Here is a 72,089-nt window from a genome sequence, read left to right as displayed (position 1 = left end):
CTGGGTTTGTAGTGCTTACATTGAATCTTGGACCCCATTCTTCTATACCAGCCTCCAACGAACCAACCAAATCTTCCAGTTTCATGATTTCAAGATTGTTGAATTCTTGAATAGCTACGATAACATGATCAAAGTGAGAGGTTAACGTATTCATTACCTTCTCAACTATCATCTTATCGGTTAGGACTTTATCACAACCTTTCATGAGATGAACAAGATTCTACACCTTCGCGACATAGCCTGTAATATTTCCATCTTCTCCCATCTGCAGTAATTCATATTTCCTTCATAGCACATGCAGTTTGACAATTTTCACCTTATCACCTCCTTCATAATACTTGACAAGAATATTCCAATCTTCCTCCTCTGATCCAACATGAGAAACCCGACCATGTTCGCCGTGTCTATTGCCAATTGAATACAAAATGCCGCCTTGTAATCCTTTTTCTTGGCATCCTTGTGGACAGTTCTTTGGGTTTCGGTTGCATTCTGAGCAAGCGCAGGAACGTCATTAGTGACCACTTCCAGGGTTTCCTGAAAACCAAATAATGATTACATTTGTTTATTCCACCATGTCATGCACTCGGTTTTGTGAGACGCAAACTGACTCTTCTTTTGCTTTTTTTTGAGTTGTGAAAATCAGAGAGTCGCCACCGACTTTTATTTTATCCAATTAAGGAAAGGTTTATAAAAGAAACAGAAAAAGACCTTTAAGAAATTCTGGGTAAGGGGATAGGTTATACAAAGGGAAGGTGTTAGCACCCTTTGTATCCATGGTTATCCATGGGCTCTTAGTTGCTTGGCTCATTTCTTTGAATCGTTTGTCTTGCCTTTAAATGCTTGTATGTGGTTTTAAAATACCTTTGCAAATTAACTTTGTAATGATCCTTGTGCGGATGTATACAAAGTGTTTTGTTTTTCGAAAGATGTTTTGAAAAAAGATCTTTAACTTTGTAATGATCCTTTTTTGGATATATACCAAGTATTGTCTTTTTTGAAAGTTTTGTTTTGAAAAACGGTGAATATGTGAGACATTTGTTGTTTTGATTTGAGCAAGCAATTAGGAGGTCTACCCTAAGTTTATAAGGTCTTTTCCTATTTCCTTTAGAAAATTCTCCTTTTATCAGATGTAAACAAAAGTTTGATTTTGCATTTGAAACAGTAGAATTTGATTTTGATTTCTGAAAAGAGTAAAAGAGGGATTACCCTAAGAGGTGCAAGTGCGATTGTGTTTTGATTCAGATATTTTATCTTTGAAGTTAGTGACCTAACGCTTCAACTTTTATCTTTGACATACACGCAGTTTTATATGTACAGAAATTAAAATGCGGAAATGTAAAATGCGGAAAGTAAATCTACGCTATTACATCGATTGTGCGGGAAATGTAAACTACGCTATTTACATGAATTTGACAACCTATACACTTATCTAGGAATTTTAAATTGCAATAAGATAAACAAATATTTTTGGATTTTTTGTATGGTTGATTTTAATTAGAATTAATGCATGATTAATTTAATTAAAATGAGAAAAAGGTAGAAATAAAATTTAAACCTAAAAATTAAGTTTGAAATATGTTCAAAATACTTGTCAATTAATTTTAAAATAAAACTAATTTTTTTTGATTTTTTTGAAATTGATTTTGAAATTATTAAGTTAAATAATCATATAATTATACAAATAATTACACAAATAATTAAAACTTAAAGAGAAAATTATCCTAAATATGTACAAAATTAGCTTATAATATATAAACTATATTTAATATAAAGAACAATTTTTTTAATGATTTTTTGATGGGTTGGAATAATTAAAAGGTAAATATATACATATTATCTAATTAATTATACAAAATATTTAAATTATGAGGAAAAATAAAATATTTTTATATCAGAAAATAATATATTATTTTACCAACTTGAAAATATTTTTTGTGTATTTTTTAGATTTTTAAAACTATTTTAAAATAATTTTACAAAGAAAATTAAATAAAATGAAAATATATTAAGTTATGATCTGGTGTGATTGGATAGAGAGTCCATGGTATGGACTGGCAAGGCTAGAGCGTTGGATGAGCTGGCAAGTGGATCTGAGGGTGATTAGAGTGAGGCACATGGCAAAAGCATAGACTGCAAAGCACCAGATCCAGGATTTTAAAACTGAAACACGCGCGTCCCTCAGCCAATGGGAGGGAGCCACGTCTTCATCTTCTTCATCAGAACACTTTTTACAGCGCTCATTTCCAGGTGCTGTAAAAGACTTCAACCTATTACACCTGTTAAAATAACGAATACAAGCAAAACACAAAATAAATTTGGCGCGAGGCTACCAATCAACTCGTCTTGTTCATACGAGTTCACTGGTATCAATTAAAACTTGTAATTTTGCATGGATCGTAAAGCCCTAATTTTGGAAGCAAGAACCCTAAAATGGTGGTTCCTCGTACAGGTATCCAAACATCAATTAAACTTCCAGAAACGGTCAGTACATCAAGCTAAACTCAAATATGTGTCTACATCTTGTTAAACATGCGTGTATGATCAGATATGTGGTGATTTATGTTTGAAAAAACCGTGGCTTGTGTGGCTCGATTTGTGAGGCTTTGATGCTTAAAATTTATTTGGACAAGTTCAATGAAGTTCAGAGATGATGTTTGAATACTTAGTTTGTATTGAAAATGACTTAAACTTAAAATTCGAATTTCAAGTTTCTTTGAATATTACAAGTTGTTACAAGAGTGGTATATGCATATGGTAGGCTATCAATTCGTGTTCTCCTTTTCTACTGAAGTGTTCTAGCCATTATATAAGCAATGAAGTGCTTCAAAACTAAGCTAAAAAGCATTAAGTGCTTTTGTTGAATTTTGGAATTTTTTAATATATTAAGCTTTGAATTCAAGAAACCATGGCTTGATTTTTCCACACCTCTTGCTCTAGGCCTGCTGCACTTCTTTTGTTGCAGAGCTTTGATTGATTCTTGGTGACTCATGCTTAAGAACAAAGCTACATATTATCCTTCCATTTTCCTTTTTTAATTTAATCTTAAATGTGATAAAATTAAATCAAAAAAGAAACAAAAATGCTATGGGCTTTGTCTTGGTCGTGGGAGGCCCTTCACATTATGGGAAACATGTTTGGATCATGGAAATTAGGTCTCATTTGGAAGAAGAAACATTTTTGATCAATGTTGATTTCATGCATTTTCCCAAAATTTAGCCAACTTCAACAAGGCATAAATCCCTCAATTTTTATCATATGAAGGAGTTCTTGTACTTTTTGGAAACCTCAAGATGTCCTTTAACCAATGCCTTTGGTCTCATATCAAAATGATTTTCCATGCTCCTTGTGTGTCCTTTTGAAAAAAGTGACTTTTTGTTGACTTTGAAAATGACCTGTAATGTCTTGGTTCATATTTTTCAAATGGTGAATCTAATGACCATGGGACCAATTGCATTTGAAAGATAATTGAATTTTCTTCAAAATGAGCTTTGGTTTGAATTTTTTGGATGAAGGATGAGAGAGTTATGACCAGTCAAAGTTCAGTTGACTTTTTAGGAGAAAACCCTAATTTTGAAACTTAGGGTTTTGTTGATTTTTGATCTTTCCTTGATGAATTATGATCAACCAATGATCAAATGATGAATCTTTTGACAAAATATGGATGTTGACAAAAAATTTCATTTTTGACTGTCTGTTGACTTTTTGGTCAAACGGGTCGTCTGTTGACTGTGCGTCTGAGCGAGTTGAAGTTTGACAATTTGTATGATGGTACTTTGAGATATATGGAGGTCCATGAAATCCATTTGAAGTCTCAAAAAACTTGTTCTCCTGAAAAAAACAAAAAACCCTAGTTAGGGACTGTTTGTGTAGGAGACAGTTAAGCGTACCTGATTTTTGTGCAGTGTTAAGTCTCTGCTAATCATGTGATATTCAGAAGACTTCTAGAACAAAAATCTTGGAATTTTGAAATGCAAAAGATTGATTTGATTGATGGTACAAAACACGGAGAATTGCACTGTCAGCGGGTTTGACTGTCAACTGGCTGTCCGGGTATTAACGTAACAGTTAAAGTGAAAATTCAACAGTTAAAGTTAATTTTTCTTTTTGTTTTTGTTGTGTTAATGGTGAGAAATTATTTACATGATTTGTTAGAAAAACAAAAACATAATAAATAATTAAAGTACACTGTACGAGAACAAAATTACCATCAATAATAAGACTGAAAGGATTTAATGCACAGAAAAAAATAAATATTTTAACTAGCAATAAACACATATAATATTATATTACTAGTTAAATGACGATATAATAGATAGTGTAATACTTAATACTGACAGTACAAATATTACCTAAACAAAACGTAGTGAACAACACGGTAAATATAAAGAACGGTACATTCTAAAAACAGAAGATACGACAAACTTTACATATGACGATTAATAATCCATGCTATGACCAACAGAAAATAGATGATCGGAAGTGTAACCATCGCAGGTCCACATTTTTCAGGACTATGCAGACAGAAGAAGGACATGATCACCGTAGCAATGGTGATGACCATAAGAAAACACGTTTCCATCCGCTTCGCCATTTCGCCGGGGAAGAAGAGAGAATGAATATGAAGTAGAATTTTGAGAGATTGAATGAAATTTGACGTGATATTTTATGGAAAGAATGAGAGGTATTTATAGAATGAAAAGAAGGATAGAGACGTTGGGGAATGAAGTGATTACGTACAAAAAAAGGAAAATTTGAGTGGAAGTAGGATTTGAAAGAAAGTGTTATGGTAGGGTTTGAAAAAGAGATGTATAGAATAAAGTTAGGATTTGATTTTGAAAGAAAGAGAAAGAAAGAGATTTTGAAAATAATAGAATATAGTACAAAAATTAGTGGGAAACAAAAGTTAGTAATAATTTACTTGTTACCAGTACAGTCTGAATCCCCGGACTTTGCGCCTGCAAAATAAATTCTGTACCAATTGCATCAGTACTGTTTATCCGTAAATAAATCTCAAATAGATAGCGTGTGTGAAGTGATAAACAGTACTTGGCGTTTGCGTAAAAATAAATTACAACAGCGAACCAAAATACCGTATAAGAAAAATTCTAAAAACCAAGTATTTCATAAATCAGGATATTTATGGAATAAAAATCCAAGATTATGAAACTCCCAACTTTTAGACAGAAATCTGTTGCCTTCTTTTTTTTTTTAAAAAAAAGATGCGGGCAAATTTTGGGGTATAACACACCGGATCCAATTTTTTCCATCGAGAATTGTAAGAAAATTTGGAATATTGCCATTGTTACCGCTCATCTTTGCAGCTATTGATTAACAACCCACGATCTCGAAAACACGATCACCGACATGTGATTCTTGAAAACATGATCAAGAACCTAATTGAAGCTCTAGATACCAATTTGTTAGTGCGTGAGGCACTTGAGATGAGAAGAGAATTAGAGAAACAGAGAGAGAGAGAGAGAGAGAGAGAGAGAGAGAGAGAGAGAGAGAGAGAGAGAGAGAGAGAGAGAGAGAGAGAGAGAGAGAGAGAGAGAGAGAGAGAGAGAGAGAGAGAATGAAAAATATTGAAGTATGGTTGTTATTGAATGATGTAAAAACTGAATTATAAATATGTGTATATATACAAGTATATGACTTCTATTATAAGTAACTAGCATAACAAACCCTAAATAACTTGAGTTTGGGCTTGGACTTGAGTTACTTAACTTGAATTATACTCGCAACAAAAATATCAAACTAGCCTTTAAAACTATCATTTTGTTGTTGTTGTTGTTTGTACCCTGTATTATCATTAATTTGTTTTTGCAAACTCGGCTTATAAAAAATTCTAAGAAGTTTTTAGAAAATATTTTCTAATTGCTCTTGTCTGACATTGTACCAAGGTTATTTAAAATAATTATATTTTCTAATTGCTCTTGATTGATATTGTTTCAAAATTATTAACAATAATTATTTTATTAATATAATTGTTATCATCATTAACTAGGTTATGGTTGGAGATCTTAAGAGCAATTAGCATCACTTGACCAATCAAGTCACAAGGAAAATAAAATTGGAGCAGATTTAAGATCAACTTAAAACATACTTTCTTTCTTTGATGCTTTCAAAAGGGTGATCAACTTTTATACGTTAAGTAAATCAAAATTAAATTTTAATGATTTTTGTCCATATTACTCTATTAATCCATAGATATGTGCATGACTTTAGCTTCTTTATCATTAATCTTTAACCCCTCAAAATTAGTCCACGTGTAGAAAATTGCAAATACTTTATATTGCTTATGAATATGATTCTATGTGATGATCTTTCCCCATGTATTATGTTGACATTTGTCAATGTGCTCTTAGTTTTCTTCATCAAAAAACACTTGAGAATCCTCTTCATCAATATAGATACTTAATCTTTTCTAGCATTTTTTTGTATTATTATTTTGATAGATTCTAGTCAAAAAATTGAGTAATTTGTGAAAAGAAGTTTAGATCTTGAAATTCTGATTTTCATGACGACCAGCTAACGAATCAGTAGAAGAAGATTCATTGATGTTATTAGAACATGATTAAAAAGTTCTCTCAATTCTAAGATAGAAGAGTTCATAAATCAATTTACTTAGGAAAATAAATTTTGTAGAATCTTCGTGTCTAAGAAAAACTAGTAGTGCCTCTGTTGTTGTTTATCATTAATCCACTTTGTTGCGACCCATTTCTCTCCTTTTATCACAGGACAACTTCCATGAAGAGAATTCTGCACAATATTTAAAAATGAACAATGTAAATCCTCTCTTTTGCCATAAAAGTTTTTACATGTATATCATCTCTTTAAGTCAAATGAAAATTTATATCTCCATATCTATTTTAAAATGAAATAATACCTTATCAATTTTTCCATTTGGAAACACCGAATAAAATAAAAGTCCATCACCTTGTCTAGGCTTCACCTTCAAACCAACGCATTTTTTGTAATCATAATTTGTATCAACATTTAAACCATCCTAACAGTTGGAATATACAATTAGTATTTATTCAAAGATTCACAGTGTAAAGTATAAAAATGACAACATTTACCTCATAAGGGAACATTGTTTCTCCTCCCATTTCTACATTTGATAAGTATAATAAGAAGGAAGCAACCTGTGACAATTAAGTATGATCACTTAGAATCAATGTTCAGAAGAACCATAATCTTTTGATTTGTAGAGGAAGCGGTCATAATCACTAGAAACTCACACACACAACTAGGATTCCAACCTTAGTATTGACATTCAACCTAATAATATCGATTTTTACGAGTTGAGCTCGAATTTACAAACATATAACCATAATCTTTTTTACAATCTATTATGTCAAAAAATGAATTTTAACAATGACGACAATATATACCCTTTGGCTATCAACATGGCCATACTCAGCTGGATCGAAAGCGTCATAATGAGAATCATATTTTTGGCCAACTTCATACCTCAATATATTGAAATCCTGCAAAAACAGAAAGAACATTATCAGTTAGATCATACATACGAATAATTAACCATGATGAAAGACTATAAAACTAAATTGTACAGAGTCATTCATACTTCTCCATATGTCTTTGGAATCATTGTAACCTTAGCGATTTTCCTCTCAATCATATCCAAAATGCCAGATTTATCTTCTGATGCACCGATGAATACGCCTGAACTGTTTCCAAATGAGTTGAAATATTCTCGGAGAAAGTTGTAAGAATAATCATAAAGTATCATTTAAGTTAATAATAATGAAATGATAGTACCTTGTTCTTGTGCCTTTTGTGCTCTCTGCATCTTCTCCTTTTCGCAAAGCTAGCTTTGATGGTTCAACTGTTGGCTTTGCCATTTCAATTATCTGCTCACATGTTTCTACACTTGTGAAGTTTGGAAAGTAAACAGCTCTTGGATTCAAACTCAAAATCTGCATAAATTATATTTTTTTAACACATTGAAATTGTTATAGTTAATTTATATATTTGTTTTAGGTAGTTATTAGTTTGTTACTTTTGTTACAAGTTAGTTAAGATTTGTCAATTGATCATAATCATTATAAAAAGGTATCATGTAGTCATTGTAATAATCATTTTATCGTTTGAATCAATATCATACAATTTGTTTGTCTCTTAGTTTATTTCTCTCTTCTTGACCGGAATTATTAAGTGCTAGAGATTAATAATGTGAATTTGAAGTGTTTAGTTTTAATGATTTTATAAAATAAGAGAAATAACCTGAAACGGAATTGATTCAACAAAGGATTCTCCAGATTTTCCATGTTGAATAGGGTCATATTCCTTCTTTACAAAATCTTGGTGAATTCTCAAATGGGATCCCTCATCAACCCAATTCTACAATAATTCTCAATGATCAATATGAGATTGATCAAGAAAGGTACAATAAAAAAAATCAAAGGAATAAATCAGAGGTACCTGAAATACGATAGGAGACATAAATAGACCAAGAAAGAAGAAAAATAAACAAAGACACAAAATAGGTATGCTCAACTTCAATTTGGAGATTTTCACTTTTCCTTTCATGGCTCCAAAAATGAAATAAAGCAAGTTTATTTTTTCCTTCAATAAACAAGAGAGCGGTGTGGATTTCTGATTTTGTGTAACATGTCAGCTGATGAAACAATGGCTGAGAATTTCTTCTTGTTAAATGCCTCTGTTACAATTATGAGATGAGAGGTTTCCATCTAAACACTTCCACTTTTTAGGTTATGTATGCCATGTGGCATTCTAATTCTTTTAAATTTTAAAATATTCTTACCTTATCTAAAGAAAAGCAATGACTCACTCTCCCATAAAAATAAAATTATTATATTGAATAAAATAAACTCTAAATATAAGAAATACAAAATACAGTTTATAAAATAATTTTATTTTTTATTTTTAGATAATGTGTCCTCATAGCGAAACTACCATTTTCTGTTTTACTGGAAATTTCACTTAAATTTTATTCGAACTTTCCTGGCAAATAAAAAGAATCGCGGTTCATATTACTGTATGAATTCTTCCTCGAAGTTCCCATTGACTTTTCATTATTTCATTTTCTCTCTCTTTTTTATTTTTCCAATCTATGTCTTTATATTCCAATATCCGTCTCTAATCTCAGAGCGACGAAAGATCCGTCGGTAACGATTTCGCAGTGCATGACGAGCGCTTCAGAACTATTCCACAATCGAAGACACCGATTAGGCCGAAATGATCTCGATCCATCTTTCCACTCCTCACCTTCTCCAGACTTCCATAACCACCGCTTCCACGACTCCGACGATGATGATTCTCTCCGTATCCGCCGCCACTACAACGTCCGCCGCGTCCGTCACCCGGTACCATTCCTATTTTCCATCAATTTCTTACATACATTCAATTCAATTGATACTCTTAATTTAGAAAGTATAGCGTGTTTGTTATATTTATCGATTTGTTTTTGTTGATTGAAAATTGATACCGTGAATTAGGGTTTGTTCTGGTTATTATTGATATAGTGAAATTTGATTAACTGAATTTTATGTTTAATAGGAGCGTGTATCTGATAGATTTGATGCGAGGTATCGTCGGTCTCTGTTTCATGATAACTTTGATTCTGGAGAAAGTGTGAGAGGTATTCCAAGTTCGAGTGGTGGTAACAGATTACCTGTAGGTGTGAGACTTGCGCGAGAAAGACTCCTTCAGAGGTTGAGAGGAGAGCCTGTTGATAGAAACAGGTTTGATTTTCAATTTGTTTCTCTTCATTTTCTTGAAAATGCATGCTAGAAATAGTAATATTGCTATGTTTGTAGAACTAAGAGTATGTTACTATATTAAATGTATGGTTGGGTATTTGAGGTTAAATTGTGAGCTTGAAATGCTAGCATGTGAAATCAATTTATTCGTGACATGATTATTGTATAGTAAATTTGTCTCTAAGATTAGCAACTAAGGTCTTGTTCATTGTTGATTGATTTATGAGATATGTTTATAAAGTAGAGTAAATTAGCATTTTGCTCTTCAAAATTTTAAGCGTCGAATAGTTTAATTTTAGTCAACTTTGCATTATTGCAATTTTCTCCTTTAAATAAAAATGTGTCTGTCAATTTAGTCCCTTAGATTTCTTTCCCCTTGTGTTTCATTGTTGTTTGTATCGAACACGGATTCTATTGGTCCCATTTCCTTCCCCTTGTGTTCAATTGTTGTTTGTATCTGACACAGATTCCCTTGGTCCCTTGTCATTTTATGTAGGCTGTCACTGATTTTCTTGGTGGTATTTCATTGGCTTTTGCTTCTCACTTTGTTATTTTTCTTCTTCTTTTTGAACAAAGATGTTGCTTTTCAAAATATTTCTTCTGACTAATTTCATTTTGCATAAATAACGATCTCTAACCAACAATAATATATCATGGAAAATCTCTGTTAATGTCGTTAGATTCTATTCAAAATTGGCCGGAAGACTATTAGAGAGACTCAATTGCGTCATTAAGAAATATTTATGACTCGAATTGCATAATTGAAACTACCGAGACCAAAATTGCACAAATGCGGAAGTATGAAGACTAAAAGTGTAGTGGGCAACCCTTAAAGCATAGATCAAAGAATTTCCTTGATGTAGTCCTCCAAGAAATATAATTTCTTGCATATGGAATTTGGGCTAGTTGTCTTTTGTGCACTATCTGTTATATCTGCATAAAAATATCTTCATCTTTAGAACGTATGGATTAGGGAGATTAATTAGGTCGGTATTATGGATGACCATTGTGCATATTTATTGCTGTGGATTCAAATTTCTCTTTACTATAGTAATATATTACAATTCAACAGATATATGTTACATTATGCATGTTCTCTTTTCTAGTTATTAGGATTTTGCCCCACTTTGTTTGTTGAGTTTATCAGGCACATTCTTGATTTTCAGAACATGTCTATTCCTCAAGGAGATGCTTATGTGGCCTCTAATAATCAGACTTTTAGTCTTCTTACCTATTTGGGTCCTTTTTTATAAGTCGATTGTTAGAAAGAATGTCACTGCGCATTTGACATTAAATTTTCTTCTGTATAATTTTTTGGTTGTTTCTTCTTGAAGGCCTGCCATTGCCTTTGATTAAGTTTTAATTTTTACATTATTTTTCAGGGTTGGTTTCCTCAGGCAAAATAATAGAGATCTAATTGATGAGGAGGATCAAGAAAGTGAGTTATCAAGTGAAGTTGCAACTGTGGACTCTTTAGTTACTGACTTGACTTCTCAAATGGCAAGGTTCCAGCTCTTGCATCAAACATCTACAAAGCCACCGGGTCTCACTCAGGAGGCCCTTGACTGTTTGCGTCTTGAAGTTTTTAGCAGCAGCAATATGGAATCAGAATCCAGGATACCGCAAGATTGTGGGATATGCTTGGAATCTTACACTGATGGAGATAAACTAATCCATTTGCAATGTGGACATAAATTTCACTCTGCTTGTTTGGATCCTTGGATTCGCAGTTGTGGAGACTGCCCCTACTGTCGCAGATGTATAGTTGTAAGTAGTCGATTTCCGAAGAATGAAGCTGTGTAGTTACGTAGATTTTCTTTTGTTCTGCAATGGAGCTGGTATTTAGTAGTAATGAGGTGTTTTGTTTTAGAGAATAAGGAACACTTTCTAACCGATAACTGTCACTCACACGTAGGTCTCGTCATTTTATGTGAGATCTATTTTCGAAGATATACAAATAAATTTATCTAGAAATTACTAGTTTTTCTTTTTTTTACATTCAACTCTGTTACTGTTACTTGAGTGAATCAAAACCCGAGCTCTTATGTGCCTTTGCTCCCACGAAGGGGAGAACCACTGGCAGAGGATGCAAAATATGATGAGAGGGACTGTTATGTATAATATGATTAGATAAAGTATTTATAGTATGTTAGTTTTTGTGAAATATTCTTATTATACGGCACTTATTGTGATATTTTTTACCAATAAAAAATTGTGATATTTTTTTGATACTATGTATTTATTGTGATAATTTATATAAGATGCTAATGAAAATGGAAGAACTTTATTTAAATAAAAGAATTTAGAAGAAGATTTGAAGTGACATACAGACAATAAAAAGTTGTGATACTTATGAACTAGTATAATAACCTCTGGTATATATTAAAATTAGCTTTTAATTTTTATTACACAAGCATTTACCCATTTTTATTTTTTACATAAGCGTCTACCCATTTTTATTTTTTATTACATAATCTCCTCGATTTTTTTTATACTGCGCACAAGCATATTTATAAAAATTATGTGCATATAAATATAAATCATTTGTTATCCGATAAATATTAAAAAGCCTTGGCAAATGACGGAATTTTCATAATTTTAATAATAAAACATTTGTTTCCCGACCAACTATATGAAAATAGGATCAGCATGTTTGTGTTTTTTGAGATAGTGGTTGGTAAATGCAATTTGGTTTTGTCAACAAAAACAAAATTTTGTTTTGATTTAGGGTCTGCTTGTTTCAGTTTTAAAAAAATGGATTTTTTCTTTGTATTTTTTAATATAGATTTTTTAAAACTGTTTTTCAAAATATTACAAGTTTTTTTATATTCGTTTTTTTAAAATGAAACACTAAATTTGACATCCTAGAATATACACATAGATTATTGAAGATCAAAACTTTGTCCAAATCGCAATTTTTTCAAAAAGTTGTATTTTAAAAATAATTTTTATGAAAATCTATTTGAAATAGCTTCAAAATTAAGTGATTTTTTGAAATTTTGATATCCAAATATTTTTCCCATAAATAGGTGAAATACTTAAAATCACATTTTAAGAATAACTATTCAAACAAAATTTTCATTTGAAGCTTTTATAAAAAATTTCTTTATAAATAGTTTTTTCAAAAATTTTTTTAACACTATAAAAATCATTTAAAAAAAAAAACAAAATAAACAGGCCCTTAATACACTTGGGAGGTCTTTCAGGAACTTAGTAGGCGAAATATTGTGTGCCACCGGCATGACTTCTTTTAATTCAGGTATTCCATTCATTCTTCATTTGTATTTTTCATCATTTATATGTTTTTCCTGTTTCAAAATAAATTATTCATTTAAACTATTAATATAATCTTTTTTCACTATTATATTTTTATTTATTAATTTTTGTTCTATTTAATTATTTCATTAATTACTATTAAGAAAGATATTTTAATAATTAATATTATTTTCATCAACAAAATTAATACATTTTTTTAAAAAACAGTGCATAGTATAAATATGATATTTTTCATGAGAAGGAGTAAAATATAAAATTATAAAAGAATCAGAGCATAATTTATAAGATCTTATTTAAACTATAATTTAACTTAAAAAATTTGAGATCTTGTGTAGTTGTCTGTTTTACACGTTTTTAAAGACTATCCTGAAGAAAACATATAATGAGAAATCAATAAAAAAAATTAAAATATTATAGAAATGAATAAAAAAATTTAAAATATAAATTTCTAATTTTTTAAAAGCAAATATAATTTTAAAATGAACACACATTTTTAAATTCTAAATTCCAGAATCATTTGATTCCCGTATGCAATTCTACAACTAGATCTTATTGCTTTTTTACAAAATTTCATAAAGAAAAAAAATCATTAAATATAAACAAAATTAAATAATCATAAGAGAATATTCATTCTTACAAAACAAAACTTATTAATCACATAATTCACACTATTCTTCTATTAGAACTAATAACTCATCTTAAAATATTTATCACTATAGTAAATATAATCAAGAAATTAAACTTATAATGATTATGGATGATTCCTTCCTTGCTACAAAAGTTGAGTAAGAAAATTGAAAAATTGAAAAATTGAAACTCTTTATCTTACTTTTCATTAAATATGTACTATAATGGACTTCTAGGATTAATAGAATAACATAATATTTACAATTCAACATTAGCACAAGTCAAATTTTTCCTTGATATTCTCTGTCTGTTACTGTCTAAATTAGACTTTGAATTCTTTACGAAAATGATAGTTTTAAAAGTTAGATTTCATATGTTGATAGTATCGTCTCACTTAAATTTATGAAACTTTAGATATAATCAAAATACAAAGTAGAAATAAAATTGAATCACATATGAATGCTGCGATTTTTGCAACTTCTGTAATATGACAATCTTGTAGAGACTAAAATGAAATAACCCTAAAATTTGAAGGGAAGTGAATTGTCTGTTTATTCAAATGAACCTTAGGCATTTTATAGCCTTTTACACGTACTGAGGCATAACAGAAAAGCCAATTTTTATGGCAAGCTACAAGGAAATTCAAAAGCAACTAATCCTAGAAAATAGGAAGCCCATAAGACTGAGAATTTTATTGATGACGTGAATAAAATAAATAACTAATTTTGACTAACATTCCCTCCCTTAAGCTAATGCATCTGCATTGAGCTTAAACTTCTGCTGCATCAATTACTCCAAGCATTCCACGGAGCTTCACAAATTGCTCCAATTTGAGAGGCTTTGTCATTATGTCAGCAATCTGTTCTTCAGAGCTACAAAAACTCAGCTTCACAACTCCATCATTTACCAAGTCTCGGAGAAAATGAAATCTTACTCCGATGTGCTTGCTTCGTCCATGAAAAACAGAATTTTTGGACAGCTGAATTGTAGAGTTGTTGTCACAATTAATTTTCGTGCTTCCTTTTTCTTCAGCTCCAAGTTGCTCCAATATTCTCCTAAGCCAAATACACTGACAAGCACAAAGTGTAGCAGCAATGTATTCAGCTTCTGTGGTTGATAGGCTCACTACTGGCTGCTTTTTCGAAGCCCATGCAATTGCTCCAGACCCCATAATGAAAGCAAAACCTGATGTGCTCTTCCGGTCATCCAAATCTCCAGCATAGTTGCTATCTGTATAAGATGCGAGACCTGCGTTTCTTCTGCCTCTTTTGTAAAGTATGCCAAAATCAGTTGTTCCTTTTACATACCTTAAAATCCTTTTTGCTGCAAGCCAATGAGAAGTTTTTGGATTTGCCATGAACCTACTAATCAAGCTTACTCCATACATCAGATCTGGTCGAGTAGTTGTGAGGTACATGAGGCTTCCAACTACTTGTTTAAACACGGTGGTATCTATTTCATCTCCTGCCTCATCTTTCGATAATCGTGTTCCGGGAATGATAGGATTCTTAACGGAATTGTTGCTCCCCATGCCGAATCTTTCAAGGGTTTCTCGAGCATATCTTCTTTGGCAGATAAATATTCCAGCTTCATTCTGTATAACTTCAATTCCCAAAAAGTATCTCATCATTCCCAAGTCAGACATATCAAATTCTTTCATCATTGAACTTTTGAATTTATCACACATACTCTTATTGCCTCCAGTAAAGATGAGATCAGCTACATAAATACTAACAATAAGTATGTGACCTCCTTCTTTCTTGGTAAATAAGGTGTGTTCGTTGGAACATTTTTCAAACCCTTCACGTATGAAATAAGCTTCTATTTTGCTATACCAAGCCCTTGGCGCCTGTTTAAGCCCATATAATGCCTTCTTCAATCTGTAAACCTTGTCTTCTTTTCCCTTTTTGATAAACCCTTCTGGTTGTTCAATGAAAACCTCTTCTTCAAGTTTTCCATGGAGGAATGCACTCTTCACATCAAGTTGAAATATTTCCCATTCATATTGAGCTGCAAGTGCAAGAATTAGACGTACCGTATCAAGTCTGGCTACCGGTGCAAAAACTTCCATGTAATCGATTCCATATCGTTGTGCATATCCTTTTGCCACCAATCTGGCTTTGTGCTTTTCTACTTCTCCACTTTCGTTGAGTTTAGTTTTGAAAATCCACTTAACTCCAATTGGCTTGACTCCTTTTGGTAGATCTGTTAGCTCCCATGTGTTGTTCTTCTCTATAGCCTCCATCTCAACTTTCATTGCCTCTTGCCATTTTATGCATCGATGTGCTTCTTTGAATAAGCATGGATCATTTTTGCTTTCGGCCATCAGCATCATGAGATTTTCTTCTTCGGACAAATCAGCCCCTGTCACATAGTCTGTCATCCATATTGGTTTACTTCTAGCTCTTTTGTCCTTCCCTTGAACTAGACTTTCTGGAGTAGTGTTGCTGTCCTCACTTGCAGGTGATCTGATTCCACTTGAGCTGCCACCACCATCTTCATTTTCTTCTTGCCCAGCTTCTTCTTCTTGCTCAACTTCTTCTTCCTCAAGATTGTCATCTTCATCTTCACACACTAACACATCAGCCTTCCTTTCTTCATCGGTTCTTCCCCAATCCCAATTTTTCTCTTCTTCAAACACCACATCTTTGCTTACAATGATTTTCTTGGAAACTGGATCAAATAATTTGTAAGCTTTTGATCCGTCGCTGATTCCTAAAAACACACACATCTTACTCTTATCCTCAAGCTTGGTTCTTTTTTAATCTGGTATATGAACATGAGCCACGCACCCGAAGACTTTGAAATATGCCACCGTAGGCCTCATATTGCTCCATGCTTCTTCGGGAGTTGTATTTTCTATTGCTGAAGTTGGACTTCGATTTTGTACGTGCACACACCATTTCACAACTTCTGGCCAAAATACCTTCGGAACTTGCCTTTCGTTCAATACAACCCTCACACCATTCATGATTGTCCTATTTTTCCTCTCAGCGACTCCGTTTTGCTGAGGAGTATAAGCCGTTGTTAATTGCCTTCTGATGCCTTGAGTTTTGCAGGATTCTTCAAATTCATGTGAGGTGAACTCACCACCTCTATCTGTTCTCAAGCAAGCAATGTGTTCACCAACTTCTTTTTCAACGCTAATTTTGTAGTTCTTGAAATTTTGGAATGCTTCAGATTTCTCATGTAAGAAATAAACCCATGTTTTACGTGAGAAATCATCTATAAAGCTTAAAATATACCTCTTATTGCTGTTTGACGAAGGCTTGAGAGGACCGCATATGTCGGCATGTACGAGTTGTAGTTTCCTTGAGGCTCTCCACATGCTTTTCTTTGGGATTGATCTTCTGTGTTGTTTTCCAATCAAGCAGGTGATGCAGGTCTTCTTTGGGATCTTTAGATTTGGTAAGCCATCTACCAAGTGTTTTTGTGACAATGTATTGAGACCCTTGTGATTAAGGTGCCCAAACCTGCAGTGCCACAGGTGAGCTTCTTTTTCTGTCTCTAGCTCTGTTTGTAGACACATGGTTTCCTTTGGTGCTGCAGTGGCTGACACATGAAACATTCTATTTCCACTCATACTAGTTTGCATGATTAAACCCTTCCTAGAGTGAAATACTTTACATGTTCCGTTTTGAATCAATATTGCCAACCCTTTTTCTTGAAGCTGTCCTAAGCTAAGGAGATTATTCTTAAGCTCGGGAACAAAGTAGACATCTGAGATTACTTGAGTGACACCATTAACTTGCATTCTTACATTTCCTTTTGCTACCACATCCATTGTCATGTCATTCCCCAATTTCACAATTTGACAAATACCTTCTTCTAAATTAGAGAACCAACCTTTGTTTCCTGTCATGTGGTTGCTACATCCTGAATCCAAGAACCAGACCTCCTCTTGCCCTGTTTGGTGCAGATCCATGTGTGACATCAACAAGAGTTCCTCTTCTTCTTCCATCTCTGCATAGTTTGCCTTTTTCTCCCATTCTGGACATTCATATTGAAAATGTCCAAGCTTATGACACTTGAAGCATTCAATAATTGCTTTGTTTAGGGCCCGTCTTTCACGTCCTCTTCCTCTTTCACCTCTAACGAAGGCTCTTCCTCCTCTTCCTCTTCCAAATCTATCATCATGAGCAACTTTCAACACATGTTCCTCCACTTGATGTTCTTGCATCCTTTGTTCATGAACAAGAAGACTTCCATGGAGTTCATCAATGGTTAAGATGCTTAAATCATTTGACTCCTCTATCGAGCATACAACATAATTGAATTTAGAAGTCAATGATCTAAGTATCTTACTGACCACCGTGCTTTGCTCCATGTTTTCACCATTTGATTTCATCTTGTTCACCACACTGAGGGTTCTTCCTAGAAAGCTGTCCACCTTCTCTCCTTCTTTCATAGCAAGCAACTCAAACTCTCTTCTGAGAGCCTGAAGTTGTGCCCTCTTAACCTTTGTGGAACCTTGGTACTTTTGTCGCATTGACATCCAGATTGCCTTTGATGTCCCTTTGTCAAGAATTGTTTCCAGAATTTCTCTATCAATAGCCTGGAATAAAAAATTCTTAACCTTCATATCCTTGAGCTTGGCTTCCTCCACGCTTTTTTTCTGTGCTTCACTCGCTGCTGCGGTTCCAATCGCTGGCGCCGGTATTCCTTCGTCTACAAGACTCCAAATCTCTCTGCTTCTCAGAAAGTTTTCCATCATCATTGACCAATGATCATAATGACCGTCAAATTTTGGAATAGCTGGTTGCACGAACTTTTCTGACATTTTGTTTGTAGACTCACACACACTTTTCACTCCCAATCAGGTCCCTTGCGAAGCTCTGATTCCAGATGTAGAGACTAAAATGAAATAACCCTAAAATTTGAAGGGAAGTGAATTGTCTGTTTATTGAAATGAACCTTAGGCATTTTATAGCCTTTTACACGTACTGAGGCAAAACAGAAAAGCCAATTTTTATGGCAAGCTACAAGGAAATTCAAAAGCAACTAATCCTAGAAAATAGGAAGCCCATAAGACTGAGAATTTTATTGATGACGTGAATAAAATAAATAACTAATTTTGACTAACAAATCTATAATAGTAGAAATCGCGTCGCTCTAATTTTGTTAAGCATCACTAATTTTCTTAACAACGATCAAAATAACGTTGATTGTTTAAAACACTAGAAATTACTACTATAAATATGTTATGACAAAATATCATCATCCTCTAGTGTCATTGTTTATATATGCTTTTTGTGTTTACTTCTTTTATATTTTTATCATGTATGTAAATAGAAGTTGGATACTAATAAATTATTTATGGTATTTTTTCTATTTTTAATTAATTTTTTTAATTTACTTTTTTTATATTATTAATTAATAATAATATTATAATTTTTTTTAATAATTCTCATTTGCATATAACAATAATTAATATATGTGAAAGTGACAGACGAGTTGTAATAAAAAAAATACAACAATAATTAATATATGTGAAAGTAACAAATGAGTTGTAATAAAAAAAAACATACTACGATAACTAGTATATGTAAAAGTGACAAACGAGTTGTCCCAGACATTTATACCAATACTTACACCAAATACTGTTCACCGTATTTATACGGTAAACAGTGTTTTTTAAAATAAAATAATAATTTTTATTTTTAAAATTAAGGATGGCACTGTTCATGTACGGACGTGCATTAACCAACTTCATTACTGCATTAACCAAGTTTTTACACTGCATTAACCAAGTTTGATGACTGCTAAAAATTATTTTTAATACCTGGATATTGCATTAACCAACTTCATTATTGCATTAACCAAGTTTTTACATTGCATTAACCAAATTTAATGACTACTGTAAAGTACTGTTCATGGGTGTAAGATTAGCATTACTCAAATTTGATTAATACAATGTAAAAACTTGATTAATGCAGTAGTGAAGTTGGTTAATACAACATCCAAATATTAAAAATAATTTTTAGCATTCATCAAACTTGGTTAATGCAGTGTAAAAACTTGGTTAATGCAGTAATGAAGTTGGTTAATGCAACATCCAGGTATTAAAAATAATTTTCAGCAGTCATCAAACTTGGTTAATGCAGTGTAAAAACTTGGTTAATTCAGTAATGAAGTTGGTTAATGCACGTCCGTATATGAACAGTGTCGTCCGTAATTTTAAAAATAATTTTTTTTATAAATATTATTAGTTTATTTAAAAAAACACAGTTCACCGTATAAATACAATGAACAGTATTTGATGTAAGTATTGGTGTAAGTTTTGGGTGTAAGAATAACATTACTCTTTTAATTTTTAGATATGAAATATATATATATATATATATATATATATATATATATATATATATATATATATATATATATATATATATATATATATATATATATATATATATATATATATATAAAACAAAGAACAATAAAGGAGCTAAATGTTAAATAGTTTGAATTTGAAGTAAAATACTTTAACTTAACTGCTAAGATAGAGAAACTAAGGCTGGTAGCTATAGCCGCCTAGGGGGCAATAATAGAAACAAAGTACGTGCACTCACAAAATAATATACTCAATATTTTTTTCTCTTTTTGCTTTTATATTTGAAGATTATTTTCATAAATTTTTAAGATAATTTACAAAATTAATGTAGAATTTTTTTCACAATATCCAATTTTTTAGCTTTATTACCACAATAACTATAAATTTTATTAACATAGCAAAACATTCATATTTCAAATAAAAAAAATTTCAAAGTAAAAAAGAGGTGTCAGATGTACTACTGCATGCTTTTAAATATATACATATGTGTCAGAGGCGCATGGTCCACCAATAAACTATTCTTATGATGTCTTACCCGTTGAACACATTTTTTTGCAACACGTTTATGTGAAACTAGTAACAAACTCGTGCGTTCGCACTGGTTCTCGTACGGGACGCGCATTTGTTTCAGATGTATATTTTTTATTAGAAAAATGTCTAGTACTTGTGAAAAAATAATAATTGAATGTATAGAAAAATGTATGATACCCGTGAAAAAATAATAATTGAATGTATAGAAAAATGTCTGGTACCCGTGAAAAAATAATAATTGAATGCATAGAAAAATTTTCGGTAGCCATGAAAAAATAATAATTGAATGTTTAGAAAAATGTCAGGTACCCGTGAAAAAATAATAATTGAATGTTTAAAAAAATGTCTGGTACCCGTGAAAAAATAATAATTGAATGTTTAGAAAAATGTCTGGTACCCGTGAAAAAATAATAATTGAATGTATAGAAAAATATCTGGTACCAGTGAAAAAAATAATAATTGAATGTTTAAAAAAATGTCCGGTACCCGTGAAAATTTTTTATTTTTTATAAAAGGGTAATATTATAAAAAAGAAGAAGAGTACAAAAAAGGAGGGGGGCAGATCAAACCCTCACTCAAAAGCGTCTGATTCTAAAATTGGGCCGACCTAACTTGTTGGCCAAAAGGCTGGACAAAAGCCTAGGCGGAATACAATACCCGTGAAAAAATAAAAATTGAATATATAGAAAAATGTCCGGTACCCGTGAAAAATTAATAACTGAATGTTTAGAAAAATGTCTGGTACCCGTGAAAAAATAATAATCTAAATATATAGAAAAATGTCCAGTACCCGTGAAAAAATAATAATTAAATTTATAGAAAAATGTCTGGTACCCGTAAAAATATTTAGATCAATAAGATTTTTTAATACAAAATACAATTTTATTATAATATATGTGAATAATAGAAGCTAAAAAAATGTAATAAAAAAATAGAAAAAAGCAAATAGAAACTAAATATTTGTCTTTCCAAGATGAAAGATTTTTAATATTTTAGATTATATTTGTCTTTCCAACAAATAATTTTTAGATTTTTTAGTATTAGTGATATCATAAACAAAGATTGACCAAAAAAAAAAAATCATAAATATTGAGATTCAGTAATAGTGAAATCATAAATTTTAATTAAACACTATAAAATATTGTTATTAAATCATAAATTATATAAATTTTCGATTTCTTGTACTAAAAGTCATTGATTGCATGTAATCCAATAGTATCAGCATGTAATCCAATAGCTTCAGCACGAAAACAAATATTATAATATGTGTGAAGTATATTCATTGATTTTGAATATACACACTTCTATACAAGTATCTTTTCATCTCAAAAATTGGTAAAAAAAAAAAAAGAAGTTTTTTATGCAAATTTTTTGAAAATCTAAAAATACAAGAAAAAAAATATTTTTCTACATGAATGTGTATTATCGTATATTAATGCAAAACTACCAATTTGACTATATAAACATAAAAGCTTTCATAATGTCAGTAATGTCAGTGTATCACCCGTTTTCTCTTATATTAATAACATTGTTTATTGTTTATGTATATTTTCTATTTATTTAATAAGGGAAGGTAAGATTTTTTTTTTATTTCTATCACAAAATGATTCGATCTTTTTCTCTTAAGATGCTAATATATATATATATATATATATATATATATATATATATATATATATATATATATATATATATATATATATATATATATATATATATATATATATATATATATATATATATATGGGATAGGATCAAATGACAAGGTGTTAAAGTTTAATTTGACACCAAATCTCAACCGTTAAAATAATTGATCCAACGGTGATAGTAAATGTAATAAAATAATAATAATAAAATATTTAGCATATTTTTCTCCTAAAAAATAGACTATTTACTATCACCGTTGGATCAATTATTTTAACGGTTGAGATTTGGTGTCAAATTAAACTTTAACACCTATATATATATATATATATATATATATATATATATATATATATATATATATATATATATATATATATATATATATATATATATATATATCATTTTTTTTTAAACTTAATATTTGTAAATATTGTTTTAACTCTATAAATAATAATAATAATAATAATAATAATAATAATTATCATGCACGCTCTTTCTTCCAATCCTAACTAAATAAAAAAAATACACAGTCCACATTCTAACTAATATGCTAGAGTATTAATAGGATTTGCAAAATTTATTAATCAAGGGAAGGAGCATGTTGTCAATTGAAAACATCTTTAATTACATTGACAGGTTTTACAATGATTTAACTGCATGACTGGTTACATCAGAAGGGTAGTAGTTATCATTATAGTACCTTTTTAAAAACTGTGATAATAAAATACCAATAAATGTCATAACAAAGTAATATAGACTTCTAGAGTAAAAGAGTTGAAGTATTAGACTATTTGAAGCTTTAGTTTTAAATAGAACCAATAATAAATTTTGTATCTTTGTGCAATCTACCGAACAAACTAATTTTGTACATCTAAGGTATAATAAATGCCCCAAACGTTACAATAAGAAAGTGCTATGATAAAATAGTCTAAATTCATCAATCGTTAGTTGATTCAGTGGTGATTGGCGTTGAACTTTGTAGGGAGAACCACGGTTCGATCCCCCGCAACTGCGATCGGGAGAGGGCTGGAATCACTTGATGTCAGAACTGACCCCCGAACCGGACTAAACCGGTGGTGATTAACCAAAAAAAAGTCTAAATTCAACAACATAGTCCCCTCACACCTCCTCTTCTAATACTTACTCATAAACTTTAACTTGTAATATTTTAATACAATTTAAAATACATTACTATAAAATAGTTCAGAAATACATATTTTTTTTACCTTAAATACTAAAATAAGACTATAACGAAATTAACACTTTTATGTTGATTTATATATTAAATAAATATTTATACATTTGTGTTCAAATAGTAAGTAACTATTAACTTGAGTGAAAAATACATTTAGTCTATAATTGATTGAACATTATAAATTTTAATGATAATAAAACACTGCATGGGAAATAATAAGATCACAAAAGAAAATAGTGTGTGGTGTAAAAAAAATTAAGTCTATAATTAATTGAACAATATAAAATTCAATGATTATAAAATAATGCATGGCAAATAATAAGATCACAAAAGAAAATGTGTGTGGTGTAGAAAATTAATAGCTCCTATGAACTATTTCAAATGATCCACAAATTTTTCCACCTAACTCCTCCATCTCTCATAGTCAAAACTTTATAACTTTTTTCTAAGAGTAACTCCTCCATCTCACATAATCAAAAATTTTATATATTTTTCCAAAGAATCTTATATAGCATGAAGTAATAAATTTTATTTTTCATCCACCACACATAATTTTTCCTTCCAATATATACTTACCAAAATTAATTAAAATCTCATTAAAATTATCTCACAAAAAATACATTTCATGGAAAAAAATCAACAAAAAATATAATTAGAAATCTAAAAAATTAAAAGAAATAAAATAATTCCATCAAATATATTTTCTCCTTAAACAAAAACGTAGAGCAAATGCTTATGAATTCAAATAAAACTTAATTTTTTTTACACTTCAAGAATCCTATATTGTAGTGCTCCCTTACAATCAATTATAGTGGGATGCTTTGACAAAAATAGTGACAAATCACATATTATATATATATATATATATATATATATATATATATATATATATATATATATATATATATATATATATATATATATATATATATATAAAACAACAAAGTAAATGATAAATAATATTTTATACTAATAATAATAATAAATGATTATTATTGACTAATATAATTATCAATTATGTGTCAAACCACAATGAATTTTTTCTTAAATGCTTACCAAAATCACAGTATTCAAATTAAATACAGACCAAATTTTCTAATAAATTTAAAAATCAATTTAAGTTGCCAAAGCTTTTGTCCCCCAACAAATCTTCTTTTTTCTTTATTCTCCAAAACACTGTCAGAAAAATAAAAATAAAAAAGCACCATGAACATGATTTCAAAACATGAAATCTAATGAAAATTTGATGAAAAAACATGGTTCCAAAAGCATAAATTATTTTCTCAACAATAATGAAATAGATGTTGCACAAAATTATTTCTGAAAAAATTAATAAAATGAAACAAATAACTTAAAAATTTCATTTTTACATGATTAATGGAACAAAAACAGTAAAAACTCAATCTTTTTTATAGGAAGAGATGAAAAAGTGTAAAATCACATAATATTCGTAAAACTTCAAAAGAAACTAAAATAAAAATCAAACGTGTAAAAAAAATTAAAATTTACCTTAAGATCTATGTTTCTCTGTTTCCCTTCACCTTAAGATTGATACATTTGAAGGTAAAAAACGGGTAAATCTCTTATAAAAATGGTAGATTTGAAGGTAAGAAACTTAGTATCTTGTAAAAGATCTGCAAAAATCAAAATAAAAATTATATAAAAATAAGTAGAAGAGAACCTATAATAAGAGGAGAAAGTGAGAAGAAAGGAGAAGAGAAAAGAGCATAAAAACATTCACAAAAAATAAAAAAATAGTGGGGAAAAAATATGGTGCAATAGAAGAAAAAGTTTGGGACAGTGTGCATTGAAGATGAGAAAGAGAGATTAGAAAAATAATGTTTAAAAATTGGGGACAATGTGCATTGAAAGAAAATAAACTATTTAAATAATAATAATAAAATAATATTTGTTCATAGAAGAAGTAAAAAGGAAGTTTCACACATAAAGCAATTGTTGAGAATAAAAAACAATGAGAATTGCTTAATGTTCAGGGCATACACGTGGCAGTATGACTGTGCAAAAGGGTAAAATGGTATTTGGCAGAACATCTTATTTTCTTATATTGTAGATGAATCAAAATTTTAGACTCGTAACCTTGTTTTTTGTGGGTGTGTTTTGCAACACTTTTTGCAGAATGAATCAAAATTTTAGACTCATAATGTCTAATATGTCCGCCTTGTTTTTTGTGGACACAGGTGTTTATATAAAATTTTATATTTTTAGACTTAAAAGGTGAAAGCTCGTGGACATTCTCCATCCGCCCTCATTTTTTATAAGGCAAACCAAGATTTTAGACCTGCATTCTTAACTATGTCCGCTCCACCCTATTTTTTATGAACTTTTGCGAGACGAGTCTAAACGAAACTATGATAGTTGTTTTCCACCTTTAGTAGTACGGTAGAACAAAGAGGATGCATTAATAGATATGACATCTCTCTACAAAAAGAGATGCATACGCTTAACCTACTAACATCTTTTCTTTGTTCTACATCACTGATGCCAATAGGAGTGGTGCATGCGTAATGTCTATAGCCGCATATGTGTAAATTTAAAACATACGCTAATACATGTGACTTTTTCAATGAAATTATTTTGTTTGAAATATGAGAATTTTGGTATATTATTTGAAAAAGGTGGTTATTGGATTAATAAAATTAAAATATTTAGTTATTGTGAAAATAAATTCATCAGTGTATCATTAATACAAATATACTTTAATATAATTCAACACAATTTTAACTATAAGGGGTGTTTGTTTCAAGTCTATAAATTACATTCCCGAGAATATAAGGATTGAGAATGTTATTTCTATGTTTGTTATAAGGTTGTGAAAAAATTACTCCTTAAAATAAATGTTCTTTGGAATAAAATAACTTCCCTAACTTCTATAATTCCCATGCTTTTATTCCTATAAGTAGAAGGTGGGAATTCCCTTAAAATTTCACATAATATTTTGAAAAAATATATAACTACCAATTTTCCAAAAAGAACTTTTAATTATATGTCAAATACATTTTTAAAAAAATACTCAAAAATTACATCTACATATTTTTTATTAACAAACGCCCCCTAAATGAGTATAGTGAAGTATAATAATTTTTTTTAATAAGCAGTATAATCCATTAACTACCGTGTGAATGTGATAATGGATTGTGGTGAAGAAAATATATTTTAATTCAACGCGCGGGATTAGCGTGTTTGGAAGGTTCGAAGAAGTCAAGAATTGACTACAAAAATATACAGTCATCTATATATTGAACATCTATTTCTAGTTCTAAACCTGCCAACACGCAAAGGCGTCACGCGATAACTATCAACATTTTGTTTTACAAATTTCTCAAACATGACAAACTCTTCCTTTTCACACTCAAAACCTTATTTATAAAAAAGCCTAATGTTTCAAAGAGATAGAATGTTCAAGAATTGCCTTTCACTTAACCAAACCAAATTAAAGTAAATTACATTACATGTTATGTTAAACACAAAAATACGCAATAATTACCGTAAGCAATGGAAAATTGAACGTAAAATATATATAATACGAGAGAAAATTATAAATCAAATCGCATTTACTCTCTTGATTTTATAATTGAAGATATATATTTTTTTACTTCAAAGGTTCTTAGGAGTATTGAAGAGTAATTCAATATTCAGAAGATGGACTGATCTTCTGATGGTTACTCAGAAGATAGTATTGACCAGAAGATGTTATCTGGGTCCCATTAACTTAGCTGTTTAGTAGTAAGGGTACTTTAGTATTTTTGTAGTACTATACTGTTTGTACCTTAGACTTGTTCACTAAGTTTACTGTTTTAGGGCTTATGTGGCAAGATTTTCTTTTCTTATAAATAGCCTTGTAATAGCTATCATTAATAGTAGAATACAACATTTATTCTCTCATCTCTTTTGCGCCGTTATTCTATTATTCTCTTTGTCACCATCTTTATTCATTGTGCACCAACAATTGGTATCAGAGCTCCGGTTCCAAACACAGGGAAACACGAGTGAACGTGAGTTTGTGTGACTGTGTGATTGATTTTGTTTCTGGGAAACAAAGTTGTGTTGAATCACATTTTTCTTGATTGTTTGTGGGTTGGGAAACACTGTGTGAGTGTGAGTGAAATCTGTTTTTGTCTGCACAAGTTTAAAGATGAGTGGAAGCAACTTGAATACTAAACTTTCAGTTCTTGATGGTAAAAACTGGAATAAATGGATGATTCAAATGCGTGTATTATTTGGTGCTCAAGATGTTCTAGATCTTGTCACTGGAGGATATATTCCGGTTGCAGCGGATGTAACGGAAGAACAAAGAGAAGCGCAGAGAGGGACGAAGAAGAGAGACCAAAAGGCGTTGTTCTTCATCCAGCAGTGTGTGGATGTGAATGTGTTTGAGAAGATTGCTGATTCTATGACGTCAAAGGAGGCGTGGGATATACTGGTCAGGTGTTACGGTGGTAACGTATCAGTGAAGAAGGTGAAGCTTCAATCCCTGAGAAAGCAATATGAGAATCTCAACATAAAGAACAATGAGAAAGTCTCTGAGTATATCTCTAGAGTGATTGTGATCACTAATGAGATGAAGGCTTGTGGAGAAACTCTTTCTGAACAAGTAATCATAGAGAAGATATTGAGGTCACTTACTCCTCAATTTGATTATATTGTTGTATCCATTGAACATTCTAAAGATCTGGAAACCATGAGAATAGAAGAGTTGCAAAGCAGTTTAGAAGCACAAGAGTTGCGTCTGACTGAGAGAACTTCTGAGAGAGAAGTTGAGCAAGCTCTGAAGGCTTCTTTTGTCAAGAAGGACCAGAAGCATATACGTGGTGATAGATTCCAGAAGGAAGCCTCAACTTCTGATGAGAAGAGATATCAGAAGGGAAAGGATAAGAAGAAAGTTCAATGTTACTGTTGCAAACAGTTTGGCCATTTTGCTAGAGACTGTTTGGCAAACAAAGGAAGGAGATCAGAAGAAGCAAATATAGCCAAAGGAGGATCAGATGATGAACGTGTGCTATTGATGGCTTCAGAGTCGGACAAAAGATGTTCGTCAGAATGGTGGTATATGGACACTGGGTGTTCAAATCACTTGACTGGAAACAAACAATGGCTGATAGACTTTGACTCTGAAAGGAGGACAAAGATCAGATGTGCTGATGATAAGTACCTATATGCAGAAGGTATGGGAAATGTCAAAGCCAAAGTGAAGAATGGAAAGACTGTTCTGATCAAGGATGTTTGGTATGTTCCTGGAATCAGAAGCAATCTGATGAGTGTGGGTCAGCTCATTGAGAAAGGTTTCTCAGTTGTTATGAAGAACAACCTCTTGAAGTTGTATGATTCCAATCAGAAGTTGATTATGCAATCTGAACAGGGAATCAACAGAACATTCAAGGTGAATGTAGAAACAGCTGAAACAGAGTGTCTGAGTGCTGAAGGCTCAGAAGGTGATAGTAAGCTGTGGCACAAGAGGTTGGGGCACTTGAACTATAGAAGTCTGGGGCATCTAAGTTCTAAGAAGCTCGTACGTGGCATTCCTAAGATTGTAAAGCCTGAGAAGTCATGTGAGGTATGCATGAAAGGCAAACAACCCAGATTTCCATTTGTATCAGAAGCTGCTCCAAGAGCAAAGCATGCTCTGGGAGTAGTGCACTCTGATGTGTGTGGACCATTTCCAGAACCTTCACTTGGAGGAAATAGGTATTTTGTGTCTTTTGTGGATGAGTTCACAAGAATGACGTGGGTAACTCTCATTAAGTTTAAGAATGAGGTGTTTACAGAATTCCAGAAGTTCAAGGTGAAGGCTGAGAAGCAGAGTGGTCAGAAGATAAAGATTCTCAGAACGGATGGTGGAGGCGAGTATAACTCTACAGAATTCCAGAAGTTCTGTGATGATAATGGAATTGAGCATGAAGTTACTGCTCCTTATACTCCTCAACACAATGGTCTTGCTGAACGTAGAAACCGTACTTTGCTTGATATGACGAGAAGTATGCTTAAAGAGAAGAAGCTTCCTCATAATCTATGGGGAGAAGCTGTTGCTACTGCAGCATATGTGCTCAAAAGGTGTCCAACGAAGAGGCTGAAGGAAATTGTTCCTTTAGAGAAGTGGACTAAAGAGAAACAGAGTGTTAGTCATCTGAAGGTTTTTGGTTCTGTGTGTTACAAACACGTTCCAGAAGCTAGAAGGAAGAAGCTGGATGATAGAAGCAAAGTGATGTTATTGGTGGGGTACCACAGTACAGGTGCATACAAGCTCTATTGTCCAGAGACTAACAAAGTTGAAGTCAACAGAGACGTCATTGTGAAGGAATCAGAAGTTTGGGATTGGAGAAAGTCTCAACCAACTTCTGATGTAGAGATAACTTTTGAAGAAAAGTTAGAGTCAGAAGATGAAGAATCTTCTGAAGACGAGTCAGAAGATGAAGCATCTTCTGAAGATGAGTCAGATGGAGAATCTGATTCTGATCCAGATTTTGATGATGATCCAGAGTCTGGTGGTAGTCATGATTCTGGAAGGGAAAACTCTGAAGACATAGGGTCTGGAGGACAAGCTTCTGGAGATGATCATGGAGGTGGTGACTCTGGAGTAGCTGACTCTGAAGTAGCTCAGCGACCACAAATAGTCAGAACTATACCAAGAAGGTTTGCAGATTTTGACATGTTGCAAGACACAGAAGTTGACTCAGAAGGAGAGGTCATTCAGTGCGCCTTGTTAGTAGATTCTGAACCAGTGAGTATAGAAGAAGCGCTCAAGAAGAAGGTCTGGCTGAATGCCATGAAAGAAGAACTTGAGGCTATAGAAAGAAACAAAACTTGGAAGCTGACAGAACTTCCAAAGAAGAAGAAAGCCATCAGCGTCAGATGGGTTTTCAAAGTAAAGCTGAAGCCAGATGGATCAGTTGGTAAACACAAAGCAAGGCTAGTGGCTAGAGGTTTTCTTCAGAAACCTAGACTAGATTACTTTGAGGTGTTTGCTCCTGTAGCTAGACATGAAACAATCAGACTGGTGATTGCGTTAGCTGCGAACAGAGGTTGGTCCTTGATGCATCTGGATGTAAAGTCTGCATTTCTGAACGGTCCATTACAAGAGGAGGTATACGTGTCACAACCCCCTGGCTTTGTGAAAAAGAATAAGGAAGGGATGGTGTACAAATTACACAAAGCTCTGTATGGATTGAAGCAAGCGCCCAGAGCTTGGAATTTGAAAATTGATTCATTTTTCAAGAAGCAAGGGTTTCAGAAATGTGAGATGGAATATGGAGTTTATGTGCAACATTCTGGATGCAATATGATTGTCATACCCCAAAATTTGCCCAAACTATTCCTCCTATTCAAATTCAAATCAAGATACAAAGCTCAGACACATTCTCCTAAAACAAGGTCTCTAAACTAGGGTTTTGATCTTTTCAAAGTAAAATCGAGTTCTGACGATTCAAGTGGACCTCATAATCTCTCATATGCTTCAAAGGACCCTCATGACAATTTCCAAGCTCTGATTCAAAGGATTGCTCACTCAATGGCCCAAACGATCAATAATCGACTAGTTGACCTAAAAGTCAAACTATGGTCAAAACACAGTCAAAACTCCTGATTTTTTGTCAACATCCTCATATTGAGGTATAATTCACCATTTGATCAAGAATTGATCACGTTTCATCAAGGAAAGATCAGAAATCAACAATTCAAAAAGTTTCTAAATTAGGGTTTTGCATAGGAAAAGTCAATTGAACTTTGACCAGCCATAACTCTCACATGGAACATCAGAAATTTTCCATCCAAAGCTCATTTTGAAGGAAATTTGATTCTCTACAAAATTATCTCTCACATGCCAAGTCCAAAAATGCTTCATTTGAGAGATATGGACCAAAACATTATAGGTCCTTTTCAAAAGTCAACAAAAGACACTTTTTTCAAAAGGACATAAAATGAGCATGGAAACGAATTTTGACATGAGACCAAAGACAATGGTTAGAGGACTCTCTGCGGTTTCTAAAAAGTCCTAGAACACTTCCATACCTCAAAAATTGAGGGAGATATGCCTTGTCAAAGTTGGGTTATTTTTGAGGAAAAATTTGAAGGGAAGAGGTTGAAAAATTCAAAAATTTCCAAATGGGCTTGCATCCTTGTTGTTCTATCTTCATTATAGGCCCATCCACGTGATAAAGACAAAAACTTCCTATTTTTATATTTTTACCAATTATTTTATGATTTTAATTCATTTTTAAATCATGATTTAATTATAAAATATGGAAATAATGGAAGATTTGTTTTCTCCTCAAGTTTCAATCACCATTGATCATCAAAATATTCAATATTTATTATAAAATTCGTACATGAGCTAATTGATTGAAAAATATTGAGATTTGGCCAATTATAGAAACTTTAACAAATCAAATTTTCTCAATATGCAAATCTAAGATTGAAGAAGATTTGATTCAGTTTCTGTTGCCCTAATTCATCCATTATAAGTAGCAAACATTCACAGATGCAAGGATTACGAAAATTTGCAGCCAAGAGCATCAAAACCGGAGTTCAAAATTCATACAAAATTCAAACTCCAATTCTTGGCTACAAGGTGATTCAAGGCCCTTTGTTGATCTCAATTCACTCCTAGACCTCTAAAGAACCTCTCCCGATCGATTTCAAGCACTGCATCACCAAGAACACTTCATTATACCCCACGGTTTGTTCTTCTGAAAATTGGTTGGATTTGTGTTTTTCATGCATCATTAATGTTATTCGATTGCATATTATCATTCACAACAATACATTGAAGGTTTCTGGAGGTTTAATTGGAGTTTCATGCGTGTTTTAGACCAATTGCCGTTTTAGGGTTTATGCTTTAAATTTGGGAATTCTGGGTTTAGGGAGAATCAGATGTTGATATTAATGCAGGTGTGTTCGTATGAATGAGGTGATCATGAATATGGTTTTAGATTTTATTTTCTGTGCTTGTATGGAATTTTGGCTAGTTGCAGGTGCTATGGTGATGGTTCAGAAAACCGTAGCTAAAAGTGGGGCTAAAACAACAGCCCAAGGTTGAAGACGATGCGCTGTCGTCATACCATTGGCTAATTCGAAAATCGCGCGCAAAACTTTTTCCATTCGCGTGTTGTCTGTTATCATGAATTGGAAGCATTTGATAAACAGATAACTACCTCTGGTTGGTTGGTAACGCGCCTGTCTGTCCACCAAAGGGTCCAGGGTTCGATCCCTGGCCCTTACATGTTTTTTTTCAATAATTTTCTCTGCAGATCCCATGTGCCACAGCTGTCAGGGTTCACCATACACGCTCACACTCAAACCATGAGATCTCCCCAATCCAAGATCCAACGTTCAGGAACTTGCAGCTCCACCACGCACCTTCAGAGGCGTACCACACTGGATCCACAGCTAAGTTTCCTAAATTTTTTTTATTATTATTTATTCAAATACTATTTTCTTATTGTCGATTTATTTGTTTTAACTCTTTTTTTAATTTCTTTTAATTCAAACTTTTTTCTAAAAAAAAAACTTCTTTCTTTTATTATTCATCAAAAGCTTTATTAAAATATTTAGTTTATAATTAAATTGATAATAATAATAATTCTTAGTTGATTTAAATAATTGAGTTAATTTATTGGTTTAATTGTTTAATTAATTATAAATCTTCTTATTAATCGATTGATTAAAAATAAATATTAGGATTAGATATCTAATCAAAACCCTATTTTTACCGATTTAGTTAATCAGGTTGGAAACCAATAATTAACTAAATTGAATTTTTTATTCTATTAATCTATTTGATTCGTACCCTAATCAGGGTTTACGAAGATCATCCAATACACTGAAACAGTTTCTCTTCGTACCTTGCCTTTTCAGGGTTATCAACAGGGTTCTTTCCGACAACGCGCCCGATCAAGACTCAAAGCTAAGTACCCTATTCTTTTTGTTTTAAAGTCTATTTGATTTCCTCTTAAAGTTAGGGTTTGTCTTGTCTTCACATTCTTTTCTGCCTTTGCTTTTTTTCAGGGTTAACCCCGAGGCTTCCCGCCAACCCTATCAGATCAAATCAGAGCTAAGTATCTTTGTCTATTTTATTATTTTAAATTTATTTATTCTTTATTTTAGGGTTAATCCCGTTTGCCTCCGAACTGATAATGCACTCACCCTTCTGTTTATTCTTTCTTTTCCAATTTTCAGGGTTTGTCGATTGCCAAAGCTACGAGTATAAGTAACCCTAAACCCTAACCCTGATATTTTCTGTCTTTTATTATTACTTATGCCAAACCCTATTGGGGATCCGCTGGTTTCATTTTCCCCTTCCCATATTGCTATTGTTACTGCTTTATGTTAAACTGCGTGGTTAGTAATTTAGGAGTGCAACTTTGAACTGAATTAGAGTCATTAAATTACAAGATAATATATTTCAAATTGAACCACGTGATTGTTGCACACACGCACGCTTTTGGGGTAACCTCTCTGTTGCCTTGTTGCCTGTTGCCTGTTGCCTGTTGCCTGTTGCCTTTGTGTTTTTTTTGTAGAATAAGCCATGTCCCTCGAATACGAGGATACCTCAGCCATGCTGCCTCGATAAATAAAGGTCATACGACCCTAATGATGCTGCCTTCGATACACTACATAACCTCGACCCTCGGAAGTTGCCTACGAAAAAGGCTGAGGTATCCTCTGGTTGCCTACGAATGAGGCTTGTTCTGGTCTTTCCCTTAGACTACCTGCCCCTCTATGGCATGGGTCAGTCTTTGGCGAACGACAACGCGATGACCCTTCAATCTCCAAATGAAAGGCTTCCTGCCCCCTTATGGCAAGGATAGACCCTTTCACCCTGAAAGGCTAAAGGGACTGAACTTCAAAATATGAGATAAATTGCCCTTAAATTGCTTTGCCTTGCTCTAAAATGTTTTCAAATATTCTTTCTCAAAATTCTTCAATATGGCTACGCTCATTTACGAGCTAAAGTCCATATTCTTTTCTTCTATACATTTCTTTCCTTCTAAAGAGCAAAGCAAATTAAGAGCCCATGGAAAACCGTGGATGCAAAGGGTGCTTTTTAAACCTTCCCTTTGCATAATTTACCCCCCGTACTCAGTTTCTTTTTAAAAGGTTTTTCCTGTTCTTTTAGCCTTTCTGATTTAATTTGGATAAAATAAAAGTCGGTGGCGACTCTTGCTATCCGCACATTTCGATATAAAGTCAGTTCACCGTATTACAGAACTGGCGACTCTGCTGGGGAAGCTTTCGAATAAAAGAGGGGTTACCTTAGAGCTAGGATCACTTTAAATTTGTTTGACTTGTTTGCTTTATCTTTAAAGGCTGTTTTGGGTATTCTACTGTGTGAAAGATCCTACACCCGGATCTAGTGTACCTTAGGTATGTGGCATGAGACCAGGGAGGCTGTACGACATGTATGGTTATGGTTGAACTGGTGGCCACCGTTAGTGCGACGCTTTGGTTTGTCCTGATGGCTCTTGAATATGATCGAGGAGACATTTGGCTACCGCGTGGTGCCACAAGCACTAATTCGCCCCTAGAACCTTAGTTGAACTTGACTTTGGCCTATAGGAAGTAGCGAGATAGCTGGCTTTGGATTCCTGACTGAAGCCGGTTGATATTCGATGCTACACTCATTGAGATTGGACTCAAGGGATGCTTTTGGCTGGCCGATTGAGTGCTATGTTGAGACAATGCCCACGAGAAAGATCAGGGATATGAGCACCATAGAACCTGGTTACTTTTTAGGACAGGATGAACCAACTAAACGAAAAGAAGAAGGGTACATACCTTTGGACCACGTGCAAGCCTAACCATAAGGCAAAATTGTGTGACTTGTGTGACTTGCGTGACTTGTTGGTGTTTGCGTGACTTGTCCTTACTATCCCACACTATGCCTAATGAACTGCATTCGCATAACATCATGACATCATAAGCATAACATGATTTAACTAACCCTTTCAAGGATCTTAGGGATTTAGGGCGCACAACTTCAGGTGCTCTTATCAAGGACTGAATTCCTAATCAAGGGGCAAGAGGATTTATTTTCCTCTAGCCACATACCTTCCAATTCAGAGACACAGTACCTATCAAGGGGCAAGAGGACTTATTTTCCTCTAGCCATATACTTTCAAAATCAGAAGTTTCCCGAATCAGAGGCGATGACCCACTCGATATGGTGAGCTTGATTCTCAAAGAAGGATGTTCCAAGACGAAAGTCAGAGTTCTTCAGACAAGGATGCGACCAATTTAATGTCTAAATATTGCAAACTAAATTTCCTAAAGATCCTTGAAAACATTGCATCTGCATTCATAACATCGCATAACAGGTTTCTTACAATAGGTCTCTCATCCTTCCTCGCTGTTTATTTTAGCATCATGAATCTCGAGCAATCAGTAAAAAATCTTCAGGCTCGGAACAACCAATTCCAAGAGATGATCTTTAACTTGAACAAGGGGCAAGAAGAATTGAAGGCACTTCTGATCGAGAAGGAGAAGAATCAACATAAGCATCAAGGTGGTCAAGATAATCAGAGATCCAAACATAAGCGGTCATTTACTCTGATACATATGCCATTGTCTCAAGTTCTCCAACAACTGCTCAATCAGAACTTGATAACTCTACTACCTCCATATTCATTTCCTACCAACCCCACTTCTGGGTATAAGTACCATGCGAGATGTGCTTATCATTCGAATAGTCCTGGTCATGATACAAAGGATTGTTGGCAATTGAAGCACAAGATTCAAGATTTAATTGATGAAAAGATCATTGACTTCAACTCATCTGAAGAACCTCACCTGATTAATGGTGAGCACAATCGGAAAGATCACAATGAACCCAACCAATCTGTGGGGACAATTCTGATCTCTACACCAGTTCAACAAGAAAGACATAAGTCAGATACACCTAAGCACCAATTCACAAAGATCAATATGACTCTGGCCGAAGCGTTGCCACAATTGCTGAAGAAAGGGCTAATCACTTTGAAGGACCCTCCGAGGAATCCTAGTACTTCCTCTTCTCGTTATAATCCTAATGCAAGGTGTGCATATCACTCTGATAGTCCTGGACATGACACTAATAACTGTTGGACGCTGAAGAATAAGATCCAAGACTTAATCGATGACAAGACCATTGACTTCCACTCTCCTGAGAAACCTCATACTGTGTACGACCGGAAAGATCACGATGAACATAACTAATCTATGGGGACAGTTCTGACCTCTACACTAGCTCCGCAACAAAGACGCAAGGTAGCCGCACCCAAGCGTCAGTTCACAAAGATCAACATGCCGTTGGCTCAGGCATTACAACATTTGTTGAGAGCAAACTTGATTACTGTGAGGGATCCTCCTATAAAGCCCAACACTTCCGCTCCTAGCTATAAGCCCGATGCGAGGTGCGCATATCACTCCAATAGCCCTGGACACGATACAAATGATTGTTGGCCATTGAAGAACAAGATCCAAGATATGATCGATAATGGTGAAATTAAATTCCCTCGTCCCAAGACTCCTGTAGTGATCACTACTCCCAGGCATAATCACGACAAGACTGACTAATGTCCGAAGTGGATGAACTTTTAATCATTAGCTTCACTTTCATTTGCAATTTCTATTCTGTTTGTTTAAACAGTCGACTTATGATAGACATTATCTGCTTTAATAATTCTCATCAGTGCATTGCATATGTTTGTCTTGAATAAATTATTTCGTTATCACTCATTTTAAATTATGTCTTTACTCCGCATATGTTTTTGTGATACTCAACTCCTGCTAAGCTGTAAACCTTTTTAAGGGAGGATGACGAAAACGATACCGCAACCTCATACAGTATGCTTTTGAGCAGACTATGCTGACGATGTACAGGCATTGTTTCAATTCCTAAACAGTGGAGATATAAGGATGTTAATCCCTCGTCAACCCCTTTGAGCCTAAGAAGTAGAAGTTTATCTCTTGTACTAATTAAAACCCTTGATCATAACCTGGGGCAGGGTAGTTCTCAGTTAATTTGGCTGTGCATTCTATTTTAAGAGAATCACTCGGTACACCTTTCAACAAAGGGTTCAACCACAAGCGTTCATCCGCACACATCAAAGAAGTGTTGGAGATGTCAATCAAAAGCCAATGATGGTTCATCAATCATTAAGCGAGGCAGTCAATATCTTTCAAAAAAAATGAAAGAAACATATATACAAAGAAAAGCCGGCTAAGTCAAAAATCAAAAAAAGACTTAGGAAAAATCAAGGCATCCCGCTGACTGCAAGCTCAAAATAGACAGTTCGGGCAAAAGTTAGGGGTATCAAAAAGATGAAAAAAGAGAAGTCAATAAATTCTTGAACAACTCAAAGTTGTGACTACCAAAAGGAAGAAGTGACTGCCATCTCAAAAGTTCTATCTCTGCTTGTGAACCATCATCATTATCAAAGGTGCAAATCCAAGAAGTCTCTTGGAACCTGAATGCATAAGTTGAATCAACTGAGCTTAGGATGGAAGAACATCACGAAGAAGGGGATGGGTATAAATAAATTTTTGAGCCATTATCCTTTGTTTCTTAAACCGTGAACCAAGCCACGTTACAACCCTTGAAAGTCCTAATTGAAGCATGGTTAGTTCAAAAGCATATTGTCACCAAAAGGGTATCCTGACTCCTTAAGGTTTACCACAAATGCCGAGTTGATATCACGTTTTTACGAACATCACGTTGTTACAAATATCATGTTTTTACAAATATCACACCTTTACATCTCTTGTTTTAACGTCTTTCAAAAATTCAAGACAAATGTATGCATTGCATCTCATGAATTCATTATTAAACAAATTCTGCTACATAATTTCAAACGTTAGCAACAGAAAGAACTTGCGCAGAGTACGACTAATGACTGAAAGTTATCCCGACAGACAAGATTACTCCAAGAAGCAATGTCTCCTACGTATACAAGGGGCATGACACGTTTTTCCCGATCAATATGGGGCAATCAAGAGAGATTCGAATAATATCTCAAATGCCAAACAGTCAAAGGCATACATCCCAAGTGGATTTCAAACTATTTCCCAATCAATCTGGGGCAATCAAGTCAAGATTCCGAGAATCTCTCATGGATGCTCGAACAATTAGGGGCATGCATCCGAGTATATCTAAAGCTACTCCCCAATCAACATGGGATATTGGCTTGAGCCTATGATTACTGGGGGCATATCGCCCATAGTGTACATCTCATAAAGTCCTCGCGAGGCGAATCTTTCCGAAGTTCCTGCTAACTGGGGCAAATCTATACAAGTCCAGTTCGACATCTTGATCAATACTCAGTGGCGTGTCCTAAATCAAATGGTAGTTACTATAATACTGGGGGCAACTTTCAAGACACCCACATCTCCCCACAGAGCCACGGTCATAAGATCATATCCCCACAGAGTAATCATTAAGAAGATATCTTCAAATATACTCGTCCCGACAAAGACATGGCTCCCCAACAGAGCTTACATCTTCAACACTACCGATTCTTCAACATGTTACTTTTCAAACATGGTTTATTAATATCTCTCTTGTCCCCAGTCAGGGTACATCAAGATACTGATCATCCCCAAGCAGAAATCATAAATCCCCAGCTACACATCTTCAAAACAAGATCGGACAATAAAATCACAAGGATACAGAGATTTATTTTCTCAATCAAGACAACATAAATCATATTCACATATCACATGTCATAAACATATTCATATAATTGCGTACACATTCATACATAATACATAAAGCATTGCGACAAGTGCGTACATAACATGCGAGGTTCTCATAAACGCATCACATGCATCATGACATGGCATAAAAAACTAACTTTGTTTCTTCTTCAGGTTACTACTGCAATCAAAATAAACATTATCTATCTTTAGATCTAAGTCGATACCTTGGACGGTTCCTTAATGATCTACCTGGGGAGTTAAGTCGATACCTTGGACGGTTCCTTAATGATCCACCTTCAGAGTTAAGTCGATACCTTGGACGGTTCCTTAACAATTTACCTTTAGATCTAAGTCGATACCTTGGACGGTTCCTTAATGATCTACCTGGGGAGTTAAGTCGATACCTTGGACGGTTCCTTAATGATCCACCTTCAGAGTTAAGTCGATACCTTGGACGGTTCCTTAACAATCTACCCACAGATCTAAGTCGATACCTTGGACGGTTCCTTAACGATCTACCTTTTGGAATTAAGTCGATACCTTGGACGGTTCCTTAATGATCCACCTTCAGAGTTAAGTCGATACCTTGGACGGTTCCTTAACAACCTACCTTCAGATCTAAGTCGATACCTTGGACGGTTCCTTAATGATCTACCTTTTGGAGTGTTAAGTCGATACCTTGGACGGTTCCTTAATGATCCACCTTCAGAGTTAAGTCGATACCTTGGACGGTCCTTAACAATCTATCTTCAGATTTAATTCGATATCTCAGACGATTCCTTAAACAATCAACTTACCAAAATCTAAAAGCAGTAACCTCGGACGGTTCTGTAACGATCAGCACTAAAACAACTACTTCTCAAACACTCCAAACATAATCCAATGCATGATTTACTGGATGGCATCTTCAAGCCCATCTCCGACAAAGGTCCCTACTTCAACTAGGGCAAATTTCTTGGTATTCTAGTGTTCAATCATCTTCCACCTTCAGATACCGACTGGCATACAAACCACTCTACATCTTCAGGTTTAAGATAATTGAACAGGGGCATCTGTCATACCCCAAAATTTGCCCATACTATTCCTCCTATTCAAATTCAAATCAAGATACAAAGCTCAGACACATTCTCCTAAAACAAGGTCTCTAAACTAGGGTTTTGATCTTTTCAAAGTAAAATCGAGTTCTGACGATTCAAGTGGACCTCATAATCTCTCATATGCTTCAAAGGACCCTCATGACAATTTCCAAGCTCTGATTCAAAGGATTGCTCACTCAATGGCCCAAACGATCAATAATCGACTAGTTGACCTAAAAGTCAAACTATGGTCAAAACACAGTCAAAACTCCTGATTTTTTGTCAACATCCTCATATTGAGGTATCACTCACCATTTGATCAAGAATTGATCATGGTTCATCAAGGAAAGATCAGAAATCAACAATTCAAAAAGTTTCTAAATTAGGGTTTTGCATAGGAAAAGTCAATTGAACTTTGACCAGCCATAACTCTCACATGGAACATCAGAAATTTTCCATTCAAAGCTCATTTTGAAGGAAATTTGATTCTCTACAAAATTGTCTCTCACATGCCAAGTCCAAAAAAGCTTCATTTGAGAGATATGGACCAAAACATTATAGGTCCTTTTCAAAAGTCAACAAAAGACACTTTTTTCAAAAGGACATAAAATGAGCATGGAAACGAATTTTGACATGAGACCAAAGACAATGGTTAGAGGACTCTCTGAGGTTTCTAAAAAGTCCTAGAACACTTCCATACCTCAAAAATTGAGGGAGATATGCCTTGTCAAAGTTGGGTTATTTTTGAGGAAAAATTTGAAGGGAAGAGGTTGAAAAATTCAAAAATTTCCAAATGGGCTTGCATCCTTGTTGTTCTATCTTCATTATAGGCCCATCCACGTGATAAAGACAAAAACTTCCTATTTTTATATTTTTACCAATTATTTTATGATTTTAATTCATTTTTAAATCATGATTTAATTATAAAATATGGAAATAATGGAAGATTTGTTTTCTCCTCAAGTTTCAATCACCATTGATCATCAAAATATTCAATATTTATTATAAAATTCGTACATGAGCTAATTGATTGAAAAATATTGAGATTTGGCCAATTATAGAAACTTTAACAAATCAAATTTTCTCAATATGCAAATCTAAGATTGAAGAAGATTTGATTCAGTTTCTGTTGCCCTAATTCATCCATTATAAGTAGCAAACATTCACAGATGCAAGGATTACGAAAATTTGCAGCCAAGAGCATCAAAACCGGAGTTCAAAATTCATACAAAATTCAAACTCCAATTCTTGGCTACAAGGTGATTCAAGGCCCTTTGTTGATCTCAATTCACTCCTGGACCTCTAAAGAACCTCTCCCGATCGATTTCAAGCACTGCATCACCAAGAACACTTCATTATACCCCACGGTTTGTTCTTCTGAAAATTGGTTGGATTTGTGTTTTTCATGCATCATTAATGTTATTCGATTGCATATTATCATTCACAACAATACATTGAAGGTTTCTGGAGGTTTAATTGGAGTTTCATGCGTGTTTTAGACCAATTGCCGTTTTAGGGTTTATGCTTTAAATTTGGGAATTCTGGATTTAGGGAGAATCAGATGTTGATATTAATGCAGGTGTGTTCGTATGAATGAGGTGATCATGAATATGGTTTTAGATTTTATTTTCTGTGCTTGTATGGAATTTTGGCTAGTTGCAGGTGCTATGGTGACGGTTCAGAAAACCGTAGCTAAAAGTGGGGCTAAAACAACAACCCAAGGTTGAAGACGATGTGCTGTCGTCATACCATTGGCTAATTCGAAAATTGCGCGCAAAACTTTTTCCATTCGCATGTTGTCTGTTATCATGAATTGGAAGCATTTGATAAACAGATAACTACCTCTGGTTGGTTGGTAACGCGCCTGTTTGTCCACCAAAGGGTCCAGGGTTCGATCCCTGGCCCTTACATGTTTTTTTTCAATAATTTTCTCTGCAGATCCCATGTGCCACAGCTGCCAGGGTTCACCATACACGCTCACACTCAAACCATGAGATCTCCCCAATCCAAGATCCAACGTTCAGGAACTTGCAGCTCCACCACGCACCTTCAGAGGCGTACCACACTGGATCCACAGCTAAGTTTCCTAAATTTTTTTTATTATTATTTATTCAAATACTATTTTCTTATTGTCTATTTATTTGTTTTAACTCTTTTTTTAATTTCTTTTAATTCAAACTTTTTTCTAAAAAAAAACTTCTTTCTTTTATTATTCATCAAAAGCTTTATTAAAATATTTAGTTTATAATTAAATTGATAATAATAATAATTCTTAGTTGATTTAAATAATTGAGTTAATTTATTGGTTTAATTGTTTAATTAATTATAAATCTTCTTATTAGTCGATTGATTAAAAATAAATATTAGGATTAGATATCTAATCAAAACCCTATTTTTACCGATTTAGTTAATTAGGTTGGAAACCAATAATTAACTAAATTGAATTTTTTATTCTATTAATCTATTTGATTCGTACCCTAATCAGGGTTTACGAAGATCATCCAATACACTGAAACAGTTTCTCTTCGTGCCTTGCCTTTTCAGGGTTATCAACAGGGTTCTTTCCGACAACGCGCCCGATCAAGACTCAAAGCTAAGTACCCTATTCTTTTTGTTTTAAAGTCTATTTGATTTCCTCTTAAAGTTAGGGTTTGTCTTGTCTTCACATTCTTTTCTGCCTTTGCTTTTTTTCAGGGTTAACCCCGAGGCTTCCCGTCAACCCTATCAGATCAAATCAGAGCTAAGTATCTTTGTCTATTTTATTATTTTAAATTTATTTATTCTTTATTTTAGGGTTAATCCCGTTTGCCTCCGAACTGATAATGCACTCACCCTTCTGTTTATTCTTTCTTTTCCAATTTTCAGGGTTTGTCGATTGCCAAAGCTACGAGTATAAGTAACCCTAAACCCTAACCCTGATATTTTCTGTCTTTTATTATTACTTATGCCAAACCCTATTGGGGATCCGCTGGTTTCATTTTCCCCTTCCCATATTGCTATTGTTACTGCTTTATGTTAAACTGCGTGGTTAGTAATTTAGGGAGTGCAACTTTGAACTGAATTAGAGTCATTAAATTACAAGATAATATATTTCGAATTGAACCACGTGATTGTTGCACACACGCACGCTTTTGGGGTAACCTCTCTGTTGCCTTGTTGCCTGTTGCCTGTTGCCTGTTGCCTTTGTGTTTTTTTTTGCAGAATAAGCCATGTCCCTCGAATACGAGGATACCTCAGCCATGCTGCCTCGATAAATAAAGGTCATACGACCCTAATGATGCTGCCTTCGATACACTACATGACCTCGACCCTCGGAAGTTGCCTACGAAAAAGGCTGAGGTATCCTCTGGTTGCCTACGAATGAGGCTTGTTCTGGTCTTTCCCTTAGACTACCTGCCCCTCTATGGCATGGGCCAGTCTTTGGCGAACGACAACGCGATGACCCTTCAATCTCCAAATGAAAGGCTTCCTGCCCCCTTATGGCAAGGATAGACCCTTTCACCCTGAAAGGCTAAAGGGACTGAATTTCAAAATATGAGGTAAATTGCCCTTAAATTGCTTTGCCTTGCTCTAAAATGTTTTCAAATATTCTTTCTCAAAATTCTTCAATATGGCTACGCTCATTTACGAGCTAAAGTCCATATTCTTTTCTTCTATACATTTCTTTCCTTCTAAAGAGCAAAGCAAATTAAGAGCCCATGGAAAACCATGGATGCAAAGGGTGCTTTTTAAACCTTCCCTTTGCATAATTTACCCCCCGTACTCAGTTTCTTTTTAAAAGGTTTTTCCTGTTCTTTTAGCCTTTCTGATTTAATTTGGATAAAATAAAAGTCGGTGGCGACTCATGCTTTACCGCACATCTCGATTATAAAAGTCAGTTCACCGTATTACAATGATTCTGTTGTGTCTTTATGTTGATGACATATTGCTTACGGGGAGTTGTCCAGAAGATCTGATGAAGTTCAAGAAGGTGCTGATGAATGAGTTTGAGATTACAGACCTTGGGAAAATGTCATATTTTCTAGGGATGGAGATTCTGTACTCAGAAGATGGTATCATTCTGCATCAGTTGAAGTATGAGTTAGAACTTCTGAAGAAATTCAAGTTGGAGAATTGCAAAGCTGCTGTTACACCGTCAGAAGTGAATCAGAAGTTGGACTCTGATTCTGAAGGTGAAGATGTTGATGCTACGGTATTCAAACAGCTGGTTGGTTCTCTAAGGTATTTGTGTAATACCAGGCCTGATATATGCTATGCAGTTGGATTGGTTAGTAGGTTCATGAGTAAACCTAAGTGGTCCCATTACCAAGCTGCTGTCAGAATCTTGAGATATGTCAAGGGAACTCTGAAGTTTGGCATATTGTTTCCTTCTGGGAGAAAGGAAGAATCAGAGTTATTGAGTTATTCTGATTCTGATTGGTGTGGAGACAGAGTTGATAGAAGGAGTACTTCTGGATATTTGTTCATGTTTCTGGGAGGCCCTATCTCTTGGAGTTCCAAGAAGCAACCTGTTGTTGCTCTATCAACCTGTGAAGCTGAGTACATCGCAGGCGCTGTAGCTGCATGTCAAGCTGTGTGGCTTCTGAATCTATTAGAAGACCTGAAGATTAGGGTGAAGAAGCCTCTGAAGCTGGTGATTGATAACAAGTCTGCAATCAATCTTGCCAAGAATCCGGTGTTACACGGAAGAAGCAAGCATATTGAGACTAAGTATCATTTCTTGAGAAGCCAAGTCCAGAATGGAACATTAGAAGTTGTGCACTGTAGCACTGAGAAGCAAGTGGCAGATGTTCTGACGAAGGCGATCAAGACGGATCAATTTCTGCTCTTGAGGGATGGAATTGGCGTTGTCAGTTTTGATTGAAGAATATGAATTAAGGGATGGTATTGAAGAGTAATTCAATATTCAGAAGATGGACTGATCTTCTGATGGTTACTCAGAAGATAGTATTGACCAGAAGATGTTATCTGGGTCCCATTAGCTTAGCTGTTTAGTAGTAAGGGTACTTTAGTATTTTTGTAGTACTGTACTGTTTGTACCTTAGACTTGTTCACTAAGTTTACTGTTTTAGGGCTTATGTGGCAAGATTTTCTTTTCTTATAAATAGCCTTGTAATAGCTATCATTAATAGTAGAATACAACATTTATTCTCTCATCTCTTTTGCGCCGTTATTCTATTATTCTCTTTGTCACCATCTTTATTCATTGTGCACCAACAAGGAGAAGGGGTCCTAGTATTTTGAAAATAAGTAAATATATCAAAAGTGTACATAATTTAGATTGAACATTGAAAATGAATTGAATCAAATCAAATATACTGGCTAGTCTAATTAATAATTAATTTATTGAACTTCATTTATAAATAAATAAAGTGTTGAATTAAAATTTAAAATAAATTTAAGTTATATTTTAATAATTTACATATTAAACATTAAAGTTAAATTATGTTTTTAATCTTTATAATATTACAAACTTTAAATCATTTATTTTTTTCTTCAGTTTTAGCCATTACTTGCATTTATTACTTTTTAGACAAATATCTACTTTTAGTTCTTGCATATAATTTCTATATAAACACTAGGCTATATATTATATATTATAATAAAGGCTTAATTACACTTTTGGTCCCCCTATTTTCGACTTTTTGAAGTATTAGTCCCTCCATTTTAAAAGGCAGGTTTTTAGTCCCTAAACTTTGCTCCACTTGGGATTTTTAAGGTCCCCCTCCACTTGGATGCTTCATTAATGACGTGGCATACACAATACAATGCCAGGTCACATTTTTTCCATTTTTTTCCGAAATCTATTTTTTAATTATGGATAATTTTTTTGTTTATTTAAAAAATGTTTATTTGTTTTATTGTTTAATTTTCCATTAATTAAACCCTTCAAACTCATTCATCTTCTTCACCAAATCTTGTTTCAACTCACTGGTCTACAATTTACAAACACAACAAAAACCTGCAATTTACAAACACAACCTCATACCACCGGAAACCTGCAATTCTGCTTCAACACGGAGCTCGATCTATTCACGTTTCCGTTTCCACAACACATCACCACACCTCACCTCACCATTGTTCATATTTATCCAATGCATCCCTTCACTATTCTCACCAAACTCTCGGCTTCCCTCAAAACAAAACTCAACAATCCTTCAACTTCACTCAAAACCCAGCATATAAACAAACTTCATCACAACAATACAAATTCAATCCTTCACAATCTTCTTCAACCTAACACTGATTCACAACAAATAAACACCTTCAGCTTACTCAAACCGATTCCATGATTTCTCACCATCACCTTCTTTCAGCCTTCAACATACACAATCAACAAACACAACTCCCTGCATCAATCGAATCGTAACATCATATTTCACCCTCGCAACAACTTCGCGAATTCGAAATGCATCACGCAACCACAACAATCTTCGCTCTCTGCTTCAGAATAAATTCAACAATCTACAACAGAATAACATCACGGTTTCAACAAACACAACAGTGGAATTGAAATCGCAAAGAAGAAGTCAAATCTGAAAAATAGTGTTGAATCGGAGATGGAGGAGAGATGTTGAGAGAGGAATCGAGATGAGGAAAAGAGATGAGAACGAAAGAGAAGATGAGAAGGCTCGCTGGAGAGAGACGAGAAAAGCTCGCCAGAGATGGAGAAGGAAGTTGCGCCGTTAGAATACTAGAAGGAGAAGAAGAACGTGCAACAACTCCAAACCCTGTTTTATTTAATTTCCCAATTTCTATTTTAATTAATGGGAAATTAAACAATAAAACAAATAAATGTTTTTTAAATAAACAAAAAAAATTATCCATAATTAAAAAATAGATTTCAGAAAAAAATGGAAAAAATGTGACCTGGCAGTGTATTGTGTATGCCACGTCATTAATGAAGCAGCCAAGTGGAGGGGGACTTTGAAAATCCCAAGTGGAGCAAAGTTTAGGGACTAAAAACCTGGCTTTTAAAATGGAGGGACTAATGCTTCAAAAAGTCGAAAATAGGGGGACCAAAAGTGTAATTAAGCCTATAATAAATTAGTTATATTTATCTACTTTACTTTTGTCAAATATCAGTTATGTTCTATTTTACTTTTGTCAAATATTAACGTTAATATATTTATCTACTTAAATATTTTTTAATAAATTAGTTAATATATTAGTTAATTAAATTATAAAATATATCAGTTAAAATATAATAGTTATATTATAGTTATTAGTTAATACTACTATTAGTTAACATTATTATTAATTAATACTGTTACAATTAATATTTAATTTTACTGTTGAAATTAATTAAATTATAAAATATAAATTAATTTAGTTTTAATTTAAATTAGTTTAATTTAATTTTAATTTGGTTTATTTTTAATTACATAAACAAATTTAATTTAGTCATGTTTTATAGGCTATATTTTATAAACTAATTTAAAAAATACTTAACCAAATTAATTTAGTCATATTTTATAAGCTATGTTTTAAAATATACTGTTAGTCATGTTTCATAGGCTATGTTTTAAAAAAATAATGTAGCTTTTAAACTAATGTAATAAAATAATTTAACAAATTAATTTAAACTATTTTATTAACGTTATTTTTAATTAATAATTTAAATATTTAAAGTTACTTAAATATTAACATTTTTAAATATCAATGATATTTAATATTTTTTAAATATTTATGTTACAATATTTTAAATATTAACGATAAATATGCAATTCATAATATATTAATGTTAATATATTAGTTAATAAAAAATTATTAGTTAATAATAATAATAAAACATTATATTAAAAATTCATAACCTAAATAAATATATTAACGTTAATATATTGATTAATAAAACATTACCATTGATTAACAATAATATTAAAATATATATTAAAACATAAGGACCTAAAAAAATATTTAATAAACATATTTTCATAAATTATTATAATATATATTTAAAGCAAAAATAGAACAAAAAAAAAGTAAAATAGCCTAGTGGTTGGTTGTGCCCCCTTGCAATTACTATGTCATAGGTTCAACACTCATGGAAGAAAAAAAATTTAGCATAAATATTTGACATTTTAACAAACAAACAATTAAATAATAATAAAACATGCCACATGAAATTAAAATAAATAAAAAATAAATAACATTTTAACAAACAAACAATTAAATAATAATAAAACATGCCACATGAAATTAAAATAAATAAAAACTCCAACTAAGCCTGCCGTGTCATTAAAAATAATTTTAAAAAATAAAAAATTCCAACTAAGTCTGCCACGTCATTAAAAATAATAAAAAATTCCAACTAAGCATGCCACGTCATTAAAAATAATTTAAAAAAATAAAAAAATGGTTGCCACGTTAGGGGACGAATCCAAACTTTTTTTTTATGGGGCATAGAAAAAAAGTAAAATGTCGTATGTGAGCAAATTATGCTATTTTAATTTGTTATTAGAAAATTGTTACTATAATGTGACAAGTGACATAAAACTATGAAACACATTCATTATTATATTAACTCAAGTGACTAGCTATAGATTCAAAAGTCTTTATGTAGATATTTTTTAATATATTAGGAAAAAAATGTTAGTCTAATAATTACAATTGAACACTATTAATACTATATTTTTTTATATTATTATTTTTTTATACTATTATGAAAAATTAATTTTAATAAATTAGTTATTTTTTAAAAATATTTTATACTTTTTCATCTACCCGATCAATCCAACCCAAATCAACCCGATGTTTCTCGGTTCGGCTCAGTTTGGGCTTTATCGCAAAAATTTACAAATTCAATTCAAACCAATCCATTTAATTTTTATCGATTTGGGTATCGGATTCTCTCAAAACCGAACCGAACCGACCTGCGAACACCTCTAATATTGATAGTGTGAAATAATTTTAGACGGTCATTCAATCAATATTATGTAATTTGTTAAGTGGCACTGGTATTTTTAAGTTAGTTGTGTGACACATTATTTTTAAGTTAGTTGTGTGACGCGGCTAAATGATGATTTTTTATAAAATGTTAGCGTAAAATTATTTTACATTATCAATGCATCACCTTTAACCTAATATAATAAAATTGAATCAATTTTATTTTTATAGACACTACACTTAAAATTATAAATCTGCTATAAATATAAGAAAGTTAATATCCACCAAAATTATTTCATAATCCAGGTTAAAACTAATTAAACAGAAGTTATCATACTCCTAACCATCATTTCGCTAAACTAATCATTTAAAGAAAAAATAAATTAATGCAACAGTAAGTAAATCATCGTCTTCACTACCTTTACCAAAAATTATACACATTGAATAGATGACGATTTTGATGCACAAATATATTGACTGGATTGTAGATGTCAAAGGTGACGGTAACTACGGTTATCATGTTATTTCTACTTTGTTAGGTAACAGAGAAGATAATTATGCACTTGTGCTTTAACATATTATAAAAGAGTTGAAAGTGCGTAAGAAATCATACAAATGCTAAATGAACTTCTCATTCCATAAAAGAAGCTTAAAATTGGCCTAATAATTGTTTGCATAGGATGAAAGAGTTTGTCGAAGTTGACGAACTCGAAAGAGAATCAAATCTCAATGGTGACACATTTTTTTATGCATTTTTTTTTATCTTAAAATGCATTTTATGTGGTGAGACATTTTTTGTATGTAACGTTGGATTGTTATTTTCAACTATGTAATTTGGATACATTTTGATGTATTTTAATGTAAATCTAATATTATTTGCATAAAAATTGGACATAAAAAATTCTCTGTTAAAATACATGTTTTATTTGTGTGTAAAACTATTTGCTTGCAAAATCAGCTTCGGTAGTGGATGACCCTGAATGTTACAATCTGGACAAACACTTATTTATTTTGTTATTTCATACGTAAAATGGTCACTCCAAATTTAAAATTCCAGATAAACACTTATTTGTACCTAATTTAATATGGATTTCAATTTTTGGAATGATACCATAGAGATGATAGCTTTTGTATGGTCCTTATTTATCTAAAATTTGTATAAATAGCCTCATAAGTATATGTAGCTACAGGGCCGGCCCAACCTGTTTAGAGGCCTAAAGAAAATTTTAAAGTGAGACCTTCAAAATATTAATTTTGTGGTTGATAAGAGTTGAACTCAAGACCAAAAGGAAAAGAGGCCCATATTTTATCAACTCAACTACAATAATCTATGTAACGCAAGTATCAATATATATTTTCATAACTAAATGAAAAAAATTTGAGGCCTTTTTTAAGCCCAAACTTTTGAGGCCTAAAGCCCTAGCTTGGGTAGTTTGGCCCTTGGGCCGGCCCTGTGTAGCTATCAAAAGCACCTAGCAATGTCTCAATATTGATATCTCACATTTGTTTACTTCAACGACGTGAGTCCTCATATTGAATTTAGGGTTTAAAGGACACTCCTTTTGTAGTTCTGAAATCCAAACTGGATAATCTCTTGCTCTACTCAGTCAATCGAAGGATAGTTAAGATCGAATACCGCTCACCCTTAATTGATAGTGAATGAAGATGATGTTCAACAACTTTAAGTTGAAGACAACTAAAGATTTAAGAGTTATGTGGAGTACGTTTCTCTGTTACAAAAAAAGGGTCCGATCGAGGTTGAGGAGTGGAAAAATCGACCGACGGTATTCTAAAGATGTTGAAACGTCCTCAACCATCTCTTGATCATGAAATGTCATGTTAGTTTTATGTTAACAAATATCTATGTAATGTTATTTATTTTGTGTATGTGATAACAAATATTTATGTTAATTTGTATATTCTTTATCTATTGTATGTGATAGTGAAATTGCTTCTAGTTTTTTTTATAACAAGACATATTTCAAATTTCGAAATCCAGAAACACTATTAAGATGAGTTTGTGATTCTGTTTTTGTAATTACAGAGTATATTTTGGATTATAAAATTCAGAACCACTCCTGAACATATTGCATTAGGATGCATTTGAAGTGAGGTTAAGTAGTAGTATCAGGAAAGATTTCAAATTTTAAAATCCATATTTGTTTTTAACATTTGCTTTGATGTTTCAGAGTTTGTTGTATACTTCAGGCTCGTCCAAATTTTAAAATTTAGAAACAAAGGGTATTTATGAAATTTCGCCTAGATATGTGAGTTACTCATAGGGTGTATTAAACAATCCCCCTAACATATTTATTACAGTTAAAATTTAAACTATAACAAAATAATGTCCAATTTAATTTGCGACACTTAAATCGTAATTAACTTACACGGTATCTCCAAAAACTTAAGCTACTCTAATATTAATATAACACAACAACTATATTGTGCTCCTCTGTCTCATAAAAAAGTTATAATTGAATAATACCTGATTTAAAAAATAAATTAAATGTGTTAAGTTTAGTGATAGAATCATATGATCCAAAATTTGATAGGTATAAATCGTAAATAAAAAGAATTTTATAGAATATTTATTACAGTTAAACCATAAAATAGTAAGATCCAATTTAATTTGACACTTAAATTATAGTTAATTTTTACAGTGCCTTTCAAAAATTTAAAAAATGTTATTTTAACATAACACGGTCACATAAAAATGTCATATTTTACACACTTTTTTTTAAAAATTATTAGATGGATTAATTTTAATGATATACTAGTAACTACTTTACAATATAACTAGTGTTTCTACTCGTGCGATGCACGGGATAAAATTTATTATACTAAACACAATATTTTATAATTAGTTAAAATTTACAAATAAAGTTATATTAACATTATAATGTCTATGTTATAGTTGCACATTTTTTTATTAATAGTAAATTATATTTTGTTTATAAAAATATTTTTATTACTTAAAAATTTAATTTATTTAATTATAAAAAAAATTAAATTATGATGCTAATTTAAAAAGAATAGAATTTGTTAATTTTTTTTTGTAAGTTACCAAAAAAATCATTTAGTCTATAAAAAATCATTTAATATAAATTAAGAAATTAAAACAAAATTTTTTATTTTAAAGTTGTTCGATATAAAATAAATAAATAAGATCTTATTTTAAAGATGACCTTCATTTCTGAGAAACAATCTATATGGAATCAATTTTAATTTAGAAAACTTATATATTTATAGATTTTTGTGAAAAAAATGATAAAGATAGAAATTAAAAGTTTAAATTTTTATACTATGTTATGATTTGAAAAGATTTAGTTTTTGGAAAACAACTTAGTTTTATTATTCCATGTTTGGAATAATTTATAAGATTTAAAATGTCAAATAAAAATGTTTTAAATAATTTAAAATTAGTTTGTAAAGATAATAGTTTTTTAAAAAAAGTTTTTTTAGAACCCTAGGTTAGTTGAGGTTATTATCTATTACAGAAGTGGATTGATATAATTTTTAATAATTTTATGATTTGATTAAAATTTATTTTCTATAGTTCATATGCTATGCGCATTTGTAATAAAAATGAAATGAAAGACAAAATTATTTTTTAGGGGTTTCTATAATTACTATTTTAATTTATATCATCATCAAAATTTTATTTATATCTTTGACTTTCCTATTAATATTTTTTTATATTTATATCGTTTACGTTTATTATTTCTTTTAATTTGAAAATTATTTATAAAAATTTTCAAATTGACATTCCTCTAAATAAAATACTATGAAATTACTTATTTAAAATACTATAAAATTTTCAAATTGACATTCCTTTAAATAAAATACTATAAAACTTATTTCTTCCACCTTTAATTATAAAAATAATAATATTATTTAATTTAAAAATTACATTGTTAATAACCATATGGTCATAAATTTTAATTAACATCATTTATTTTAGTTAATAATATCAAATATGTAGGACATCTTAATTAATAGTAAAAAGATTTTAGTTGAAGTATTAAATATATTTTTGATCAAATAAAATCAATATTTTGAATTATTACAAACAAAAAAATCTTTAAACTTCAATTAGAAAATAAAATAATAGACTTAGAAAAGATTTGATATTTCAATAGACTAATTGAAGTTTAAATGCACATAAACATGAATATGAAATAATAGATTTAAGAAATATCTTCTAATAGAAATATACAATTGAATGCTGATACAAACCATAATCAAATTTCATTTATCTTATCAGTCAAATTACACAACAAACACAATCAAAATAAGAGAAAATTGAATATAAAATCTAACATTTGTATCACACTGCAGAAGAGCACAGGAAAAGTCAGAAACAACATGAATAGTAGAAGAATGTCCTGAACATCAGAAGGATTGAGTGAAGCGATCTGACTAATGTTCAAATTTCTAAGTTCATGTTCTTCATTTATTCTTCAAAATAAATAGAGATCTCATAAACCGCAATCAAACCTCTGCTTGCCGTCTCGCTTGCAATCTTACACCAGTAGCATCATACATCACCTGCCAATCATTAACAAACTCCATGTGTATTAAATCAAACACATCAAAAACAAAATATATAGATCAAAATGTTTATAGATTGTATGGTTAGAACAAAAAAAATCATACAATCATAGCTAGAACCAATGCAGTAGCGAAAAACAGTCCACCAAATCCTTCATGAAATTCAACCGCCATAGCAACCGCGTAGCTGAATGCGAAGACGACATTCCACCACATCCCATCAATTGTTTCACAACACATTTGCTTTCCTTATACCTACCAAAAAAAAACATTAATCAATATTCAATTGTGTTGGATCGTTGAATTGGGATCAGAATATAGAATCGCCTGAAATTATATTTGTTAACAGAGCAAGCAAAACCCATTTTATATTAAACTTTAAAGATGATATTTTTCACAACAAATAAGCTTTAACCTGAAATCGTATACGAAGGAAATATTAATATTTAAAAAGTATACAAACATTATTCAAGCTGCAAGATAAGTATTAACCTGCATAATTTTCATATGCATAATTTCAAGTTACAACATATAAGCTTTAACCTGAAATCGTATACAAAGGAAATATTAATATTTAAAAAGTATACAAACATTATTCAAGTTGAAAGATAAGCTTTAACCTGCGGAATTTTAAGTTACAACAGATAAGCTTTAACTTGAAATCGTATACAAAGGAAGGTGCCCTTTTTTCAAATCCATGTAATATCTAAAAATTCTACAATCATTCAAGCTGCAAGATCAAAACAAACATTATTAAATATAAAAACATTATACTACATCAGATCCAAACATTACATACTAAAAGAGATACACAAATCTTACAGTTCACCAAACCCAAACCCTTTATCAAGTTTCAAAAAACACATAATTTAATTTTACCATTCATAAACCTTTCTGGCTACTGAGATGAAATCCTATATGATGTAGCCTTAATTTGATTCAATATATAGCAGAGAAAAGGGATGAACTAATTAGATTTATGAAAACAGTCGTGGAGATGAACAAATACACAGATCTACACCTGAAACAAACATTAATCATAAATAACAAAAGAATAAAAATCATAAATAAACCCTCAAACATAACAATAAACTAATTAGATTTATGAAAACAACCATGGAGATGAACAAATACACATATCTAAACCTATAACAAACATTAACCATCACCATCATTGCACTTTCACCGAATCAAGCTTCGACAGAATCACACAACACAACAACACAAATAACTGATTCCGTATCACCATCATCATCAAATTACCAACAAACAACGAATCAGAAATCGAAAAGAGGAGAAGAAGAGATTGAGACCGAGAGTTCGCCGGAGAAGAGAACTTGTATGAGTTCTTCGGCCGTCGTGTTTGAAACGGACGCGAGGTTGAGACGGCGAAGAACATGACCGAGAGAGAGAGAGAAGATGGAGCGCTGCCGCTGCATGTGTTGTTTCTGAACATGATGAAATTGAAGATGGAGTGAAAGCGTTTTGAATTTGTATTGGGATACGATACCTCGAGCGTTTCACTTTCATATCAATTTATTTGCTCTTCCCCAAATATTCGTGTTTATCGTGTAACCCTTGAAAGAAAAAAATGATGTTCCAGTTTCCCAATAAGACAAATGCATTTATTCATTTAATAAAATAATTAATTGAATAAAAAATAAAATTATTAATTGAATTAAGAATTAGTTTCCATTAATAGAAAGTTTAGAAAAGTTAAAAAGTGTAACAAAGCATTAGGGAGTGTCATGTGTCTCACTTGCCCAATTACTCATTCAGAAATATTATTATGAATGATATTAGAGTTAAAATTAATAAATAAGAATATAATAATAGAAGATAATAGTTGCATTGCTATGTAAAAAAAAGTGTAAATGAAAACTTATGAGATTGGTGAAGTGCAATATTAAAGATGATTTTTTCTTTAGCCACCTCCCTATGGGGGTGACCCCCAGCGAAAAACCAAAACTACCCCTGCTTCGGAAATGAACTTCCGAAGCGCTTTTTTTTTTGAATTTTTTTTGTCTTCGGAAATGAACCTCCGAAGATGTCAAAACCGTTAATATTTCGGAAGTTCATTTCCGAAAATATTTCTGCATATACAAATTTCCCTCCTTCACTATTTCATCATTTTTCTCCAACACTTTTTCAAACCCTCCACAAAACCCAATCAATCTCCATCCATTGCTCGGTAAAGGGGAAAATAATCACACTTTAGTCCGACGGGAACTTCTTGCGGAGTTGACTTCGTATCGGGACATCTACGGCCGACTATATGAAAATCAAGAAAAGTTTGCAAAAATTCATGATGCACTTGTTCCACCACTTACCGGTATCGCTCCGGTCTCGAAGTGGATGTCATTCCCCGATATGGGTCATCTCATAGCAAGTGCATATGATATTGTATGCGTCGATTTGACGAGGTTTGGACTAAGTGAGACTTTCTTTCCACTTCATAGTCGACCGCCATTGGACTCGTCGGGCCGAATCATATGCATCGGGTATCTACGATCGCGGCACTTCGTCCAAGTGTTTTTGAAACCGGGGTGTCCTATACCGGCTACTTGTTGTCAATGGACCGCACATCGTTCAAATAAGGCGGAAACTTGGCCGGATCCTTTTGTTTCAAGAATGGCGGAGTTTGAAGAAATGATGAGCCAAGAGCGCGAGCAAAATAGAGAGCGGTCGAAGAATGAGCCTATTTTGGACTTAGGATCCACCGATTGGTTCGGTGAATTTTAGTTTGTTCCGGATCGTTTTTTGTATGTATTGTTGTTTATCATGTAAAATCGGACCGATTCAATACATGTATAATATAATTATGTTTTATGACTTGCTTGTCTAATTTATGGTTAATGTCAATTCCATATGTTCAATTTAGACAACACACTAAGCAATCAACAAAATGCAAAATTTATGTCTGTTTCTGCATAATTCGGAAATGAACTTCCGAAATATACATGTCTGGAGCCTATTTTCGGAAGTTCATTTCCGAAATGTCCCCTGAGGCAGGATAAGGTTTGTTAGGCCATCAATGCTCCAATAAGTCTATAAATACACACTCTTCTTCATCCTCTCCACACCACAAAACACAAATGACACAAACCTACCCCCACCTAGCATTCGTCTACTTAGAAACCGACTACCCGATGCCGTTCCAATTTCGCTTCTCGCGCGACACGCCGTTTGCGGAGTTGATACTGTCGCTCAACACGCTTTTGCGCTATCCCGAGAATCGAAAGGTTGTCAAGCTCGAGTACCGCTCGCCATCGCTTAACAACGAGGGAGGCATTAAGTTCACACCTTTTGAGATCAAGAACGACGAAGATTTGGCGGTTTTGTGGACAACGTTCGACCGATTTTCTTCGAAGGGCCCGATCGAGTTGGACGCGAAACTTCAAAGATCGGCGGACGATGTTATCAAAATGTTGACTCATCCCCACCTACCTGTGATCAACAATATGTAACTTTAATTATATGTAATATTATCGTTGTAATCTTCACCCGATTAAATAAAGCGAATTGTTGTTGTTTTTCATTTTCTTCTGTCCAGACATATTTTCGGAAGTTCATTTCCGAATTCCCCAAGGGGGGTGCGTCCGGAGATGAACTTCCGAAACACCACATTTTCTGAAAATGTAACTTTATTTCGGAGATGCATCTCCGAAATCAATATTTTATATTAAAAAAAACACGTTTTCGGAGATGCATTTCTGAAAACACCTTTTTTAAAAAAAAATGTACAGTTTCGGAAATGAACTTCCGAAACAAAGGGTATTGTGGTAAATTCACCATGGGTGGGCAAGAAGGTTGGGAGGTGGGTGAAGAAAAATTCTTAAAGATTTATCTTATCATCAATAACAGATTTTGAATCACATGATATCAATATTTAAAATAGCAAATATCAAGTTTAGTAGATTTAATTGAACTTAGATATAAAGATTAAAAAACTAAACAAGTAGTTGGTCAGTCACGATATATGCGTGTGTGATGGGAACAAACAAGTTGGACGAGCAACGCGCAATTTAATTGACACTTGATAGAGAGAAAGAGTAAACAATTTATTCTTCTTCTTGTATTCATTCAAACATGTCTTTGTACCAAAAAAACAAACTTGTGTTATAGTCTAGTAGATCTAGAATGTTGAACGTGACGTGAAGAAAATATATACAAAAAGGACAAAAAAAGGAATTGGAGTGAAAGTGAAAAGTCATTCTATTCGAGTAAATAATAAAGTAGTTAGTAGACTATTAGGACACAAGTGGATACAATGGAGGCAGAGATCAAGTTTGTAAAAAGCAAAAAGGAAATTCATGGGAAGGAAGGGAAAAAAAAGGTGCATGTGCCTTGTAGGATTATGCTTTGATTTTTTAATACAATTTTGTACTGGTTTTTTTTATTGGTATAAATATGTTTTTTTTAGTAAAAAGAATATGCAAACACTAAAACAATTATTTCTAAATCTTCAAACGTACCGATGCAATGCAAGCTATTAGGGATTAGATTTGATCAAGCTATACTATTTGTTAGAACACTACCAAAACTCAACCATCCTACTCTCTTCATTCATACCTTCCACAAAAGTATGCATTCAAAAACTAGTTGGTACACATTCTCATTAGAATCATAATTGTTGACACTCAAATAAGACTTCAATGGACTAAAACTCAGTATGAGTAGATTATCCTCGTTTGTGACTAGTCATTGTGTAATCTCCGTGCAAATAAAAAGAATCTGAGGCACTAATTGATTGCATATAGAGTTACTAATTGATTACAAAGTATATGTCGGAGGAGGAGGGAGAGGTACGAGGAAGACACTCTTGTCCAGATGAATAAAAGAAAATCTTCTCACTTGCTCGTATTCTGAACAGTAAAATCCCAAAGTCACTGGATAAACTGTCGAAACTCTAGAGTTATAACGAGATCGAAGATCCAGATGAGCATGCTGAGCATGTAGATGAGTGTCTGGACTACTATCATACTGACAAATTCATGAAGTACAAGCTCACTAACCCAGATCGATTAAGTCGTGACCACCTGGTATAAATCCCTTCCAGATGGAAGAATAAACTATTCGAATGACTTGTGCGAATCGTTCACCTCCCACATCACCGCTGTGAAGAGACAACTAATTATTATGGTTATGCTTAGCGGAATCACGCAAGGTAAGAAAGAAACCATGCATAGATACATTGACCGCTTCACCAAAGTCGAGGTTGTTGTTGGAGACTCGGATGAAATCCTGAAGTGTTGGATCTTTGAAGGGGGCTTGAGACTAGATTGTGTATTTCGTCAAAAATTAGGGCGCAAAGAGGCACACAACCTGAATGATTTGTTGAGTAAAATGCAACCCGACATCAAGTACAAAGAGAAACTATAGGCGTTAGCTGGAGATTTCGATTCTGAAGCTAGATAATTTGAAGTTGTGTATTCAAAATGTTATGGATATTGGTTTGAAAGAGGTTATTTCGTGCAGATAGTCTTTGAAAGGAATGATACTTATGTTGGAATATTAACTTAGAAGAATCCTTGAAATATTTACAAGTACACTTTCGACAACAGCGCTCGCCAAACTCGAAGCGTTGAGCGGGAAATATTCGAAATTCAAATGGGAATGTGTAATCAGGCGAACGCGTGGAAACATCTCAAGGAGGCAACGCTTGTGGCTACAAACGTGGTAGTCATCTATGTAGGGATCGTTAGGGTCGATTTAGTATCAATAGGAGTCTAAATGTTTAGATTTGGTATGTTTCAAAAAGATATACAAAAAGTTCACTAAAAATACTCAAAGTACCAACGTTAGAGAAACGAGTCTTTGCTGAACAAATGTATGTGCAAAAACACCTTGTTTATTTTATTCGAAGTTAATTTATTGCCTTTATATAAGCACAAGTTACTTTACATTATTTTATCGTCATTTGGTTTCTAGTCAAATCTACATTTCGCTTTATCATCTTTACTTTCGAAATCATTTACCTTAATGTTATATTCTTTTACTTTCATAGGAAATTTATAGATTTTGTCGAAGTCTTTATACTTCTTTATTTTATGGTTCATTGTCGAACCCTAGTCATTGTAAAGTCATTCATCATCATACAGAAAATTAATCATCTAAATATAAGATCAAAAAAATGAGTCAGATTATAAGAACCCTAGCATTTGAGACACATGTCCTAGGATCAATCTAGTCGATCCTGTGAGTTACCAAAGATATATTGTTTGGAAGACTAGTGGTTGTTTGTCAGAAATCACTGGTAAACAATAGGCAACAAGGGTTAGTCAGATACTAAAAAATACATGACCTAGACAACCATTAGAGAAAGACGCCAGGCGGTTCAAAGAAGAAATTGAGCGCAGAGCCCACCCTAGGTTTGATTCTTACACTCCCTTGAACATCTTACGGGAGAGAATCTTGAAGCCTTATGCGAACATGAGTTTAAATAGGTCGAGATAAGGAACTCGTACCCGATCAAGGAGTCTCCCTGGACCGATAAGTATATATCCTTTTGGGATAGGTACCCCCTTTTGTAGAGATATGATCATTCCCCCTGTCAAGTAATGACTTTAGGTCCAATAATTGTGAAATATGTCCGGGCATATGGATTAAGGACCAAATTCTAGGTTGTAGATTGTCGCAAGGTGTTGAAAAGGCTTCTTCATGAGTAATCAATATGTGTTATCACCTCGATGGCTGTAAGGCCTCCTTCACGAGGATCCATCATGTAATCGTTTTGAGGGGAGACAAGGATTCCTTCATGAGGATCCATTATGTAATCGTCTTGGGGGTGATAAGGATTCCTTCATGAGGATCCAACATGTAATCCTCTCAAGGGGCGGCAAGGATTCCTTCGTGGGGGTCATGTAATTGCCTCGAGGGGCGACAATGATTATTTCACGAGGATCCAATATGGAATCACCTTAAAGGTAATTTTAACAAGATTCCATTGATCTTTGACATCTCACAAAAAGATCAACAATAACCCAAAACTTTTTGTGGGGTATATGCCTGTTTGCCACCCTACCTATAACCATATTATATGATGAGGGCACATTAATGACTAGATATCTTACCTTGATATATTTGGAATTTTCTTCTGCCCCAAAGGTGGTATGCAACATTATGTAGTTGTTCACTTGCTCTGACTCGCCCAAAAACCCACCAACAATCCCTATAAGGGTTTAAGGTCATCCAAATCTAGGCGAAACCTCTCAAATACGTCCTAGTAAATGGTGTCTGCAGAGATTGCTTGATTAGTAAAGAATCTTTTGATTTCCCAATCTTCACATTGAACAAAGATAACCATGAGGTCATCACTATGTAGGGTGAATTTCGGTTGCATCTTTCTTACATAACGCAATCTTGGTCTATGGAGCTTTTGATTCACCTGTCTTGGGTCAATGGGTGAACCATTAATGGCTAGGATTTGGAGGGCATATCTCTTTCGGGTGGAATTGGTCTCTATGCCTCCAACTAATCCTCATGCAACGGTGTTGAACGTATGGTATATAGTTCTATCATCATATTCCTTACTTGCCCATTTCCTTGACTGGATTTGGGCATCCCGAGGACGTCTCGCCCCTAGGAACCAGATCTCCCTAATCATCCATCGATGCTACATTTAACATACTTCATACTTCTTTAAGTGTACTTCCTAGATCATACACTTTTCTCTTTCTTAAGGGGAAGACAGTCCTTATTGTGATGCCTCTTGACATTTTGGAACTTACACCAACTATTTGGATCAGGCCCCATGATGTTTATATTTTGGGCTGGTTGTTGAGGGATTGTTATGCATGTGAATAACTTCTTATCATGTATGCTCTCGATAGGTGTTCAGGGGCGTGAAGCTCTCAACAGGCTTTCCAATTTACTTAAATGTTATTTTGCCCCTCTTGGGCGATGTGTATTGGTTCCTTCTTGAGTTGTCTATATTGGGAGTATGTTCTTTTGTATCTCGGGCCTTCTTTTCAATATTTCTCTTTTCACCATTGATATAACATTTGAATCACATTATTACTTTAGCCAAGGACACTGCTGGTCTCTAGTCAAGGAATTCATTGAAGTGTCTTGTCGTGGGCCCATTCTGGAATGCTCATACGAACATTTCATGGTTTGGATGAATTACCTTGATTGTTGCTTCGTTGAAACTAGTGAGACGCTCCTTCTGTAATTCTAAGGGACCTTGGTGAATTTTGAATAGAGTGGTGGAGACCTACATTTTTAAACCAATTAAAACTCAAAGAAAAAGAGAGAAAATATTAAAAATATCAAATAATAAAATAAAAATAAGGAAAAAATCATAAAATCCGAAATAATTCAAAGCATTTTTGATTTTTTTTTTCATAATTTTTGGAATTAAAATGAAGGAGATATGAATTTTTGAAGTTAAATGAAATAAAAGAAAATAGAATAAAATCAAAAAATGTATGTGGCGTTTGATTGAGAGCTCATTAATTGACCTGGAAGATCTAATAGTTCTGAAACACATGCTCATGGTGTACCTCAGTCAGAGCATGCTCACAATGTAAAACAAAGTAAAACCAATCAAAATAAAACAAATGGCTCACATTCATTGGTTGAAGACAGACACGTAGGTTTTCTTCAACCTCTAGCCAAAATTTTCAAAGGATCTATGCAGAAATCTTGGATCCTTCAAAAGGTAACCAAATCAAGTGCTAGTGGTATCATTGGATTCGTCTCTCCTAGACAATCTCAACCACATCATTGTGAAACATTTATTCAAAACACAACTTACTCGATTTGAAAAAACCAGAAGAGTTTAAAACTAAAATTATAAGAAACAAATGCATCAAACTAAACCAAATCTTAAAATAAATTGTGCAATGAGTATCAGTGAGTCAAGAACTTCATGTTAGCCACAATTTTGAGTTGATTTGGTGGAGATTTATACCCGAATGAAGTTCACCAAAAAGCTTGTGAAAACTGAACTGAGGAGCTTCAATGGAGGCACGATTTGACTTGCAAATGATCTGGTTAGATTCAATGAAGGTCAAGGAAGCTAACTGAGTGAATGATTTGAATGTATGAGGTCTGAAATGAAAAAATGATTTACAATCTTTCGAATGGGATCTTAGCAGGGGTATTTTGGCTCTGAAAAGCTTAGGAAATGAATGAAATATGACCCTCTATTTATAGTTGAGCTCATGGAATTAAAAAGCGTGTGAAATGATAAAAAATGGAGTGAATTTGTGTGAAGGTTGAAACATGAGAAGTGTGACTTGTAATTCCCTCAAAACTCAACAAAAACTTGTGTTTCAACCCACTAAACATCTTTTGGAAGCTTACTAATCATGTTTAGACTCAAAACACGCATCAATTTGACCTATAATTTGAATTAGAATGATAATGCAAAACTGATTGTGTACCAAAATTCATGGTTGGCGTACCATGTTTGAACCAAGGCCATTTGAAATTGGCTCGTGCATTTATTGATTTTCTTTTAGCCAAATACTCTCCTTGTCATGAAGAACATAATGCAAAAAGAATGGAAGCAAATGGATGCTCGAGGAGAAAGATATGATCATGAGGTTTTGAGGAAAACCTTGAAATTCTAGGCTATGCCTTGCATCAAATAGGTCATGCCCAAGTTTTGTGCACAAAGGTCTGTAATTTTTGGATGCCTTAGAGCATGAATTTGGCCTGGACCTTTGAAGATGAAATGTTATTCTATTCAAGATGAAAATTTGGCAAAAGGAACTGCCCAAAAATGTTGAAAATTGAGAGATTTTTTCACTTTTGAAAATTGGCATGCCATACTTGAAAATTCCACTATGTCCACAAGATGACCTATAATGTTTTCCTTTCTTCCATGGACTTCCACTCAAAATTTTCTCTTTATCTTGAAAGATGGATTGAATTATAATCATACAAGATTATTATGCAAAAAGAATGGGCTCAAGATGATGACAATCGAGCAAGTTATGATCCTTTGAAATGGACACACAATTCCTTGAACTTTCAAAGGAGGACCTATGATGTCTCTCCACTTTTGATGACTTTCTTCACAAAATTTCCTCCTGACTTGTGAAGAGAAATTGTTGATGATGTCAAGGAAAATAATTTTCAAAAATAAGCACTTAAAAATCTTGAAAATTGAGGGAGTTATGTCCTTTTAATCATAGGATCAAGACCTTGTCAAATTATGTCAAACTTATTGAATCAACTTTGAATCTCTTGAACTTTTCTTGCATGATAAAGCATAAGGAGACATATAATACCTTAAAATGATGTTCTCTTGAGGCACATTTGACTATAAGGCTCATGGCTTGAGGAAACTTGTTGAAGAAGGCATGGAAATAAACTCATGCACTTATGAAGTTCCTTGATGACTCAAACTATATAATCTTGAGGCACTTATGAAGTTGAGAGATGCTTAGAACATGGTACTTGATGATAAGAATATATCACTTGAAGTTTAAGCCATTTAGCTTCCAAGGATGATCAATTGATTGAGGATTGATCCTCAAAAACCCTAGCTTTAGGAGAGGTGTGGATGCACTTGATTCAATCACCTACAATGCACAAATCTTTTAAAAGGAAAAGACATATTTTTGTATTTTGGTTAGTATAATATAACAAAGAAATATCCACAAATTTAAACAAACATGGGTGCTTGGTGATTTGCCCAAAGATGAGATAAACAAAGCTTTAAAGTTGCACCTCAAGATTCTGATCTTGATCAATGATTGGAATGCAAATGATTAAGGAATCTTAGGGTCAAAAATTGGGATATGACAGACACCAATTTTATTAGGGCCCCACTGTGGGCGCCAATCGTACTTTTTAAAAGTATAAATGTGCGATAACTCCTAGTGATTAAGGGATGTCAGAGGCTTTAAGGTTTGTTCTGAGGTTTGGGGGATACTCATGTGGGATGAGAAGCTTTGTATGCGTGTATTTCTGTGTGTTAGTCCTTTTATTCAATCATGATGATGGGATGTTGTTATGTGTATCAGGCCCAAAGTTTAGGCTTCTTTGAAAATATCCACCACCCAGGGAGTGTCAAATTTAACTTCTAACATTCAGGGGAGCGTGGTGTACGTTTTTCCCGACTTCTTATGTGCCGTTACAGGAGGACATATTTCTAATTTTCACATTAGGTGACTTATCTAAAGAATGGCAATACATTTAACAAAATGATGATACATTCGATAAAGGGGCGGTATATATGATAAATTGGCGATTGGAGATCTCCATGTCGCCTATTAAGGCCCATTTACGGAATATATAGATACAAATAATATGTACTCAAGACTGATATGGAGATTTTAGAGTTTTTAAGTCTTATAACCTTCTGCTAGTTAAAATTTTCACGCGTGACAAATGTCAAAGGATCTAGTAGGTACAAATTGACGATCTTTAAGGATCAATAAACTTTGACAGTGTATTGGGTAGGGAAAATCCATCTCATGGTATTGAGGCATTAAAGTCTTCTTTAGAAACATCTTCCTCAAAGAATTTGTGTATCTAATTGATCTAAAAATTCTCGGGTGCTAGGATGACCTCAATCTGGTACGATCCAAGGGTGTAACCACTTTATGGACCTAATGTTCTCGAATTGTTCTTCACATATTGGTGCCATTAATAGTCTTAAATGATATTTCAATTATATAAACTAGTATGTATGATGTTGAATGAATTGACCTTTGGCCCAGACTTAAATAACGTGGATATGATTCATTTAGAGATTCATAACCAATATAATATTTAAACGGGACAAAATTGAAGAAGAAGAAATAATTATTGATAAACAAAATTATATTGGACATATACTAAATGAAATAATTATTTCTTAATTTTTTTTATGACACTTAATGTGGTTTGAGTGTTTTGATTAGAGATTTAAGTAGATCAGAAAAAATCAATTAAATCGACAATTCAAACTAAACCAAATTAAAATAAAACGAATTGTTTTTGGTTCGATTCTAAAATCGAACCGAACCAATGAAAACCGACGTGGTTTAGTTCGGTTCTCAATTTCAGTTTTTAGGAACTGACAAACCGATGAACTGAACCAACAAATATAATTACTCTCTAAATATTTTATTCCACCCATCATTAAGTCCAAATTTTCTATCGGTCCAACCATTCTCTATTTTTGTTTACACTTTCTTCCTTTCAGTAAAACATGCATATAGAACCAAATTTTAAAATATAGAATGTAGAAATCATAAGTCACAAAAATTTGCTTTCACTGAACTGCTACTTTTGCTGCCTATCACAACCGTTGCTCTCTCTACCACCATTCTAAATGTTACGCTCACCTTCTTCGTATTCATGTTCTCTTTGTTAATTTTTATTTTTTTGTTTACCTTTTTTGTTTCTTCTTCTTCAACAAATTTCTTCTACTCTTGTTAAAAAATAGTTTTGATGTGTGTTTGAGGTGTGAAACATCTTAATTCATGTGTGTTTTGTTGTGTTCTATTTGTTAAACTTTCAAATCTCTTCTTAACCTTATGATGTTAAGTGTCAACATTTATATTTGATTCTAAACTTATTTCATGATGTCATTGGAAATCATGTCATTGTTTCGTCTAGAATAAGAGCAACTTGTAATTTGTTTGAAAAAAGAGAGCATAAAATAAATTACATAAAATGTATTGTTTTAAAAAGGTTAAATTATCTCCTGGGTCCTTTAATTTATTATAATTGTAACAAGTTAGTCCTTTATATTTTTTTGGCTGCATCTGACTATTTTATGTTAGCTAACGCCTTCACCGTTGACATTTTTCCTGCTTTATTTTGTTCTATTAATTTTATTTTAATTTCTAAAATTCATATTAAATCCGTTTTTGGTAAAAAATAATGAAAAAATTCCTAAAAATATTTCTTCTCATTTTACACTTTGTGTAATTTTATGAGAATTTTATTTTTTGTTTTCCTATATTTTTTTAATTTATTTTTAAAGTGCATTTTAATTAATTTAAAAATACTTTTATGCACTAAAATATTCTAAAAAATTTATTATATGATCCTATGATGGTCTCTGGCCCTATGTTAAATGAGATATCAGTACCATTAGTGTCACTTCAGCGTTTATGGAGAGGATTTGAGAAAAAGATCAACGGTGCAGGCGTTAGTTAACATAAAGGACTCACACGTAGCAAAAAAAAACATAAATGACTAATTTGTTACAATTAAATAACTTAAAGAACCCTGGAGATAATTTAGCCTTTAAAAAACAATAGCAAAAATACATCGAAAAATACGATAGTGAATAATACACTGATGAATATAATGTTTGGAAAAAAACATTGTAAACCGATCAACTAAACCAAACCAATTAATTTAGTTTGGTTCCATTGTAAACCAATTAATGTTTGGAAAAAATATTAAAAATCGAACCAAATCAAACAGATGAAATCAAACCAATTACACCCCTAATTTTTGATGTATGATATTTCTTTATTTTTAAAAAAACATTTTAAAATTTAGGTGAAATTACAAAAAGAGAATTAATATTTTGGTCTACGTTTGATTTCACGTTTGAGACATCTAGAATTGATTTTGGACGCTTAGAATTGATTTTGACGAATTTGGTTGATATCAAGCAGAATTGATTATGCTTTCAAGAATTGATTCTACTTGAAGCTAGAATTTGTAGTTTTTGATCAAACATGATTTTTAAGCGTGATTTTTACGCTGAAATTTATTGTCCAACTCACTTTTACAAAAATTTCTTTAAACATAAATCACTTTACTTTTAACTCAATTTTATCCGGAATCAAATTAATTTTTTTCACCACATAAACAACAGACGCTTAATTGTAGTTTTTATTACGTTATTTTTGTCAATTTTTATAGTGCTTTTTAACACGTCAAGACATAGTTAATGAGTTGCGAGAGAGTATTAGTATATAATAATTTCGATGATTAATAATAAAGACGCGTTATTAAGAAACAGGAGAAAGAAAGAGGGAACATATCTTCGATTGAGGGGTCCGTCTTCCCCCTCCAAACGCGGCATTCATCACTGACTTTTCATTTCATTCTCCAAACCCTCTCCCTCTTTCTCTCTCCGATTCTGCACATACCTAACCCCAATAAATCATCACCCCCATCTATAAATTCTCACCCCCAATTTCTCTCACCCTTCCATAGATCATGCTGCGTTTGTGCTTCAGCCCTCTCGATTATTGCCTTCGACGTCGTGGTGCCTCTGATTTTCTTCTCTGGCACACCGACTTGAAACCCCACGCTTCCGGTGATTTCTCCATAGCCGTCGCTCAGGCTAATTACTCCCTTGAGGATCAGAGTCAAGTCTTTACCTCCCCTTCCGCCACCTACGTTGGTGTTTACGACGGTCATGGAGGTCCTGAAGCGTCTAGATTCGTCAATAACCGTCTCTTCCCTTATTTGCACAGTAGGTCACTTCCATTTTATACTATTCTTTAATATTTATTTGTGTGACTAGGTTTTGTTTGATGACTCTGATTTATTGCATTAATTAGAACTTCTCATTATTAATTTATTTGTTCCTGATTGAGAAGACGATCGTAACAGTAGTAGGAAGTCGTAACAGTAGTAGGAAGTTTATTAACTGTTTTTGACTTGACTCGTGATAGTACTTAATTCTGTTTTTGATCTTAGGTTAACTTGTTTGTGATTTTGATTCATAGAATTTTCGTCTGAGCAAGGGGGATTGTCGGTTGATGTGATAAAGAAGGCGTTTAGTGCTACCGAGGAGGATTTCTTGCATTTGGTTAAGTTGTCGTTGCCGCTTAGTCCTCAGATTGCGTCTGTGGGATCATGTTGTCTTCTTGGTGCGATTTCTAATAATGTGTTATATGTCGCCAACCTTGGAGACTCTAGAGTTGTTCTTGGCAGGAAGTATAGTGAGAACAAGAGTGGTTCGGTAGAGGCAGTGCGCTTGTCGACGGATCATAATGTAGCTGACGAAGAGGTGAGGAGAGAAGTTGAAGCTTTACACCCTGATGATTCACATGTTGTGGTTCTTAGCCGCGGTGTTTGGAGGATTAAGGGCATCATTCAGGTATACATATATAATATATGCAATAGACTTTTTACTAACAAAATTTTGGCCACTTTTAAACTCTTTTTTAAACTCTTGAATAGAATTCTATGAAGATGATGATGTATTTCCATTACAAAGTGTAATAGAATTCTACGTGCTATGTATAATTGGTTATAATTAAGGGCTTAGACGCCCTAGCCTCTTTTGATCTTTTGATTTGCCTTACGTATGTGCTTGCCTCCCTTATCAGGGAAAAGGTGCTGTAAGGGTGGGGAAGGGGTCTGTTTTATTTTTGTGGTAATAAACAGTTTTTTCATGTTGCAGGTGTCTAGATCTATTGGTGATGTGTATTTGAAGAGACCGGATTTCTACCGAGACCCCATTTTTCGTCAATTTGGAAATCCTATTCCATTGAAGCGTCCAGTAATGACAGCTGAACCATCAATCATCATTAGGGAGCTTGAATCAGATGATTTATTCTTAATATTTGCATCAGACGGCCTTTGGGAACAATTAAGCGATGAAGCAGCCGTTGATCTTGTTTTCAAATATCCAAGAGCTGTGAGTGTTTTCTGTTATTACTTCTGACCTGCTCGGAACAACAGAGTTTCAATTTATTTACACGGTTTCTTATTTGTGTTTATGATACCTGCAGGGAATTGCCAAGAGACTAGTAAGAGCTGCTCTGCAGGAAGCTGCAAAGAAAAGAGAGATGAGATATGCTGACATTAAGAAAATCGACAAAGGAATAAGAAGACACTTCCATGACGATATCACAGTTGTTGTAATCTATCTTGATCAACAAGGAGGCTCTTCTAGTGGTGGATCTAAGCAAACTGCTGTTGGTTATACAACTGCGCCAGTTGATATATTTTCTCTAAATGCTGATGAGGCCGAGAAGAGTATGCTTGGTTCAGTTGCCTAAAGAGTGAAATTGCTTCACTGAATCATAAAATGACTTTATTTTGGATGAAATTATTCTAAGCGGAGATGAATATTACTGGTAAATTAAGGGAATTCTCGAGTAAAAGATGCAAATTAGAAATTACTGCATAGATAGAGACCTCAAGTTGCTGACATATTCTTGGTGCAGATATGTATAGTTGTGAATTTATATTTTTGGGTTTGATGATAGTATCAATTTTGTTTATTTAGAAAGAAAAAATAAAATTTGTATTTATTGGTTACAAGGATCTATCGGTAATGTTCGTGAATGATAAGGTACGAGGTAAGCGTTGGTGACATTTCACCAACTAACAAAATGATAGGTGGGCAGGTGGTTGTTTGTGATAAGCAGAGTGGTGTGTTGGTTGCAATTAAAACCCGACATGAAATTGCAGACAGATCCTTAATTGTGTCTCTTATCCACTGTAATTGTAACAGACAGGAAATGGGATAAAGCTGGAGCAGTCTTCTTTTTAGTTTTCAGAATCAGATGCTTTTACTAATATTTTCTTGAGATAAAACTTCACTTTCTAAGGTTCTGATATGAATGCTAAAACATTTTTTTTTAAGATTAACATAATCTTTGTAAAATTAGTTAAATTTTTTTATAGAGCTTTGAGTCAATGTCTGCTCGATCATGGGATTGTCAGCCCCACCTAAGACCTCAAAAATTCGGATTCGGATCCAGTAACTTTGAGGCGGGAAAGTCACACGACTTTGAGCCAATCATGTTCATTGGATACCAATCAAGTGGACTAAATCATGCCATGTGGATTTGGAATTTTGATTATATTAAATTTTTCTCATTAAAGTAAGTTTAGACATGTGGTATTATTTAGTCCACTTGATGGATATTCAATGGACATAATTGGCTCAAAGTCATGTAACTTTCCCGCCACAGTTAATCTAGATCTCAAAAAGCGAGACATACATAGTTGAGGGAGCACTCTTATCTAAATTTTTATCTGTCCCATAAAAAAAATGAAGGTGGGGCGGACATGTGTGTCAAAAAAGTGAAATTCATCTCAAATTTTCAATTTGTAAGCAATGAATGAAGAGTACCAAGATCAAAAACCACGTTCAACGACCATGGTTTAATATAGAGCTGTCAAATAAGTCTAATTTTTCAAAGCCCCAATTTTTTAGCCCCACTAAAGCCCTACTTTATTAAGCCCTTTGTTAATGAGAAATTTTTTAGGCCCCAAAATTTTAGGCCCCTTAATTAATGTGTTATTTTTGGGCCCTATTGAGGGGCCTTATTTTGTTTCAAAAATTTCATTTCTAGTTCCAATATAGATTATTACTCTTGTAATCTTGCATTTATTTTGCTATGTGTTCTTTATTTATTCTCATTTGTTCAGTTTGATAGTATGGTTGCATTTATTTTACAAAATATGCAATTCAGTCTTCTGAAGTTGTAAAAAATCAGTCGATTTATTTCTTTAAATTTACAAAATATAAATTTCGTTCTTTAATTTAAAAGTATTGATTAGTTTAGTCCATCTATCTAAATAGTTTTAAAATAAACACCTATCAAAACAAAAAAGATATATATATTTTAACTTAAGTAATTTTTTGATGAGAATTTGTGGTGCCACCCCTCAATTTATATTGCATACTCACGAAAAATCTGATACTACAAATGAAAAATTTGATAGTGTATTTTAAAGAGTTTGAAAAGAATTTTGGCCGGTTTTTTAAAAAATAAATTTAACATACCGGATTTAACTATCGAATTTTTTAAACAAGTGTTGTAATTTTTTGAATTTTTTTAAAATTAAATGCAGTTTTAGAAATTTCAAAATTTTATGAATATATTTTGAATCCAATTTAAGCCAATTTGTGAATTTAGGTCCTACACAGATATGCAAATTAAATAAGTTTGATGTTTTATTTTTTACTATAAATATCACCACCCGTAAATTAAATATACAATTCATATAGTCTATAGTTGTTAATTTATATAATTAATTTATATTAGTACAATACGAAAAACTATTACAAAAATGCAATGGTTGAATGTTGTACCAACTGTTCGTATCTATTTATGACAACTAATAAATATCAGATGAACTATTCCCACATACTTGAATTTGTATAAATTTAATATAAAATGTTTTTATATAATTAATCTATTAATAATAACTGCATGTTTGTACTAAAAATAATTATTATTTTATGATCTTTAACAAAATTTGATTTTTATCATACACACTTTAGGATAATACAAATTTGTTTTACAAGTTGCGACAACGGCCACTTTAGGATAATCTATTAGTTTTTTCTAAATAGTTGTTTTTTTAGTTTTAGAATTTCTTTAGTGCAATTTTTTAATTTTTTTTTTTAAAAAAAATTTAAAAACTTTTATTTATTTATAATTTTTAATATATTTATTTTGTTTAAAAGTTATTATTTTTTGAATTTTTTATTATTTTATTTTTTAAATTAAAATTAAAATTTTATTTGATTTGGGGCCTAATGACCCTCTTTTAAATTTTGGGGCCTTTTAAGTTTGGGCCCTATGTGTTTAAGGGCCTATTATTTTTGATTTTTTTTTAGGCCCCATTATTATGGGGCTGGGGCTCAAATTAAT

At 32.8% G+C, this 72,089-nt stretch overlaps 3 protein-coding genes and 1 long non-coding RNA gene across 6 annotated transcripts; 2 read left to right on the top strand and 2 right to left on the bottom strand.

Moving 5' to 3' along the window:
* Nucleotides 1–6,529: 6,529 nt before the first annotated feature.
* Nucleotides 6,530–8,726, bottom strand: LOC131643366 (probable prolyl 4-hydroxylase 9). 2 transcript variants are annotated; one of them, XM_058913571.1, is made up of 8 exons: nt 8,446–8,726; nt 8,248–8,364; nt 7,783–7,940; nt 7,589–7,691; nt 7,395–7,490; nt 7,080–7,145; nt 6,887–6,952; nt 6,530–6,759 (listed from the first exon to the last, which is right to left on the bottom strand). In XM_058913571.1, exons 1-8 carry the CDS (start codon nt 8,551–8,553, stop codon nt 6,667–6,669), a joined length of 807 nt encoding a protein of 268 aa, XP_058769554.1. In that variant the 5' UTR covers nt 8,554–8,726; the 3' UTR covers nt 6,530–6,666. The 2 variants fall into 2 exon arrangements, with proteins under 2 accessions (XP_058769554.1, XP_058769553.1); XM_058913570.1 differs by having other exon boundaries at nt 6,887–7,006; nt 8,446–8,724.
* Nucleotides 8,727–8,957: 231 nt separating this feature from the next.
* Nucleotides 8,958–11,975, top strand: LOC131643367 (probable E3 ubiquitin-protein ligase RHY1A). The gene is made up of 3 exons (XM_058913572.1): nt 8,958–9,350; nt 9,544–9,728; nt 11,129–11,975. Exons 1-3 carry the CDS (start codon nt 9,171–9,173, stop codon nt 11,547–11,549), a joined length of 786 nt encoding a protein of 261 aa, XP_058769555.1. The 5' UTR covers nt 8,958–9,170; the 3' UTR covers nt 11,550–11,975.
* Nucleotides 11,976–53,332: 41,357 nt separating this feature from the next.
* On the bottom strand, nt 53,333–55,010 carry LOC131610910 (uncharacterized). Of its 2 annotated transcripts, XR_009286702.1 has the most exons (4): nt 54,444–55,010; nt 54,174–54,283; nt 53,659–53,808; nt 53,333–53,550 (listed from the first exon to the last, which is right to left on the bottom strand). It is a non-coding gene; the product is annotated as an uncharacterized LOC131610910 (long non-coding RNA). The 2 variants fall into 2 exon arrangements; XR_009286703.1 differs by lacking the exons at nt 54,174–54,283; nt 54,444–55,010 and adding an exon at nt 54,046–54,105.
* Nucleotides 55,011–67,461: 12,451 nt separating this feature from the next.
* On the top strand, nt 67,462–69,982 carry LOC131643365 (probable protein phosphatase 2C 63). The gene is made up of 4 exons (XM_058913569.1): nt 67,462–67,939; nt 68,196–68,569; nt 68,876–69,112; nt 69,207–69,982. Exons 1-4 carry the CDS (start codon nt 67,681–67,683, stop codon nt 69,474–69,476), a joined length of 1,140 nt encoding a protein of 379 aa, XP_058769552.1. The 5' UTR covers nt 67,462–67,680; the 3' UTR covers nt 69,477–69,982.
* The last annotated feature ends 2,107 nt before the right edge of the window (nt 69,983–72,089 follow it).

The sequence above is a fragment of the Vicia villosa genome, linkage group LG1, assembly GCF_029867415.1.
Source record: "Vicia villosa cultivar HV-30 ecotype Madison, WI linkage group LG1, Vvil1.0, whole genome shotgun sequence".
In the NCBI taxonomy this organism is placed as follows: domain Eukaryota; kingdom Viridiplantae; phylum Streptophyta; class Magnoliopsida; order Fabales; family Fabaceae; genus Vicia; species Vicia villosa.
The sequence above is the reverse complement of the archived record's forward strand: the minus strand, read 5'-3'. Positions and strand labels throughout refer to the sequence as shown.

Excerpts from the sequence above, each read along its gene's own strand:
- LOC131643366 (XM_058913570.1), bottom strand. The coding sequence starts at position 8,553 with ATGAAAGGAAAAGTGAAAATCTCCAAATTGAAGTTGAGCATACCTATT. Across the intron at positions 8,365-8,445 it reads TGTCTCCTATCGTATTTCAG|AATTGGGTTGATGAGGGATC; the intron begins GTACCTCTGATT and ends GAATTATTGTAG. Across the intron at positions 7,146-7,394 it reads GCCATGTTGATAGCCAAAGG|GTTGCTTCCTTCTTATTATA; the intron begins GTATATATTGTC and ends TAATTGTCACAG.
- LOC131643367 (XM_058913572.1), top strand. The coding sequence starts at position 9,171 with ATGACGAGCGCTTCAGAACTATTCCACAATCGAAGACACCGATTAGGC. Across the intron at positions 9,351-9,543 it reads TCCGCCGCGTCCGTCACCCG|GAGCGTGTATCTGATAGATT; the intron begins GTACCATTCCTA and ends TATGTTTAATAG. Across the intron at positions 9,729-11,128 it reads GAGCCTGTTGATAGAAACAG|GGTTGGTTTCCTCAGGCAAA; the intron begins GTTTGATTTTCA and ends ATTATTTTTCAG.
- LOC131643365 (XM_058913569.1), top strand. The coding sequence starts at position 67,681 with ATGCTGCGTTTGTGCTTCAGCCCTCTCGATTATTGCCTTCGACGTCGT. Across the intron at positions 67,940-68,195 it reads TCTCTTCCCTTATTTGCACA|AATTTTCGTCTGAGCAAGGG; the intron begins GTAGGTCACTTC and ends TTTGATTCATAG. Across the intron at positions 68,570-68,875 it reads GGATTAAGGGCATCATTCAG|GTGTCTAGATCTATTGGTGA; the intron begins GTATACATATAT and ends TTCATGTTGCAG.